General features: G+C 31.6%; 6 protein-coding genes across 7 annotated transcripts; 2 read left to right on the plus strand and 4 right to left on the minus strand.

The window, feature by feature from the left end:
- The first annotated feature begins 3,728 nt into the window (after positions 1 to 3,728).
- Positions 3,729 to 8,132, plus strand: LOC145593031 (uncharacterized). The gene is made up of 5 exons (XM_081649540.1): positions 3,729 to 4,743; positions 6,227 to 6,279; positions 6,626 to 6,792; positions 6,872 to 7,020; positions 7,467 to 8,132. Exons 1-5 carry the CDS (start codon positions 3,912 to 3,914, stop codon positions 7,853 to 7,855), a joined length of 1,590 nt encoding a protein of 529 aa, XP_081505666.1. The 5' UTR covers positions 3,729 to 3,911; the 3' UTR covers positions 7,856 to 8,132.
- Positions 8,133 to 21,880: 13,748 nt separating this feature from the next.
- LOC145593032 (protein NDL1-like) lies at positions 21,881 to 25,998 on the plus strand. The gene is made up of 11 exons (XM_081649541.1): positions 21,881 to 22,081; positions 22,512 to 22,611; positions 22,938 to 23,035; positions 23,301 to 23,395; positions 23,622 to 23,682; positions 23,783 to 23,869; positions 23,947 to 24,024; positions 24,135 to 24,191; positions 24,311 to 24,366; positions 25,082 to 25,217; positions 25,325 to 25,998. The coding sequence occupies exons 1-11, from the start codon at positions 22,022 to 22,024 to the stop codon at positions 25,544 to 25,546; spliced, it is 1,050 nt and encodes a 349-aa protein (XP_081505667.1). The 5' UTR covers positions 21,881 to 22,021; the 3' UTR covers positions 25,547 to 25,998.
- Positions 25,999 to 26,539: 541 nt separating this feature from the next.
- LOC145593033 (inorganic pyrophosphatase 2-like) lies at positions 26,540 to 29,389 on the minus strand. Its single transcript, XM_081649542.1, has 4 exons — positions 29,163 to 29,389; positions 28,116 to 28,237; positions 27,520 to 27,721; positions 26,540 to 27,261 (listed from the first exon to the last, which is right to left on the minus strand). Exons 1-4 carry the CDS (start codon positions 29,307 to 29,309, stop codon positions 26,902 to 26,904), a joined length of 831 nt encoding a protein of 276 aa, XP_081505668.1. The 5' UTR covers positions 29,310 to 29,389; the 3' UTR covers positions 26,540 to 26,901.
- Positions 29,390 to 30,632: 1,243 nt separating this feature from the next.
- Positions 30,633 to 31,412, minus strand: LOC145591771 (F-box/kelch-repeat protein At3g18720-like). Its single transcript, XM_081648272.1, has one exon. It carries the CDS (start codon positions 31,410 to 31,412, stop codon positions 30,633 to 30,635), a length of 780 nt encoding a protein of 259 aa, XP_081504398.1.
- Positions 31,413 to 34,680: 3,268 nt separating this feature from the next.
- Positions 34,681 to 40,959, minus strand: LOC145593034 (homeobox protein ATH1-like). 2 transcript variants are annotated; one of them, XM_081649544.1, is made up of 5 exons: positions 40,874 to 40,959; positions 36,844 to 38,116; positions 36,397 to 36,743; positions 35,347 to 35,407; positions 34,681 to 35,229 (listed from the first exon to the last, which is right to left on the minus strand). In XM_081649544.1, exons 2-5 carry the CDS (start codon positions 37,936 to 37,938, stop codon positions 35,050 to 35,052), a joined length of 1,683 nt encoding a protein of 560 aa, XP_081505670.1. In that variant the 5' UTR covers positions 37,939 to 38,116; positions 40,874 to 40,959; the 3' UTR covers positions 34,681 to 35,049. The 2 variants fall into 2 exon arrangements, with proteins under 2 accessions (XP_081505670.1, XP_081505669.1); XM_081649543.1 differs by lacking the exon at positions 40,874 to 40,959 and adding an exon at positions 39,883 to 40,209.
- A 15,007-nt stretch (positions 40,960 to 55,966) lies between these two features.
- Positions 55,967 to 57,572, minus strand: LOC145593035 (abscisic acid receptor PYL2-like). The gene has a single exon (XM_081649545.1). It carries the CDS (start codon positions 57,424 to 57,426, stop codon positions 56,833 to 56,835), a length of 594 nt encoding a protein of 197 aa, XP_081505671.1. The 5' UTR covers positions 57,427 to 57,572; the 3' UTR covers positions 55,967 to 56,832.
- Between the last annotated feature and the right edge of the window lie 14,517 nt (positions 57,573 to 72,089).

The raw sequence follows: 72,089 nt of genomic DNA on the forward strand, positions 1-72,089 counted from the left end.
GATTCCACTTTTTTCCATGGAACCTTAGTTCATTAGTATCATTTATGCTAATATGTGCACTCAATTACATAGTTTGTGCTGTAAACTGCACCCTTGAAAGGTTGTGCTGCTACACGCACCTTTATCATAGTTAGTGTTGTTGTGGCCAATTTTTCTTTATATTAATTGACAAATTTCGTCAATCTACTAACAATATGGTAAATAAGTGCACTTTTTTTTATAGCGGCCTTGCCCATGAATTGTAAAAAAAAAAAGTACACTTATTTAGAATACTGCCACTCGATTGACAAATTTTGTCAATTATAAATATTAACTTGGTTCGCCTTGTAAAAAAACAGAAATTTATCAAATCATAAATATTAACCTAGTTCACCTCGTAAATAATCAGAGCTAATCTTGAGTTTCAAGTGTCCTTAAGTTTTCAAGTTGAGCTTTGTTGTTTATAATGCTCAACTCATAAAAAATTCAGAGCTAATGTAGAATTTTTTGTAAGTTGACTTATGGTTTTTTCACCATGCATATACCCATAAGTTTTTTATTTATTCATCATATACCCTTGAAAATTTTCAAATTCACCATATACCCCCGAGTTGTTAAAAAAATTTACCATATACCCCTAATGAAAATAAGATGAGTGGAATTTGGTTAAATATACATCGAAACCACCTTAGATCTCTCTTTTTCATCCCCGAAACCACTCTTCTCCTTTCTTCGACCTTGGAAACCACTTCAAATCTCCATAACCAAATACGTATGATTGATTTTGGGATGAGAAAATGCAATTTAAGGTGATTTTAGGGGTGGGAAAAAGGAATGTGTGGGTGGTTTCGGGGGTATGGGAATGTATTTAGGGTGGTTTGGTTCATAATTAACCCTTATGACTGGCGAAGTTAACAATCATTAGTCATCAAGGGTATATGGTGTATTTTTGTGAAAAACTTGGGGTATATGATCAATTTAAAAAAATTCAAGGGGATATGGTGAAAAACTCATAGTTATGTAATCATTGCTAGTATCTTTATTATTTCTTATACGTAGTATGTATACAGAATTTAATCAAATTGATAACTTTATGATACACTTTCTAATGTATGACCATGGTACATAAACTTATATTAAGGGCATGTTCTGATTGATTGAACTGAACTGAACTAAACTTATTGGAGCTGAACTGAACTAAACTGAACTAAATATTTTATGAGAGAGGGAAATTAAGATAAGAACTGAATTGAACTTATTAGAGCTGAACTGAACTGAAAATAAGCCGAAGAGAACAGGCTCTAAGCTTCAAATATTATATCTCAACAAATTTGTTAATAAGAAAACATAATTTTTGTTTGTGAAAGTATTGTGTAGAACGGATTCAGGTGACTTCAGTCATACAAATAAAAAAAAAAAAACTTAATTGTCAGAAATTAGATAATAATGGTCAAATATTAAGTTATAAATATCAGATATTAGATTAAAAGTGTCAGAAATTAGATAATAATGGTAAGATATTATACTATGATTATTAGATATTAGATTATAAGTGTCAGAAATTAGGTTTTAATTGTCATAAATTAGATTGTAATAGTCAGTTAATAGATTATAAGTTATAACTATCAAATATTAGATTGTAATTGTCAGAATTTAGATTATAATTACCAGATATTAGATTAAAAGTGTTAAAAATTAGATTATTATAGTCAGATATTGGTTTATAAGTATCAGATACTAGACAATATTGAGAGAGAAAGAGGATCATACTTATCTGTAAGAAGCTGAGAAAAGCCTTGAAAGAGAAAAGTAGCGAAGTGAGAAATGAGAACTGAATTAGGAGGAAAAAGAATGAGTCGATGAAGCGAGTTAATGGCGACGAGTTGATTGGAGTCGTCAGCTTCCCGAGTCGCCGAAGAGGAGGAATAAGAAGATGGTGCGGCGGCGGAAGAGGCGGTGTCGTCTTTGGCGAGGGCAACGAAGAAAAGAGCACCAGGTTGTGGTTAAGAATGGTGAAGTCCTTGCATAATCGTCATCTTTGTCTTCTTCTTCTTCTTCGTTGAGTTTGTGCATTTCCTGGAATTAAGTTGAGCAGTGGTGGTGGTGTTGTTTCAAATGGTTTGGGATTGTGACCGCCATTGTATGGGTGTGTGCATTATAAACTAGATTCACGTGAAACGGTCTCACGCAAAACCTTCTATTTTTGTTTCTTTTGATCTTGGAATTGGTTTATTTCTATGTCATACTAGGCCAAGATTGTTTGTTAGTAGAGTACTAGAGTGTCCCTATGAAAAACGAGAATTTTGTCTAAAGGGACGAGTGAACTAAAGGGTTAAGTGAATGATACAAGAGAGAATCCACAAAGGGTAGAACTAAGAGCAACTACATTTGTTAGACTTTTAGACCTACTTGCAATATTTAATAAGTAAAGTTACAACAAAGGGTAGAACTACTTGCAATATTTAATAAGTAAAGTTACAACAAACATTAGTATGTGCGGAGATATAAATTTTAGGGCCTGTTCACATTTACTGAATTGAGCTAAACTAAACTAAACTGAACTGATTGGAGCTGAACTGAAATGAAATGAATATTTTACGAGAGAAGGAAATTAGGAGCTGAACTAAATAGATTGGAGCTGAACTGAGATTAAGCTGAAGTGAACAAACCCTTAGTTTTAACCTGACGGAGCTCTAGTTGATCTTCGTGATAAATAAATATTGTTTATCTAGTGACATTTTCGTAAATAAATCAACAAACTATCCCAGTCAGCATAAACATTTTCGTAAATAATTCAACTTTTATTAAAATGCGGGTCCTACAAAAGTTGACTTATTAACGAAAATGTCATACTGATTGAAATATTTTGTTGATTTATTTACGAAAATGCAACTAGATAAACCATTTTTATTTATATTATCATGAAAATCAACTTGTATTTTCTCATTTTAACCCCCCTCTTTAAAGCTTTAATTTGGCAAGATATCCTATTTCATGTTTTAAGATACATACTGACAACGATTTTTGCAAGGGAGCTCCTCGGTTTAGTTTGATGTTGCCGGCTGATTTGCTAGTTTCTTCTACTAATATATTTTTATTCTTTTTATAAATGAAATGGTATAACATGGTTGTTGCCTTATTTACTTATTATGGAGGTTATTGCTTGCAAATGATGTAGTATAAAAATATTGATGTGGCAAAGCCAATCTATTACCTCTATTGCTTGTCATTGTGGATGCTCTAGGAGAAGAGTAAAGATTTATAGATCTTCTTTGTGTACTATGTTCGACTAAATAAAGTTGAGAGTATGGTTACTTTGATTTTTGTTTTCGGCTATGATAAAACTTCATATCATTTTGGGACAAATGAGTACAAAGATTTACAATTGGCATAGGGGTAGACTAACATTATTAAAGTCAAAATTGATTAAGTAAGGTATTGTTGAAATGTTAAATCACATTTAATAGGCCAAACTATCTCGATAATTATCGTCTAATTAAACAGATCGCGATCGGTTGCCCCAACCTCAGCCATCCCTTTATTTTCTTTATTTTTACTTATTTTTTTTGTGTGAAGAACCCCCAGTTTTTTTAATTAATTTTTTAATTTTTTTTAGTGTTGAGTAGCTCACTTTAGTACTTTACTAATACGAGTAATTAATTTATATTTTTTTCAAAAAAAATTCTTGCTCGAAGCTTAGGTGGCACCGCACCAAAAAAAGATTCAAATTCTCGCCCGTTACAGAGAACCCCCACACTTTTCCCTCTTCATACACACGATTCCGCAAACCTAGGGTTTCATACTCTACATTCAAACTCCAATCAATTTCAATAATCCCAATTAATTTTTTCGAATTTCTTTCATAACCCATCAAAATTCTCAGCATAATCTACTAAACCCCCCAATTTTCCCCAATTTTTTCTTGCTCAAAAATGGCTGCAACAAATCCCTTAAACCCTCAAAACCCCAATTCTCCTCTCTCAGCAGAATCTTACCACCCTATGTTACAAGAATCAATTCAGCTTTTCTTATCTCAAATTCAATCTGGAATTTCTGATTTTTCCCATTTCAATTTGATGTTTTCCCGCTTAATTCATACAATGCCTTCCCCAACCATTGAGATTGTTTGGTTTTATTCAGCTGTAAATTTTCATACCCACAAAAAATTAATTGCCCAGAAAAATTTTGCTTCCCAGGATGATAATTTGGGAAGAATTTTAGCTATTAAGGAGCTTTTTCAGTCATTAGTTGCTTGTTCTGGTCCATGTAGTAGTAGTCTCCAGAAAGTTGCTGTTTTAGCTCCATTAACTTTCGAGCTGTATAATTTGGTTCTTGATTTGAAAGTAAATGCTAGGTTTAGCTTAGATAAAGCTATCAATATAGAGATTGGTTGTTTGGTTGAGCGTTTAGTGAGTTATATTAGCTTGTGTTGTTGTGAAGGGGTGGATGATCATGATGACACGATCGCTTTTTCACCATGTTTTGTGGATTTGGTTAAGGTTTGGACTGTTCAAAGGCGGGAGATTGGTTTCGAGTTCAAGGATGATTTTAAGATGTTTTTCCCAATGATTAGCGATGAGGCTCGAAATGGACTTTTGGTTGGTAGTAGGGTTGGTGTTTTAGCTGGGATTGTCATGTGTCAGACCTTTTTGCTTAGTCTCTGCTTGAAGTTTGGGTTGGAAGATCCACAGGAGAAGCTTAAGGAAGATGTCCTAAATTCGGCTGTTAATAGCATTATCGGATTTAGAAGTTGTTACTTCTTTGGTAAGATTTCCTTACTGCTTGTTGTAGAGAAAATTTCACTTGCTACGAATGTGCTATAATTACATTGTCTATGATTTTATGAGGCCTTAAATGAATGTTTTGTTCGTGTAATTATTGATTTATTTATAGTGGATTATCTTGGTTGATGTAATATAATAAGATTTTGCTGTCATTTGCTTTTGGTGTATTTCTCATGTCATGTTAAGTATGAGACTAATGACTAAAGTTTGTAGCATAGAGTTGGCCATATAGATATCTGGCTGATCTTTTCCTAGAGACAAGTGTTTTTCGGTAAAGTTGAATTGTTTATTTTGGTGAACTTGCTCTCTTGTTGCTATGAAGCTATGATATACTATGTTTACGGAGCCGAAACAGATGCATGCACCAAATGTAAATCTTGCTTGATGGAATAAAAAAATAAACATGTATGTTTGGATTACCTATGTGACAATGGTGTAACCTATAACAATATTAGACTGTGTAAATGCTCATAGCCTCATAGAGCTCTATGTTAATGACCTATATAAAAGAATTGAAATGTCTCTTTCCTTTGCAATGTTTTAAGGAATGGTGAGTGTTCTTATCTTTGGCAAGTAAATTTTGCTGCTTAGATACAAGTCCAGAAGTTGCAGAGATTTACGTTGTTTTCCTGAAACTGATAAAAAACTGACATCTTACGAGGAAGCCTTATGGAAACTAATCACTTAGCCCTGTTGGCCTTAATAGGGACCTATTGTTCATTCAGTTCATAAGAATTCATGTTAGTAAGAGTCCTCTTTACTATTAATACCTTTCTCCGCTCTCTCTCTCTTCCCACTCTTTGCTTGTCTGTGTTCACTATAGTTATACCACCCTTTTGACTTTCTAACCATTTTGTAAGATAGGTCAGACTAGTGATATTTTACCACCTCTCTTTAGTACTTCCTTTTATTTATTTATTTATTTATTTATTTATTTATTTTTTGACAAATGTATGGTTTCTGAAAAACTTTCTACATTCACAATAGCTTCAAGTTATTTCATCAAACCAAATGTACATTGGGCCCCGTTCGGTTTGATGTAAAATGTTTTCATGGAAAATGATTTTCCCATTTTCCTTTGTTTGGTTTGTAAAGGGGTGGAAAACAATTTTCCCAATGGTGGGAAATGGCATCCTTAATGATGGAAAACATATTCTTTTACAAATCAAGGGAAGACACATTTTCCTCCCTCCTTTTTACCTTCTTCTCATCTATCCTCATATTCCCACTCCTATTTTATTTTTCTTTTACTTTTCTTGTATGCAACCAAACAAAGGAAAACTAATTTGCAATTGTGCTTTTCTTTGAAAATATGTATTCCATGAAAATTATTTTATCATTGAAAATATTTTACATCAAACCAAACGGGGTCTAGATACGAAATATCTTTTCATCTCACCAGTTGAGATGTACTAGATGCAAAATAAAATCTGAATATTATTAAATTTGTGGATCTTTGACAGATACCCTTCTCAAGATGCTGTTGGAGTTCAGTTTGCCTGTTACCTCCCTACTGGTGAGTATATCTTTGCTGCATTTTGGAGATAATTAATTCCATTACCCTGCTGATGTTGTATGGTCAACATTATGTGTGAAGGTGATGCATTTCACTTAGCCTTGTGTCGCAATATGTGGAATTTGTCATTAGTTGTAGTCAGCCATTAGCCTTTTTACACTGTACAGTTAGAGGAGTTCCTTGCGGAATGGATACTTGAATTGTAGACAACGCCCTCTTTGTTGGACCTTAGTGCTGTTTAAATGGTCGGAACGCATAAATGGGTAACTTATCCTTTTCCTTTAAGAGAATTTACAATCTGTTAATGATATAAACATTTAGCTGTGGTTGGTATTGGTGTCTGCAGACCGTGGTTGATGAAGTGATGTTGCGAGAAGCCCTATTTGATGCAATCATCTTGGTAGATTACCCATTCTTTAATCCAGGATGTGGAATTCGTCTTTGTAGCCATCACTTAAACAGCCTTGCTTCAACATGGTTATTTGTTGCAGACAAGGCTATGAAGTTTGTTTGGTATGAGAGATGCTAGATCCTATGATTGGAAGCTGTTATTTTGTTATCTCTACTATATGTAATTAGATTTTGGCTGCAGGCATAAAGGTGACCAAACTAAAGTCATCTCATATATGAAAGCTTTCTCAAAATCTCTCATACACTCTCAGTTATTAAAGTGGGTCTCAACACAAATTGTTATGGCAGAGGATGCGAACAAAAATATTTCAACTCCAGCAGCTTTTATGGGTGAGTGATTCCAGCATTTGGATGTCCTAATTGTATTTTTCCCCTTTGTTATTTGCCATAAGGGTTAGGTACTTCTTCTCTTCGCTCTTCTGCTACTGTGATGATAATGTTGAACTTATTATTAAGGCCATCATGCTCTTTGCAACTATTTTGAAACATATTTACTGCGAGTGCTGGGTTTTTAGCCATTCTGAATTTTTTATTAGATAGCTTGTTAATTTTTTTACGTAGTGACTAGTACTCCCTCCGTCCCAAAATTTAGACAGGAAATAATGGGTAGGTCAAGAGTTTACTTAAAAAAGGTGTAATTTTGATTATGGGGACATCTCAAATTGGTAGATGTTAATAGTGGTACAGGAGTGGCTTAAATAGAGCTATAAGTATATATGCTGCTCTTGAATATGCGAATATGTGATTATTTAATTTTGGACTTTGTCTTGTTTCAGAATGGCTCGTACAACTTACTAGCCAAACTTCAAAGGGCTTCTTTAATGACGAGTTCTCAATGCTTCTTGAAAAAGCTATGAATTACATATCTGAGACGAAAACTGCACTTCCATACTTGGCTCTAGATGGTAATTACAATTTCTGCATTAACCAAAAAGTTGGAGAAAATGGAGGTGCTGATGAGGATTTTGAGATGATCGATTCTACAGAGGGTTCTAAAACTGGCTGCAGTACTACCTTAACAGCCAATGATGAATGCAGAAAGCGTAAAGGAGAAAAGGATGAAGGCGGGATACGAGTGAAACTTCTTAAATACCAATTACATGACAGTCCAATCAAGAGTTTCTCACCTTTCCAGAATGAAGTTGGTTTGATCAGAAGGAGCTAGCCAGATAAATTTCTAATGCCTAATGACGAAGTAGAAATTTTGTTCCAACAATCAGACTGTTATGGTTGTTGATTTTGTAATTCCGGCTGCTTGCAGGTGTAGTCTTGTAGTGTAGAAGAGTCAGGAATCTGCCAGAGGCAGGAAAAATTGTATGGGGCAAAAATTATATCAGCCTTTAACCATAATTTTCTAAGACAGTAAAATTTGAGTTATGTCATTGTAAGCACATTATGTACAGTAAAATTTTCGGCCCAATCTAATTTTGTCTATGTATCCATTAAAATAAGGGTATTTGCGTCATATAATTTGTACTACCTTCGGTCTAAATTACTCGCAACTTTGGAATATTTTATATCTCACAAATAATACCCTAAAGTTGTGAGTAATTTGGACCGAAGGTAGTATGTTCAGCTCAAGTGTCCTGACTCCCAACCTTTAATTATTCTATGCAAGTTTACTTATGATATTGATCTATTACTTTACATTTTCAATGGAACTGAAACATTTAGGCTTTATTTGGTTCAATATTAGTAAAGGAAAGAAAGGGAAGGGAAAAGAAAGGAAGAGAAGGGAAAGAAAAGAAACTATATCATCTACTGTTTGGTTTGTTATTAGTAAAGGAAGGGAAAAGAGAAGAATCTATTATATGGTATGACATTAGTAAAGGAAGGAAAGGGGAGGGAAAACTAATTTTATGCTTGATAGATTTTATTTCTTTCTTTCCTTTCAAATTCCTCCAATTTTGGGAGGAAAGGAAAGGGAAGATTTTGTGAAGGGAGCCTTCCTTCCCTTTCCTTTCATTTCCTATCAAATTCCGTTTAATTTTTAGAACCAAACATAGGAAGCCATTATTTTCCCTTTCTTTCTTTTCTTTTCCTCCCAACCAACAAGGTCCTACGTATATTTTTTTGGATTTGGCTTATAATTACGGGATTAAGGCTTTGATTGATTTATTTTTGGATTATAATTCACTAAATCAAAATGCTAAATGAAACTGTGTGTACTTATTTATGATTTTTAAGAAGCCGAGCCATACCATCATTGTTTTCAGATCAACGGCCTAATGTAAATGACCTTTTAACTGTAAGGGTAAGGTTATGATATAGTCAAGTATTCCATTACCTTTTTAGCTTTTATTTGTTTATATACCAGAGTCAAAAGAGTATATGAGTTGGCATGTTAGGATGTGCAAGAGTGGGCTAGAAAGAGAGGAATAAAACTATGATCGACCTTTTTTATATTGAAATCTAACATCAATTATTGAATATTGTACTAGTAGTGTTTAAATACCAGGTTGTTCTTCCTCCTGCTGATAAGGTGTTGGGAGTTCCTGCAAGTGCAGCGGCAGGACAAGTAGTGGGAACTGTTGTTTGACTTGTTTCACCTGTTGTTGTCACCACATAGGAGCTGAGGAATCGCGGGGTCAGTGTGAAGGTGAGTCAATCAATTTACATGAACTTTTAACAAGGTGAGTTAGCATATCAAGGCAGGTGATTTGGGTCCAATCAGCTCTAACTTAATGATATACCATATTAATACTTAATAGTACCATTATACTCTGTAGTTATTCTAGTATTACAATATTAGAATATTAACCTTGTTAGAGTGAGCAGCGCAATCAGGGCAGATGATTTGGGCCAATAGTTGTCATTTTTTTTTGCTCCCGTAATATATATTTTTACTTACAGAATGAGGGGGGGTTAAAGCAGGAGAGGAGAAAACAATCCAATCGAGAATCTGTTAGAAGATAAAGGTTGTAGGAAACAGGTAATGTGATACATAAAGTCACTTGATTTAGATAAAACATAAAACCAATTGCAGGCTGAGGAACTTGCTAGAAGAGTAGAATCTCTCAATGCTAAAAACTTGGCACGCACTTAAGTCAGAAATCAATCAGCTGGTGGAGAAGTTCAGAAACCCCGTCTTGTAAATGCTGCATTAACAGTTTATCAAATAACAGCAACTCATTTTAACCCCTTAATCTTATCCTGCAATACTTCTCCCTGCATTAGGAACTCTCCCTGCATTAATTTTGACTGTTTGGTGGATTGTCTAAAGTGAGGTTGAAATGTCCTGGTTTTTTTTTTACTGCAACTATGAATTTTAGTTACTGGTGAGCTACAAACAGACCAGAGTGGCGGCCTGTTCTGCTGTAACTCTGCATCGTTCTAATAGGTTTGCTTCAATAAGATTAGAATTTGTACTTGTTATATGTAGTAAAAGATCACTAATTTTGTTACTTTTTTTTGTTATACATACTGTCATGAAGTGGGTTTCTACACAAATTGTTATGGCAGAGGATGCAAACAAAAATATTTCAACTTCAGCAGCTTTTGTGGGTGAGTGATTCCAGCATTTGGCCGTCCTAATTTTTTTTTTTCCTCTGTTTTTTTTTAATGTTGTACATGTTATTAAGGGTCCGTTCTCATAGACTTAACTCAGCTGAACTAAACTGAACTAAACGGAAATGAATATTTTATAAGAGAAGGAAATTAGGAGCTGAGCTGAGCTGAACTGAACTGAAAATAAACGTATGAGAACAGGCCCTAAGGCACTCTTTGCAAACACTTTGAAACATATTTACTGCGAGTGCTGACTTTTTAGCCATTCTGAATTTCTTATTAGATATCTTATTAAATTTTTACATAGTAGCCCAATACTCCCTCTGTCCCAAAATGTAGACAGGAAATTATGGGTAGGTCAAGATTTTAGTTTTAAAAAGGTGTAATTTGATTGTGGGGACATCTCAAATTGATAGATGTTAGTAGTGGTACAGTAGTGGCTTAAATAGAGCTATATATGCTTCTCTTGAATATGCAAATATTTGATTGTGGACTTTTTCTTATTTCAGAATGGCTTGTACAACTTACTAGCCAAACTTCAAAGGGTTTCTATAATGACTACTTCTCAATGCTTCTTGAAATAGCTATGAATTACGTATCTGAGATGAAAACTGCACTTCCGTACTTGGCTCTAGAGATGGTAATAGCAAATTAGCAATTTGTGCATTGACCAAAAAGTTGGAGAAAATGGAGTAGTTGATGATGATTTTGAGATGATCGGCTCTACAGATGGTGTTAAGGCTGTCTTCAATACTACCGTCAAGCTAATGATGACTGCAGAAAGCGTAAAGGAGAAAAAGATGAAGGTGGCATACAAATGAAATTTCTGAAATACCAAATGCATGACAGTCCAATCAAGAGTTTCTCACCTTTCCAAAATGAAATTCGTTTGATCAGGAGCAGCTAGCCAGATAAATTTCTGATGCCCGATGAAGATGCAGAAATTATGTTCCAACAATCAGACTGTTATGGTTGTTGATTGTGTGAATCTGGCTGCCTGCAGGTGTAGTCTTGTATAGTTGTACTGTAGAACTGTAGAAGAGTCTGGAATCTGCCAGAGGCAGGAAAAATTGTATCAGTCAATAACCGGATTTCTCTAAGACACTCCAATGAGTACTGGTTATTCAGTTATGTCATTGTAAGAACAATATAATCAGTACTCACAATATAATCTATTTCCTGACATTGGTGCACAGATTATGTCAAAAAGACTACACATTTTTTTAAGAGTTGTGTTGAGACTTTATACAACACAATAGCAAACCTGCAGATTAGGGTAAATTCACCTTTAATTTTTTATATTCACTTCCTTGGATTTACTATCAACATTAAAGAACATGAAAATATGATAAAAGAACATGCATGTTTATGAAAAAGAACATTAATCGGGAGTGCTTAAATGATCTTTAAGTGTAACAACAACTGCAATTTTATTAGTTTCGCAAAATCCCTTGATGATACAAGATTAATAAACAAATCATCCCTTGATGATACAAGATTAATAAACAAATCAAAGGAACTTCCAAACTCATATCATATAACAATCAACTTGGTTTAACATGATACATCTCAGATCTTCTAAGTACAAAGTGTATCAAAATCAGTTTTAACAGCCTTCGAATTATCCATAGCCGCCTTCTTAGAAAGCTCCCAATCACAACGACTGAACGACATGATGCATTCGGCAACTGAAACCGGCATAGATGACAAGTATCATGACCACAATCCTTCACCCATCGATCAATACAAGCCTTGTGGAACATATGACGACATGACACTAATCTCACTACTCGTTTATTTGCACAACAATCCGACTCATCTCTTTTTCGCGTCATTTCTTGATCATCATCATTTGATCTCTTCCACTTCTTCCCCTTATATTTAACCCCTTCGAGACAAACAGCACACGTAAAACCCTCACCCTCCGTAGGCAAACGTCCTTCTTTATCCACCTTCATTGCGGGCCGTGGTAAGATGTATATGGTGGTGATTGATGGTCATTTGCATGTAGTCTCTCAAATGAAGGAGGATTTTGTGGATGATGATGGTCATGCGTACTATCGCACATATGATTTTTTTGTGTACAAGCTTGACATTGAGAAAAAGTTGTGGGAAAAAGTTGAGGGTTTGATGGATTTCTCTTTTTGTCGGTAATAACACATCAATGTTTGCTAATATATCAAATGCTCAAAGAAATGCTATCTACTTTACCGATGATGAAAAAGAATTTTGGAGTTATTTAAAGTGTTGAAATTTCGTGGAAATGATATGGGTGTGTATGATATGACATCTTTGTGTTTTAAAAAGTTTTACCAAGGTGACGATGTACTTTGCGAGAATACATCTCCTACATGGTTTCTACCCAAAATTTAGATATTATTTGTTTGAACATTTACGCTGAAGCGCATTTTCAGGAACTCGAAGAGCATGGACTGATGTATATTCGGGTGTTGGGTGAAGGGGATAATCATGCATTTTATTGGTCGTTGGAATAATCTACATTATTGGCATATGATAAGAACATTTTTTTGAGAAATTAAAAGTTTATGACTTATTTGATCTTATATATGGTTATACACTGATCATTGTGATTGTGCATAGTCCATTTTTAACTCCAAACTTATTTATGTCTTGCTTGCTTTTTTGATGAACAAATGTCAATAAATTTAGATTGAGCAAATCTGACATAAACATAATCTATTTGGTTTAAGTAATTAATGATCTTCTTTAGGGTGAACTTCAAGTTTGCTGAAATCAAAGTTGCTATTGTAATCTTTCAGAAATAATTCATTAACAGATTCTGAATGTACTAACATAGGATCTAATAACCACAAGATTTATAAGTTACTTATTGTTTTGAAATCGAATATTGATAAATGATAATGCTTGAGAAATATTAAATGAAAACATAAGAGCAATATTGAATAAGCCTATTTAATTGGAATGATATAAAGAACATGCATGTATATGAAAAAGAACATTAATCATATCGGGATTACATAAAAAATCTTAAGTGTAACAAACACAATTTTATTAGTTTTGCAAAATCACTTGATACATGATTAATAACGAAATCAAGGAAACTTTCAAACAATACAACTCATATCATATTACAAATAACAATCGACTTAGTTTTACTTGATAAGTCTAATTAAGAGCTTCTAAGTACATATTATATCATAATCAGTTTTAATAGTCGTGGAATTATCCAAAGCTTTCTTCTTAGACACCTCCCAATTACAACGACATCTTGATTCGTTTGGCAACTGATTCCGGCAAAGAGGACAAGTATCATGACCACCATCCTTCACCCATCGATCAATACAAGCCTTGTGGAACATATGACGACATGACACTAATCTCACTACTCGTTTATTTGCACAATAATCCGACTCCTCTTCTTGTTGCGCCACTTCTTGATCATCATAATTCGATCTCTTCCTCTTGTTCCCCTTAATTTTAACCCCTTGGAGACAAATAGCACACGTAAAGCCCTCACCCTCCGTAGGCAAACCCCCTTCCTTAACCACCTCCATTGCGCGCTGTGGTTGAGGTGTTGTTGCTCCCGGTAATCAACCCAAGCAATCAACCGCTCTTTGTTACGTGACATACAATATCTCTCAATATTGTTCACAATTTCATAGACGACACCAGTCTCGTACGCTTTCGAGTTAGCAAGCCTACATCGAAGACTCGAAACCTTATCGTACATATCTTGTAGCACTTCATTAGGGTTAGGGTGAAACACAACCGATGTAAGATAATTCGATAAAAAACTTTTGCACGACTCACAATCTACGGGATTATAATTCCCAAGTAACTCCATCTTAGTTTTGACATACTGAGACGACGTTGTTTCATCTTGTTGTTCGTCACACTTAACCCAACGCTCATACTCATCGTATCGTACGAAAATCTCCATATCTTTACAATTTTTCGGCTTTCGTGTTGTTGCTTGACGATGCTCACAATCAATCACAACGTTGTCAACTCGTGCCTTCCCCATTGATAGCACAATCAAGTATCCTCACTCCAAAATTCTTAGTATTTTCACTCTAAAAAAAACTTGCCTTTAATTTTGTAATTTTTGTTAACAACAAATTTAGAAAAAATCAATTAACCTAATTTACATTACATTATATATAGAAATGAGAGTTCATGATTCCTTAGCTTGAGAATTAAGCTACACGGTAATTAAGTCGGTAATTGCAAGTTTTGTAGATTTTTTTGATTTTTGAATTTTCATTGATGAAAACTTTCCTAAACATGAAACTATAAAACCGTTGAGAAATAGTGGGGTATTTGGGGTTTTTGGGAAAGTGTTTCAAACTTGTTTGGACTTTTGAGTTTCGGCCCAATCTAATTATGTCTATGTATTCAATAAAAAAAGGGTATTTGCGTCATATAATTTGCACTTTGTATTACTCATCAATTGATAGGCCCAAATCTTAACAAAGAAAATACTGTATTTTTCACAAAATAAAATTGGGGGAATATTATATGGAGTTATATTTAGTGAAAAGATGTTAAAATAATATTGCTAGCTTGTTATAGTTTATTATCCTCACGCTTAATGATATTCAGAAAGATAATATCAACAATAATCAAGCCAATATGTACTAATATGGCACAATTCTATCTTAAGGTTCAATTTTCTATACTAAATGTGTTATATATCAATTTGAATTTATATACAAATTTTCACATAAATATTGAGTTTTGACTTTTGAGCGCATAAAATTGGTAATTATTATCATTAATTTGGTTTTACGGCTTATATCGTATAATTTGCAATTTTGCATCATATGTGTAAAAGAAATAGTATTTATTAATAAACATTTTTTTATTTTTACAAAACGTCTAACCAAAAAAAACAGAATAAAATTATAGCCAAAACGCAAAGAATAAAACTAAGGTCAATCAATTGATTGAAGTTAAGATGTTAAAAGAAGGTTAAAAGATCTTAACTAAACTTTGTCTCATTTCTATTTTTTACAAATTGTGCTTGAATTGGTATATAATTTGAAGTTAAGTGATATTTTTAACTCCGTATCTAGTTATTAGGTAAATCTACAGGTTCTAGCTTCAAAAAAATTGAGAATTTGAATCGGACCATGTTGTAACAGATTCTTAATTTTACTACCCGGAACCTCTTGTCCAAATTTCAATTTCGAACCCCCAGATTAGGATAGATTTTGGGTATATTTTGTATCCTTATCATATTAGCTAGGTTTGCAATTCCCTGGGATCATGCATGAAAAGACATACTTGTTGTACCACATAAGCAATGACAGACTAACAATGCAGGTTCCGATTTAGAGTACTCTGATTATTTGTTTACCCCTTTACTATGCATTTATATAAAAAGGAACATAAATCGAGATTGTATAGTAATCTTAAGTGTAGCAACAACCATAATTAATTAGTTTCGCAAAATCCCTTGACACATGATTAATAACGAAATCAAAGAAAGTTCCAAACGATCCAAGTGATATTGTTTAACAATAGACTTGGTTTAACCTGATACCTCTTATAGCTTATAAGGGTTTATCATATTTATCAAACTCGGTTTGAACAGCCTTAGAATTATCCAAAGCCATTTTCTTACCAAGATCACAATCACAACGATATCTTGGTTTCGGCAACTTATCCCGGCAAAGAGGACAAGTATTATGACCACGATCCTTTACCCATCGACGAATACAAGCATTATGGAACATATGTTCACATGACACTAGTCTAAATACTTGATTAGGTTCATCTTCTTGTCGCGCCACTTCTTTAACTTCTTCGAGACAAATAGCACACGTAAAACCCTCCTCCGTAGGCAATTCCCCTTCCTTAACCACCTCCATAGCGTGTGAAAATTCCTCCTGCCGGTGTTTCACCCAAGTGACCATCCACTCGTACTCTACGTTACGTCACCTAGTACAATGTATCTCATAGTTGTTTACAATTGCATACTTGACAAAAATATTATACACATCTTCCGAGTTAGCAACCCTATGTCTAAGACTCGAAACCTTCTCGTACATGTCTTGTAACACTTCATCGGGGTTAGGGTGAGACACGTCCGATGTTAGAAAATTGAATAATTTACTTTTACACGATTCACAATCTACGGGATCATACTTCCCTATTAACCATACAAGACAATCTTTATTTTGAACATATGGAGACGTCGTTTCATCTTGTTCTTGTTCATCACAATTAATCCTACGTTCCCACTCTTCGTATTGTACGAGAATCTTCATATCTTTATGCTTTTTCGGCTTTCGTTTTTGACGACGATGCTCGCAATCGATCCAGACGGGTGTTTCTCTTAACCTACCCATTGATAGCACGTACACGGTACAATCAAAGTAGTTTCACTCTAAAAAGCTTGCCTTTAATTTTGTGATTTTTGTTAGCAACAAATTTAGAATAAACCTTATTACATTATATATAGAACTGGTTTTGTGCCTCGTGCGACGTTCGAGTTGTTTATTAAATTTTGAGATAAATTTTAATCTATGTCAAATTTCAAAATATATATCTAATATAAAATTAGTTAAGAATTGATATAGTTTTATGACGATTTAAAATATGTACTAGGCATGTAAATGACTAATAAAAAATCTTGGTATTTTTTGAGAGTTATAATCTAATATTTTTTTTTGAATAAAAATATAATTCAATTTATACATATGAAATATTGGTGTTTTATCAAAAATAAAACTCTCAACTAACAATTTTATCCTATGAAGTATAGCTATAAATTTCCATGCAACACTTGACAAAAAGTTGGAATGTCAAGTGTCGCTTTCTCGGCTAAAAATTTAGCTTTATATATTAGGGGGCGTTTGGTTCACATAATTAAGGTATAAGGTATGGGTTTAGAATGGTTTAAACCCATACCTTATGTTTGTTTTACGATTTTAAGAGTTTCAAACCCATACCTCAAACCCCCAAGGTATGGGATTTAGAAACCTTGGGGGGGGTGGGTTTGGCTCATTCCCATACTTTTAGGTATCAAATAAAAGAAAAAAATTGTATTCCATAAGCATACCAAACATATGGTATTAAGAATCAAGTTCCAAACCCATACCACTATAGTTTCATTCCTGATTTCAACCCCATACTAGTTTGCAAACCAAACGCCCCCCTAGTTATTTGTTCATGATTCTTTAGCTTGAGGCTTAAGCTACACGGTAATTAAGTCGGTAATTGCTAACTTGAAAAAAAGTTTCCTAACTTGAAACAATTTAATTCTTTCTATCGTTAGGAAAGAGGGTATTTGACTATTTGGGGTTTTGGGAGAGGTACTTGGATTTGTTTGGAGTTTTGAGCTTCGGCCCAAATTAATTCTTTCTATAAATCCGTTTAAAAAGAGGGAATTCGCGTCTTGTGCGTACACTTCAATTAATAGGCCCAAATCTTAACAAAGGAAATATTGTAGTTTTCACAAAATTTGGACTACAAATTAGTAAACCTCTTTTGTCTTAGAAAGAAAATAATGTTTGCTCCATTTGACATTTTTTTTTTGATAAATTCCATTTGACCATTTTCTTTAACTAAGGATTCATTAACTTCATTGGAAATAATAGTTGAATTAAAAACACATTTGCATGTACGATCTTATCAGATTTATCTAAGCATATTCTTTCAAAAATATCAACTTTTTATACGTAGTAGCTTTTATAAATATTTCTCTTTTTATAAAGTCTAACACTCTAACCGCTTGCACTATTATTTGGTGATTTTGACTTATAATAGACAATTAAGGATATTGTTTAAAAAAAAAAGACAATTAAGGATATTAATGACTTACCAAAGTCGTGTTTTGACAACTATGTCCGGTAAGGTGTCACGTTAAATAAAAATAGAGAGAGTACTAAACCATGAAAAAACAATACCAGAAAACTTTCACATATGTAGAATTTTAAAATAGTTCTGTATAAATTCAGATGTAAATCCAAGAACATTATTTTTTTTATTACTCTATACAAAAAATGCAAAAACACGTCGTTACACGCAGCACTGGTGTTACTACTATATGTTATGGCCAGCTAAAAGTGCATACATATAAACTAATAATTTAATTAAGCCTGAAAATATGGCAAATCTATACAAAATAAGGTTGGTGGCAGGTGAGACATAGAATGATTAAGGATACATACATGACCATGTGTAACTCATTAATGACCCTTTGCGATCTACCATATTCAACGTATAATACCTATCTTATTTTTAAGGATCCTTCTAGGGTTTGAGTGAGATCTTTATTTTATATATCTATGTCTCCTTATTAATCATTGTTCTTCTATAAGTTTTTATTATTTGAGATAAATTTGTATTGAGGACGATATATTGTGTAGTTTGGATATCAATTATGTCTCATCAGATCACCCTCTAATATGCATTACATCATGCGTACACAAGCGCAAGTTAGGAAAAACAACATAATTTAAATAGAACTATCCTTACATAAACAATACTCGTAGTAAATTTTTGATAAATCCCCCAAGAAAAGCATCAAATACGAGCATAATAACTAAGGCACTTACGCTTAGAAAAATACTTCTATTTGTGTGTCAAATTTATCTACCCATTAAACAAAGAATATACAACGACAACTTGAACAACACTATACCTATATTTATTGAAGCTTGTCACCATTATATAGTAATCAACTAAGTACATATATAAAAAGAAAGAAAGAAAGAAAGGTTTATTTGTTGAACAAAATAATTAGGTAGTGTCTTTTGGAAGGGTCTTTAATTTTAATTAATCAATTGCCTTACGATTAAAGTATGTGAAGTAGTGAAAGAAACGGCTTTGAATATAGCAAAATAAAATGATATCCAATGTACAATAGTAATGATTATGATGAATGTAGTGTGTTTATGCTTTGATCTTCATGATCTTGATTGGTGGTCCAATTTGAAGGACTAGTATTGGTGGATTTTACAATCAAGAGAGCATTTTCATATATAATAGAGAAATCATTGCCTCTATTGAAATGATAACATTAAGATTTACAACGATGATAAGTAGCAATCTTATAAGGAATGTTTAAAATGAGTTATCTTCAAAGTCCAAAATAGGTTAATGATTAGGGTTTTTTTTTTGGTTTCCAATCAAGTGACTAGACCTTGAGGAAATCTATATTAAATTGTTGTCAGTTTATAATAAATAGGAAAGAAAAAAAAGTTTCAACTTGTGTACGTGATACTTATAAACCACAAAATGAAGGTTTTAAAGAGAGTAAAGAACTACGATACAATGTGATTAATAGCAAAGTTAGAGAAGAGGGAGATATCAGGAAGCAATCGGATAGGGGTGGTGGTGGTGGTGGTTGAGGTACATGCTAATGATGGCCAGAAGGAGAAATAGTGGAATTGAAGTTAGGTTTTGTTAGCTAGATAAATCATTTGGCAACTTTAATTTTGTTAAATGGAGCTAGTAATAACTTAAGTTCAAGGATAATGTTTCCTGTTTTTCTCACCCCTTGTTTTCATATATAATATACATTCATCATTTGAGTTTTTTAACATCAAAAAGTGAAATAATAACATTAAGAGAAAGAACCAACACAAGAAGATAAGGCAAAATTAAACATGAATAGTTATGATGCCTTAACACATCACTACGTGACTACATTTGTAGATAAGGTAAAGATTTCACCAAAACTCTTGATGTTGCCAACTCAATTTTAGTTTAAACGTTAATTTAATTTATTCATATTCGAAATACGAAGTATATATTTTTTAATAATGAATTATGAGTGAAAAATAATATATAATTTCTAAGTATGATAATATCATTCTATTTTATAATGAATTAGTTTTACGAAGAAAATTTAATTGCAATCCAATGTCAATGACATATACCAACTCAACCCATTATTTTAATTATATAAGTAACTATTGATATTTCAACTTGTGTATGGATGATGAAGCACTATGAACCTAAATGTTTGTGATGTTTCAACAGAAAAAATTTCTGGACTGAAAGCTAACAAGGCATCTAAATACTATGTACTAAAACATATGAATACTTCACTTTATAATAATTATTATAATTAGTTTTGGAATGATCGAATTGAAGTAATATATAATTAGTGTATGGCTCGGGCGTTACAGCGCACCGGGTTGCTACTTTAATTATTTCTTGTGATTATATGTATTTGATATTTATTTATTTATTTATTTATTTAATAGACCTTGTGATCATCAATTATATACATTTATTTCATGTCTATAAAATTGTTGATAATTGGCTTAAATGGTTATATAACCATCTTTCTTATAAGAGGTTGGGTGATGATGTGGCATAATGAGAGATGAACTAGGTGATGTGGTGTAGAGACGTTCTTATTTAGTAATGCCTTTTAATATATTAGTATAGATTAATTATATTGTTTGTTAAAACCTTCACTTTATTTTTAGTCTTTTGGATTTTATCAAACTTATCACAGTACATGTTTTTAAAGTAATTGGAACTAATTGTACTTTGTGAAAGTAGATGAGATAACTTGCTTGTGACGTTAAAGATTGCCTCAATATGAGGTCAACTTACAAAATACAAAGTAATACTCGTAGCATTAGTCAATTTTACAATTGTACATTAGTGAAGATTTTAAATTTGAGAATATTGTATTACTACTTATACGATTATATTGTTATGATGAGCTAGCTAGTTATCAAATTTGTGTAAATTTGTAATAACTGTAATTCATATTGTTATTATTATATTGTTATTATTGTACTGTACTGATGTTAGTTATTCAAGCTAATTTAAGTTATCTTTGCGTGTTATTCCGTACTATTTAAAAATAGAAGTTAAACTCATAATATCAAACATTGTACGATACATCTTTCCTTTTAGAACAAATCCTTGGCTTGTATATTGATTTTTCATTGAAATTCATTTCTTCATAGGGTAATTTTGTTTTGATTTACATTATCGAATTTTACATATTTACTCCTTATAATAATAGTAAGTCCGAGATTATATTAAAAGCTAATTATAACGAATTAGTACGCGTCACCAAAATCTTCAAGATTGATACAAAATGAAAGCATAATACGAGTAGTAATATATATATAGAGATCAATTTCACGTTTTTTAAAATTATTATGGTCTCTAGCTATGAAGAAAATATTCTACAAATGATCCTCATAACAAACAAAAAAAAAAATGACCATAGTTTTACTACATTGATACACCTCATCAATTTCTCAAATTAATAGGGAAAAAAAAAGGAAAATGACATAAAGGAAAAAAGAAGAAAAATCCATATACCAACCAACAATGATAGATTAAGCACTTTTCACCTTTTTTTTCCCTTCTTCACTTGTCTTCTATTTAACACACAATTTCTTTAATATTTTAAATATTTTTTAATTATAAAAGTAGATTTTGGAGCTTAAACCTCAAGATCCACATGACTATTTGACCACCAATAATTAATTAACACTCAACATTTAAAAATAAAATCAGTAAAATAAAAATAAAGAAGTTTCCAAAAAAAATTCCCTCTTTCTATTAAATTCCATAAATTACCCATCAACATCAAAAACCTACCATATAAATCCAAGGCTAAAATGGTCATTTTATACATACTGTCGGTCCTCTAACCATAGTTGATTCTCCTTAACCATGGTTAAATTCTTTCATCACCTTCTTCCTCGAGCGTCGGTGACTCACTGCACTCACTCACTGGCAGAGGAGAGAGAAAATAAAATTTAGTCATTTATATAAAACCCCTTCTCACCGAACAGAAAATCCCAAATAAATATAAATTAAAAAAAAAAAATTCTTGAGTTAGAGAGAGAAAGAAATGGGAGATTCTAGTGATTCTGTTTCTGTTAATATTGAGCCGATCTCCATTGATAGCAAGGTACATTTTTTATTTTTGTTCATTTGTTTATTAATTTAATTATTTTTTGTAATTTTCCCACTTTTTAATTTTGTTATTTAGCTAATTAAGTTGTGTAATTTACAAATTATAATTGGAATTTGTTAGCATTTATTAAGGGGTTGCTAATTTTAGTTATTTGTTAGTTATACAATAACGTAGAATTGAGAAAATTAATTTAAGCTGATTTTTTTTGATGGGGTGTTATTCCAATTCAGAAAACTAATTTTAGCTTATTATATGAAATTGGTATTGGGGGACCAAAAATTGATGATATTATTTCCTACTATTAAGATAGAAAATTAAATTAATGCTACATTTAGAAAAAATGGGTTGATAATTATATAATTAAGATATTTTGTTCTTGTTGTTAAGTGCATTATGTAAGTGTTTTATGTTGTAATTTGTACAGGAATATTATGTTAAAACAGGTTCGGGACCGGTGTCGGTAGCTGTTTATGGTGATCAAGATAAGCCGGCTCTTGTTACTTACCCAGATTTAGCTTTAAATTGTGAGTTTGTATTATATAATTGATGATTGATTGATGAATTGATTAATTTTTAGATTGTTTATAGTGTCACTTGTTAGCTATTGTTTATGCATGTTTAAAGGCTTGTAGTAGACTAGTAGGTATTTGGTGTGTATATATATTTTTATGAGTGCCAATTTTTTTACTAAGCATGATTATGAAAAAAAAAAAAAAAGGATTAAGATGGTTGCGTGGCGGTTAAGACGGGGTTTTATCTTTAATTATGAATAGCATGTAAATGTAATGACTATTGCATTTGTATTAGAATATGAGTTTGAACTTGTTTTTTCGCGGATTGTTTTGAGCAGATGCATCGTGCTTTCAAGGATTATTCATCTGTCCCGAGGCATTGTCTTTGCTTGTTCACAACTTTTGCATCTACCATATCAGTCCTCCTGGCCATGAGGTTTGTAACTTGGACGAGTTATTCTTTGTCTTATCAATATACGACGTTTGTTTGACTCTATTTTTCACATTACTAGCTTAAATTACACTTATAGCGTGACTGGTAAAGTCAGGCAGGAGTATTTATTTATTCACCTTTGAATAATAATAGGAGTTGTTATTACCTGTATTATTAATGATCCTAGCTGGCTTTTTTTTTGGGACAAAGTTAAAGGGTCTTGCTTGTATTGTTTCTAACATGGAACTTTTGTTAAGAGCTGTTTCAGTGGGGAGCTGCTGCAATCAGCTATGAATATGAAGCCTCTGAGCCTTCAGTTGATGATTTGGCTGATCAGATAGTTGAGGTTCTTGACTATTTCGGGTAATTTCCATTACAAAAACTTTTCCAAGTTTGAGAGTTTTATGTTAAGCAGATTTGTCGGTTGTTTCACTTACTTTCTTGAGACCTGCCACTGGTTTATTTCTTGAGCACGTAATAACATATGACGTTGGGCCGTAGGCCTTTGGTTGCTGTCTTGATCATTTTAAGACCAATAGTGACTAGCACAATTGACGAAACTTACGATGGGGACTATTACATGTTGCAGGCTAGGTGAAGTTATGTGTATGGGAGTGACTGCTGGAGCATACGTTTTAACATTATTTGCTGTAAGTTGTGTCGCTGTATTTTGATGCAATCGTGCCAAAAAAGTTTCAAAATAAGTTGTATTTGTACTTATTGTCATTCCTTTTGCCTTTTTACATGCAGACGAAATATAAGCAGCGTGTTCTTGGTTTGATACTTATCTCTCCTCTATGCAGAGCACCATCTTGGACCGAATGGTTGTACAATAAGGTCCCTTTTTCTGAACTTGTCTACCAATAGTTCAAAGCAAAGAATCTTTGCCTGATAAAGCTCTGTATTTCTTGTAGGTGATGTCAAATCTACTTTACTTCTATGGCATGTGCAGTGTTGTTAAAGAGATGCTGCTTAAACGATACTTTAGCAAGGTATATTTCATGATTGTGCTTGTGATTAGTATCTAATAACAATATGTATATATCTAATTAAAACTCTAGTATTGTATGCTTTAATGGGTGTACTATGAATCCTGTTGCAGGAACTTCGGGGTAATTCCCTTGTACCAGAATCAGATATAGTTCAGGCTTGTCGAAAAGTGAGTTCTTTAGCCATAATATCCTCATTTATCATTTTTTAGAAAATTTCCCTATTTTGATTTGTATTTTTCTATCGGTGTGGAAGTACTGATATATTGTTTACCTTTGGTTCTATCAGTGGCTGGATGATAGAGAAAGTATTAATGTCATGCATTTTTTGGAGGCAATTAACAGGTTTTATCTTCCTCCTTTATCTTCTTGATTTTGACATGTTTCTAAAAATCAAGGTTTTCAGATGATCTCCTCTGCTTATTATGTTGCTCTTTACTTTTTAACTCTCCACTATGGGCGTTGGAAAACATAGAAGCTAATTTTTTTTGTACTTAAACAAGTAGCTTTGTTACAAGTATATAGTAAGTTATCACTAGAGTCCCTGCCCGTTTATAATAACAGGCTACTTTGATTAGAGGTCATTTTTGAAGAGTTGAATTGAAATTCAGTAAACTACCATTTCCTTACACGTCTTTGCATCTCCACCATGACAGTCATGAGCAAGTTGAAAGTATAACTTTATACTAGTGTTCTATCATCTTGGGACAGGTTAAACTAGGAATGTGACTTATCATGCATTAGGGATGGAGGGAGTAGTCCATTTAGTGTACTACTCATTTTTCATTAATGCTTCAAAGTAACTTTAATACTAAGATGTTTTCTAATTATTATGAACCATTACCTTCCACGTCTTTGAAAATTCATTACATGTTTCTGGTGAAGTAATTGGTTAGAATTAAAGTCATTTAGGATCTTGCCGCCCTTTTTATTATCATAACTAAGATGGTACTCTGGGTGTCTTTGTCTTGCCAAGTCCTCAAATATACCAGCTGATCTTTCGTGCTCTCACATTTAATAGTTTTCATATCAATTTTTCCTCTTGCTTTTTTCTACTCAGAAGGACTGATATAAGTGAAGGATTGAAGAAACTACGATGTCGTTCACTAATATTTGTTGGAGAGGACTCATCTTTCCACTCAGAAGCAGTGCACATGGCCACAAAACTTGATAGAAGATTTAGTGCCTTAGTGGAGGTACCCTAATTATTGCCTATGATGTTGATGTTAAACATAATCTTTTGCTGCAACCTGTTCACTTTTGCTGCAACCTGTTCATTAATCCTTCTTGTTTGAAATTTCAGGTTCAGGCATGCGGGTCTTTGGTGACCGAGGAACAACCACATGCCATGTTGATCCCTCTAGAATATTTCCTCATGGGTTATGGTTTCTACAGGCAATCACACATGAGCGTAAGCCCAAGAAGCCCATTAAGTCCGTCTTGCATTTCCCCAGAGCTACTATCACCCGAGAGCATGGGCCTAAAGTTGAAGCCTATCAAGACTCGCATCTCACTTGAGGTATAGCTCAAGGATTATATTAAGATAAGTCATTGTAATCGTTATATACGCAGTAAGGAGTTGTGTTAGGCAGTTTTTTGGTTAGAAATGAGTTTGAGGTGGTACAGAAGGGCTGTAGATAAGATAAGATAAGATAAGAGGGAAAAAAATATATAAAAAAAACTATAGGAAACAGGACAGATATTTATAATTAGTTTGGAAAGGTTGAGAAATTGAACATTTGTTAATTTTGTAATCATAGATTTCACGGGGGTTGAGTTGTGTGTAAATCTTTGGAATAATCATTATGCTATGGAAAGAAATAAGAAGTGCAATTCTTTAAGGAAAGAGTAAATATTTCTCTTTTCCTGATACAAACCTGTTCTTCATGCTCAAAACAGTACACAGCTATCAGTGCTTTATCTGTAGCAATGCCATAATATGTTTTTTTTGGAAAATTAGTTGAAATGTAATATAGACATGCAGTACATTTGTACATCTGATGATCAAGTCCTCATCAATGCGTTCGACTCCTAGACTACGTATCGAATGTCTGAAAAAAGTTGTTACCTTTTCTATAGTACAGGTTCATGAGATGTGTTTAGTGTGAAAGTAGTACTGTTATATGAGATGTGATCAGTGTAAAAGTAGTTTGAATCGAGTCGGGTTTAGGTTAATTCATAACTATTCATAATTATGTATCAAGGATTTAGGATGACTCTATTTGTATTATGGTCATTATCTTAAGCAATTACATCCATAATTATACCTGATGAAATACACACTGCCTCAACTAAAAGTCTACAGATTGCAAGAAATTTCAACTGTAACTGATCACGACTTAATAATAATTGGACAAAAGCAGTGAGTTCACAGAGCTGTGTATTGGGTAGCTCTATGAGCTAACAGGGACAATTGATTTTTACGCGTGGTCTGAAGTTTGACTTTTTGGTTGTATGTCGGCTAAAATTTGTCATAATTAAATGAAATGGTACCAAAATAATGGGGAAAAAAGGTTACATATGTTTTAATTAATAGGTACGTTGTGACAAAAAATCTAAATTATCATCGATCAACTTAGAACTGAACTCAAAATGAATCGAATGACTCAAAATTTTGAATGTGATCTGAATCTAGCTATAAGTTCTATAACCCAATCCAAAATACCCCATTACCACCTTAGTTGGACATCAAGCATACATCACTACTTCTATAGATTTTCGGTAGTCAGTGGCAACATCACCATAACTATTTTAATTCATCATCAAGTGTGTACCTATGACTACATACACTGCCTGCAAAGTCATGGTTGTAATGCTATTAATCAGAAATTGATCAACTTCAACCACAAATATAAGGAGTTTCACATCATAAATTCATACTTAATGAGGGACCGGGACCGACTTCTGAAAGGACTCAGGTGCAGCAACATGATCAGACTTACAGTCAGCAAAAAGATATTCTTCTGCTATAAGAACTTCATCTGCTTTCATGATCATTAAAGAACTAATTAAGTTAATCAAGTTCCTCCCAAGTTCTTCGCCGTCCTCCCATTCATGAATCGACGCCTTTATAAGTGCAGGATCGATGCAAATTGCATCCCACAGAGGAAAATGCTTCCTTGGCATCACATAATCTTTTGCTGTTAGCTTTAAACTTGGACAGTAATCATTTTTTCCATCTCCTACATAGATGAATCGCTTTTCTAACGAAGAAGCTTGGATTCTTGTAAAGATTTTCCCCTGTTATTATGAACAACATACTTCAGATATGGGAAGGAAGAAGATCAAATGAAATATAATTCAGCTCATCAATGTCAGAAACTGCTTCATTTTCGCAAAAGTACATCAGATAAACTATAGTCATGTATTGTGCAAGCCTTTTGCCACATAATGTAACAAATTTAAAAGAGCAGAATTAACTGTCACATAACTAGTAATTAGGCAAATTTTGAAGCCAGAGCAAAGTAATTATAGAAGAGTAATTAGGATCATATGTACCTTGCAAAGATTGGGAGGACAAAGGTTGCACCCATGAGAAGATGAGTTAAAGTCATGAAATGGAGAAATTCGAAGTCTGCCATCCTCATCAACAATAGCTGAATTCGTGTTGATTTCAGAGAAACAATGTAACACTCCATGATGCTTCAAAATTGTCTCTATGAAAAAAGTGTTTGCATCACTTACAATCCTCAAATCACACCTGAAAACCATAAATTCATGAACATGGCATGCAGCTTATTCTACAATGAGCAAGAAACTAAGAATTGAATGTAAGATCAAAATCATAAAAATATATAATTTGGTATGGTAGGAAGGGTATTAGTGAAAATGATACATGGATGAACATTTATCGATCCCTAAAGAACGGCCAGTTTCAAAATAAAGTTGTCTTAAAATAATAGGTTACTTTCTAAATTAAGTAAATATTAAAATGTTACAAAGTAACAAATTCCAAGGATTGGGCCCATTGGCTATGTGTTATTGTCACAAAACTTGTCTACGTTTTACCTATGTTCATTTTCCGAAAGGATTTTAAGGTTACTCCCTATTCAAACACGTATAACAATTACTTAGGAAGGGAAGGAGTATAATACCCTGAATCATAAGCCGATTTGATTGCAGATATGATGTTTGGAGACAATGGAACCTTGATCAAGCATTCTGTAATATCTTGTATTGTTGTTCCTTGTAAATGAAGTTCCTCCATCATTTTATCCTGTAGTTGAACAAGGAAACACGTCTCTAATAATTGCAAAGCAAACTCAATTACTTTTTTTTTATTGGTTCATAATCTAATCACTTTAATATATAAACATATAATTCATGTACTAAATTGGTTATGAAGGGAATGTCATCCATATCATGTTATATACAAGTAACATTTATTATACTTTCAATTGACTAGGACAACTATCTTTCACATGGAATTTTATATGAACAACATATCAATGTAATCTTCATATAATTTTCATACGTCTAACATAAAAACATTCTTCAGAAAAATCGCGAATTGCCACTTGCCGGTGCTCCCGTGTGATTTGTGGTGGTGTGCCGGGGAGGCAGTTTAGAGGGTGGGAAACAGGACTATAAGAATTTTTTTTTTTTTTTTTTTTTTTTTTTTTTTTTTTTTTTTTCCAATTTTTAAAATTTTTTGGTCCTATTATAATGTTGAAAGTAATGACAAATGATCTACGGAATATATGATTTCATAGATATAATATGTGCGGTGCAATAAAGAAGCAACTTATATAAATTACTTTTCGCGATACGCCTACATATTACACACAACACATCATAAAACTTAGTCTAAACAAGGGCAAACATAATTAATTGAAGCTAGGTAAATTTAGGTCAGTCCCACCAAATCTACCTTAACTCATATATGCTGACTAGCTACGTGTGTTGTAGGATTCTTTCAATCTTTCTATTTGTGTATCAACGTTAACATCGCATAATAATAAAATCTAGCAATCAATCTTTAAGATACAAGACAAAATTCCTAACCATTAGAGCATCTCTTGATCAATTCTTAACTATGGAGAGATTAACAATAATAAATTATAATTCGAGTAATAATTAAAGGACGGAATTAAAAAAAAAAAAAAAAAAAAAAAAAAAAAAAAAAAAAAAAAAAAACTAACCATAAGAGAGTTGTAAGGCATGGTAGAAAGAAGGGTGTTGAAGAGTTGGGTAAAACCCAAATTATCAATAACCCAATCATCACTATCATACTCAATTATCGTCTTATCAAAATCAAATAACAATACTAATTCTTGTTTTTCTGCCATTCTATCTTTTAATTAGGAAGTTTTATGAAGAGAGAAAAAAGAAAGTGGCAGATATTTAATTTTTGTGTGTTGAAACTTCGAGAAAGATTACAAAGCTCTGAAAATTGAAGTTCAAAATTGACAAGTGTTTAAATAGAGAATTGAGAGAGAGAGGCAGAGAAGTGTACTTATTACGTGATCCAAGTGTACCTTTTGCCCTAGGTTGTCTTATCATTCGTGACACGACAGTTGTATTTTATTTATTTTCATATTTTATTTTTGGAAATATTCATACTTTTTTTTGTAAAGATGGAAATTTTCATACTAGGTTACATTGAATAATTTTGATATAAATCTAGTGATCTAACTAGATAAAAGTCCGTGCGATAATTTACCACTTTTTTAATATATAAAAAGTAAATATGTTAAGTCTAATATTGTATTTAGATAATGGGCTAATGTTTAATTAGGACCCGAACTCTTATTTAGGTTGTATATAAACCGATGTACACATCAGTATAAACTAAGGAAGATTGATTCTTGACATGCTCCAATTGGAGGGGTATTAAGCCTAATATTGTATTCAGATAATGGTTATTAAGCCTAAATAGATTGATTCCTGAAAAAATCTCAAAAAAAAAATAAAATAAATAATAATAATAAAAAATACTTTGTAATTTATGATGCGACTTTATTCGCTATTGTTAGTTACCTTTAAAATTAAGGGTCTGTTCTCTTACGTTGAAATTCAGTTCAGTTCAGTTCAGTTCAGTTCAGTTCAGCTAAGTTCAGTTCAGTTCAGTTCAGTTCAGTTCAGTTCAGTTCAGTTCAGTTCAGTTCAGTTCAGCTGAGTTCAGTTCAGTTCAGTTCAGTTCAGCTGAGTTCAGTTCAGTTCAGTTCAGTTCAGCTGAGTTCAGTTCAGTTCAGTTCAGTTCAGCTGAGTTCAGTTCAGTTCAGTTCAGTTCAGCTGAGTTCAGTCAATGAGAACAGGCCCTAAATTCCCAAATTTCATTCGTTAACTTTACTTACATGGCGATCAAAAAATTTTTAATTCTAAAATAAAATACAATTTTTTTTTATTACTAGTTAAAATTAGCCCTTGCTTATACATTTAGTTTTAATAAAAGTTTTTTTAAATTGTGATTCTTTTGGATTAATTTTATTCAAATTATTTTTATTAAAAAAAGAATCCTACGGTTTTTTAAAAATCATAATCTTACGTGGCGCCCTAATTTTTATATATAAAAAAAAATCAAAATCCGGCTCTTTAAAATCATGGGAAAAAACACTTCTATATATAATATACTAGATAAGCTTCAGCGTAAATGTTCAAACAAATAATATCTAAAATTTGGGTAGAAACCATGTAGGAGATGTATTCTCGCAAAGTGCATCGTCACCTTGGTAAAACTTTTTAAAACACAGAGATGCCATATCATAAACACCCATATCATGTCCACGAAATTTCTCACATTTATCATTCCAATATGCAGTTGTATCATCGGTAAAATAAACAGCATTTCGTTGAGCATATGATGTATTAGCAAACATTGATGTGCTATTACCGACAAAAAACGAAACATCTCTCAAATTCTTAACTTTTTCCCACAATTTATTCTCAACGTCAAGCTTGTATACTAGAATATCACGCGTACGATAGCTCACACGACTATCTCCAATAAAGTCTACAACATATCTAAAAACATCGCAAGGAACTGATAAATAAAGCTTGGCCGTAAAATCAGATTTCGTGATATCACAATAAGCAAGTGTTCCGTCTTGATATAAAATGAGTAATACCCCATCCCAAAAACACACATCAATTACTTGATAATATCTATCACAAAATGTGTGTATTGGTGTCCATGTTTGGTCTCCAATGCGAGCGAATGCTAGATTGTCATGACTCCAATGGATCGCCATTACAAGAAACTCATCACTTTGAGGCATTTTTAAGACAATGAACTTGCGTACACACCATTTTTGCCTTTCAATATCAGAGTATATTTGATCATTAAAAATATCATCTTCTGGATCGATTGGCAACGTTTGCAGGGATGGGAGGTTTATTCGAGCTTTGGTGATTGGATTAAAAAACTCGATCTTCTTGTTAAGGTGTAGCATCAAGATAAAGCCATTACGGAGAACCCCAACATCGCGCCCCAAAAGTCTCCGGGAGACTTAATTCATAGCACTTATTATTTCTTCCAATACTTAGGATTTTCCTACGACCATCATTATTATTATTAGTAGTAGTAGTAGTAGGCTCGCCTAGTAAGTAGTAACAACCAAGGTGTTGTTGGTTTATTAACACGACTCCAATCGAGTTTAACCATATTGAAGGCATGATTCCATGAATGGCATACCGCTGAGAAATAAACCAAGTCCTCAATTGTTTCCAATTTCAATGCAATTATACCAAGGATATCCTTTGGCAACATACACCAATAATCACCCATCTAAACAACAATACCACAAACATATAATCAAAACAATAATCATAATTAATTACAATCAATAATTCCTAAATTGTGTATACTGACATGACGATTAAATTAATCGATTAACACTAGATTGTGAAATTAATATTCAACAGATTAAAACAAATTATATTACCTCTAAATTGGCCAGATTATCAAATTAAAGGGTTATATAAACAAAACTATCAAAAATATGAATAGCAAATATGAGTATTTAATTAATACTGTCAATAAAATTAAAAAGCCTGTATTTAAAAATCTATATGACCATATTATCTTAAACATCTTAAACAATTGCAATATTTTAACAACCGTATTTAATCATAACCAATATTTCCGTCAATAAAATTAACGATTATGTGAAATCTATATTCGATGATAAAATTGCAATATCTTACCTCAGAAGCCTTTTCAATGGTGGAGACTGAACAAAAAGCTTAAAAAAATATATAGACTATTAAGTGCTCGTAGTGCGGTGTTAAGGGAGAGGAAATTTTATACAGAATTTTACATGTACAGTACAATTGAGTACTAATATTTTTTTTTTTTACTTGCCTAAAAAATAATTTACAAATTTTGAATACTCCTAACAAAATCTAATTTTATTAACAAATAAATTTAATCAAAAAAACAATTGCGTTGTTTAATCTTTTATTTTATTTTTATTTTTTTTGTTGAAAAAAAATCTTTGTTGTTTTACTTTCCTTTAACTAGTTTTGACGTAGGATAATTTGACATAAGAGGCCAAACATTTCAATTAGGGTTATCTCAATCTCATGCTTTGACATTCCAATGAGTTCACTAAACACGAGGTACTCGGCCGTCTAGTTTTAATGGTTTAGACTTTAGAAGAAATTTATAACATTCAACTATACAAGTACTCTACATGAATATAAATGATAAAAATGGCTTGTACGTTCTTAGATTTTTCTTCATACTTTTGTGAGATTGAAGGTTAATAGTTAATCATATTCTCAAATGATTTTTTTTTTTTTTTTTTTTTTGATTCTCAACTGAAAATTGATATTTGAAACGTGTACATCATAACATACAAAATTAGTTGTAACTACTTGTAAGCATGCTCAGAGTCTCTAATGTTATTGAGCCACCTATAAAGCTCTAAATCATCCCCTGTTTTCTTGTAAGCAGCAATAACATCATGCATTATTCCCATCACATTCTTCCTCTTTCCTTTGCTAAATTAGCAAACGTTAGGGTACCTAACAACTTAACAGATGTAAGGTGATGATGCCATTCGGTATGATATCAGACATACTTAACATGGAATGGAAAGATTACTACAAAGTACGCAGTATAAACTGACTTCAATTCGTTAATCCTTTTTAATTTATATGTTGACCATTGTTTAAATTCCCAAAATTTTGAGTATAGTGCTATATTAGATGTATACCTCCCAAGTAACATAGACAAAAACTAATATACTAGAATATTATATAAAAAAATAAATAAATAAATAAGAAAATGGTAAATTTTGTATGATTTTATCAATATTCATTGAGTAACTTTTGTACACATCTGATGTACTAATTTACTGTACATCGAAGGTCACTTTTTAGCAAATTTAGGGTCACTTTTACAATTTTTTGGGCAACTTTTGTCAATAAAACATAAATATTTTGTAACTTTTATTTATTTCAGAGTAACTTTTATTCATATTAGGGTAAATTTTGCTCATTTTAAGAAAACTTTATAACAGATGTACGATAGTTATTGTACATCCAATTTATTTAAAAGTTTGTCATATTCATTAGATATGAAACAATTAAAAGTTTAATTCAGAACAATATGGGTGGCTAGAGAAGGATATATTCTAGTTAAGTGATAACCTCATAAGATATATTCTAGCTTTTATCAAGGATCAAAATCATATAGTTTGATTGCTCAAAAAAAAAAAAAAAAAAAAAAAAAAAAAAGAAGAAAAGAAAAACATACATTTTGAGATAAGGTTTTCGAGAAAAATTTGATATCAACAAGTCGAGAAAGATTCAAATTGTTAATGTGACCCTAGGTACAATAACGTTTCGAACCTACTTAATTCATTAATTGTATGCAAGTGCAATGTAAAAATAAGACTCAAACCATTTCTTAGGAAGAATAAGAATATTCCAACAAGTATCCTTGATTCTTCATGTTTGGAAGCATAAATTCCATCAAAAGCAAGGAAAAATGCCCATTATATATATATATATATATATATATATATATATATATAAAAGATCTTATTATAATATGCTAATAATATGCTATTGATGAGTCAGAAACAATAGAATAAAATTCTCACCCTTTTTGCAACATTATTAGCATTGTTTGTCACTTTTTAAAGCATTGTCAGGTTTTGTCAAAAAAAAAAAAGCATTTGTCATGTAAATCCAAAATTTGGAATTCCGCAATTATGTGAATATGACGTGATAAGCTGTTGGCAGCTTGTTAACAAATACTCCCTCTGTCCCCAAATGATAGTCCCTTATGGCCTATTTTTAGTCCCAAATTGATAGTCCCATTTGCTTTTTTCATGTACCATTAATATCAATTTTTTTATCAAAATTTCCTCCAATTACAACAATATTTGTGCAAATTTAACTTTCCCATGTAAATTTTGTTTTTCAATGTACTTTTATTACTTTCTCTCTCTACTATTTTACATACCCAATGTAAATTTATATTTTCAATGTAATTTTACTACTTTTATTTAATTTTCTTAATTCCCGTGATTTTTGCCCATAAGGGACTATCATTTGGGGACGGAGGGAGTAGTTTAAAAGATATTTTAAGGATATTCTTTAATCGATTATGTATATATATGTATACAACGTGTATCAAATTTAATGACTCGTCATGCACCTTTCTATAGGTATACAAGAGTGTCTTCCTCAAAAAAACAAAAAAACCCAAAAAAAAAAAAAAAACAACAGTGTATAATAAAATTTGCAAACATCCTTCAGCGTAGTCATCAAATTCGAAAGATTTTTTTTAAATAACCATCACGTAATTTAAAATTCCCTTACAAAATTACCAAAATGTGATTCTCATATTCTAACCCAAATGCTAATTAAGACAACCCACAGAACTAACCAAAGGAAGCTGGCAAAATTGTAGCAACCAAGGAAGTAGTGAAGTCCTCAAATAAGCATTTATGTACAATTGCATTAATCTTCTACACAATAGCTAATACTATATACTTACTATATAAACATATGTAATTTATATTCATATTCACCTTACCAAGTAGCTAAAGCCTACCAGTAACTGCACTGCCCTTTTCAATTGCTAAATCTCTGATCGTAGTTGTGGATCCTTAATTGGCTTCTACTATTGTTACTACTATTGCTGGTTCCTTCGTCGTTTTGTTGACTTCCCTTTTTCTTTTTTATTTCTGCACACATATCTTCAACTAGAGGTTTCCAGAGACGAACACGAGCATTGATGAACCAATTCGAAACCTGTTATGATCAAATACAAATTATGTTATTACTAGAGCATGATATTTGCATCAGTTGTACGTTTCAGATGCGTGCTATAATTTTGCACTTAAGATTGTAAGAAGAATATTATTATACCTGACTTCTTGTTAATCCACTTTTGATAGCAAGCAAGTGCTTCTCTGCATCTTTAGGATACCTGAAAACCAACAGAATTCAGACTTTTTTTCCTACTCAGAAAATTTAGCACCATACTACAATCGAGGTCAACAAATTTACGAATAATTAAGCCAAATCATCATGGTTATGCATACAAAATGACTTATAATAGTTATAAGATCAGTTTCAGAGTAAAATTGTCAAACCAAAACATGCAGCATCTGTAGTTGAACTTCAGATATTGCATTGGGAAAGATTTAACATTAGCAAGATTGTCATGAAAATCTTAATGAACTAAAACAAACGGAAGGAGAAGTAAAGACATTATAATTTGTATTGATAGAGCATAAAAAGTAGGTTTAATGCTTAGAACGAGAGCTCATTATCAGAACCCTTCACTGTTTGTCCGTTTCTTCCAATTTAGTTCACCAGGAAGGCATGACAAAAGAATACTACTTCTTGAAGGTGTGATTGAAATCAGAATAGTCAATTACTACTATAATAAACAAGAAACACTTTTACTAGAAATTTGATCAGTAAGAACCTAATATGTTTTCTTCACAGGATTCTTTTGGCATGGACCACTATGAATCTGGAATGGTGTTATTCTAACAACGAATAAGGTGATTTCAGAGGCATCAAGGATTTCAGTTTTCCTAGATATGCTCAGATGTTACAAAAAGGTAACCTTTAACACTTAAAACGGACTTTTCTACTCAAAAACTTGAAATGTTCTAAGAGTAATACTATGTACTACGTAGTACACTTATTCGCTCGATTTTCTCATGTTGGTAGTGCCTTCAAAGCTGCTAGTTGTGAAAACTTATAGGCAGAAGTTTTAAAACATAATTTCAATTAGTCGGAGAAATGATAAAGAGTTAAGCAATAAATGAACTACTATCTAGTTGATACCTCCTAGATAAGTTTCTAATTCTGTCACTGCTGAAAACAAACCACAAATAATGTGTAGTCAAGAGGAAAACAGGACAATCTCAATCCATGAACATAAAGAAGTTCAAAAACACTCACGGGTGAAGAAAGTTGTCGAACATCCATGCCCGCAATACTGAAACAGATCTCTCTGGCAAGCCTCTCTGAGGTCTCCAGAGTTGATCTTTTCTCTTCAATTGCTGGATCGCCCACTGCTTATGAATGAACGATTTGTCAATGGTTATCCCACTTTCTCGTGCACTTGCATTTTCCATTCCCATTGCTAGGATTTGATTGCTAATTCTCTCTCTCAGATTTTTGTAGAAGAATGAGATTGTTTGAAGGGCAAAACAAGAATGTAATTGAGGGTCCAGTTCAGTTGCAGCATGGAATGCAGATATTACCATGTGTATCTCATCTAAGCAACGATTATACCGATCATCCACCTGCAAGGTACAAATGTGAAAAATTAGACATGTTGGCCGAGCCAAGAAAGCAAAGATATGCATAAGGTTATGATTATATTAGGCAATGTTGACAGCCTACCATTTGTAACAGAGCTAACATCTGCGACCTCTTTGAACTTCCGGCTGGAACTTCAAATAATCCATCATTGTCATGGAACTCATTGGTATTCTTGAACGAAGCCCCTGGATCAAAGAAGTTGTTTGAAGAGAAAGGATGATTTGAACTCGAGTTCACTAAACTTTTATCACCGTTATAACTGGTCTTGTCTAAACTGTCAAGTGAGTAACTTGAGATTTCTGAAAGAATTTGCTGCATCACAGAAACATATCTCGAGCCAGATGTTACTGGTGGGAACTGTACAGGCCTATTTTTAGAAGTGCTACCAAGGGAGAGCTCCTTGCTGCGATGAGATTTGTGTTCTGAGCCTAACCTAGTTAGAGACTGAGAACTGTTAATAACACCAGAGCAACTCAAGTCCGAGGGAAGAGACGGCTCACAAGTAGCAAGACTCAGAGAGAGCTCATTATGAGATCTAGAGGTTCCATAAGGATGACTTGTGCATACATGTGTGGAGCTTGGCAATACCCACTCATTATTTGCAACTTGACTTCCATTGAATCGTATTGGTTCAAGTTCAGAAGTTGATGGTCTCCAGTTCATTTCTTGCTGCATCAGAAATCTGTTATGGTCCCATTTGTCATTTACATCACCAAACGAACCATCATAGCCACTGTTTAGAGTGGTTGGAATGGAGGAACTTGAGGCATAGGAGCAGCCACCCGAGAACATTGCTCTTAGAGATTCGGATGGTAATTCTTGTTGAAGAGTACTGATTGAATTGTTCGACTCAATATTGAGTCCATTTCTGCTGGCTATAATGTTGGGTAATGAACCAGAAGTAAAAGAGGCGTCTCCCAAGCAACGCTCTTCATAATTGAAGTTACCTCGGTTTATTAATCCATCATAGCTGACAGTTTTATCAGCATGCATATCTTTAAAGGATTGCCCTTGCAAAGATGGGAGAAATGGAAGTCCAAGCATGCCATCATTCTGGGTGTGCAGCTGATAGAAAGCAGTTCGAAAATGCGACTCTGACAATGATTGAGGCATTCCATCAATGACTGTAGGTGTACAGCTGGGAAGATCTAACTGCATATGTGGTTCACCGTCCATGATCTTCAACCAGTAAATCTTTCAGATTATTGCAACAAACAAATTAGGCATTCACGTTACCAGATAGATAGCGCCATGGTTCACCACCCACATTTGGTAAACCTGTGAGCCGGTATCAGCTCAGGTCAATCATCAATCATCTTCAGAGATTATAGACTTGCAAATTTCATTAGTTTACCTGGAAATAAGACCATATAAAACACTGTCATGACAGTACAATTGCGGCTTTATATGAGCCCTGAAGAATGGAACTTGGGAAACATCACTATTTGCAGGCAACACAACCATTGCAATTTTCTAGCTAAGATTTTTAAGAATATGATGAAACATGAGTTCAATGTACATTGATTTAGCACTGTATTAAACAAAGCATAAGATAGCACAACTATATCTACAAACACGAGGTCTGTTGAATATGTATTCGTTACAGAAATCAACAAGTAGATTCACTGGTTGATTATGTATTTATTAAACAAGTATGTCTATAGATAAGAGGGATCGCCCAAACAATAGCAGATTAGCTATGAGAGACAACAATAGATAACTCCCAATTGTCATCGAAAATGATAGCACTGACAATTCAGTCTTCTTGACACTTAATATGCTGATGCAGGACACAAACAAGACTATGCTTGATTTAGTTGATTGTATAAGTAAGATGGTAGCACTACAACCATTTTGCACACAACTAGTTTGGCAAATCAAGCCTTCAGAAGAACTTGTTTGCTATTCACCTCAAAGCAACACTTTATGCCATCTCCAAGTAAATTTCCTCCCTTCCCTAATAATGTACCAATAATGAATAAAGAGGAACACTACCATCTTTGACAGAACTTCGACAACTCGGTCTCTCAAAGCTCCTCACAATCTCACACAATAAAATGAAGTTTACAAAAACACCTCCAAGGTTAATATAACCATACTTGTACAAACTACTAAGACATTTATTGGGTGCTTGTACAATAAGTGGGAATGACAATAGAAGGTTGAAGTTTAAGATCCCATGCTTGCTCATTACGAAGGAAACGACGAGTAGGATTAAGATTAGAAGGGTCCCTATACCAATCAACTACAAAAGAATGGAACGAGTACTAAAGCTAGGGAATTCAAGTGTAAAGTCTAAAGCAATCAATTTCACAATCATCCTCCCTCTGATATAATCTATAAGGATAAGGGTAACCAGGCCAAATCACATAGTTGTAGCAATGCATTAGAAATATTCATTATTTTCCTTCATTCTTTTTTCCTTTCATCTCTAGAACAAACTATCAAGCAAACAATCCAAAGACAAAAACACAACACTTAAACTTCTTCTTACAGATTTGGCTCATCTACCATATCTAAATTATATTGTAAGTTTGTAACACTAAAACATATTAGCACACTTCTAAACTCCATATCCACCCAAAATTTGCATCAACTGGAAAGAAGTGGGACAGTCAATGAATATATAATAGCAATTCAACAACAACAACAAGAGCATTCAAATGTGCACAGGTTCTAGTAAGTGAAATATGATGGAGTCATATGAAACACTCATCATTCTAACATATCAAAAAAAAATTACAAATATATCACTCTAATTTTAAGTAAAATACAGTTATCCTCAAGTTTGTAAGGCAACAGTAAAACCCTCAAAAATTGAAGGCAACATATTTTCTTAGAATGAATTAATATGCATCTTTTACACAGGATCAAGTCAAGATACTAAATGTGCCACTAAAAAGCAAGATAACAAGAATAAAAAATAAAAAAAAAAAAAAAAAACATCTGAAACAGAGAATTTTTAAAAGCAACAAGCATTTTAAGAAAGTTCAAGTTACAAATGTCATAAGATAAATAGTTTAGCTCATATTATATACAGGGTAAGTATTACTTAAAATAAAGTTGGCATCAAATCATGAACACTAAAGTAAAAGAAAATCATATACAAAAAGAACTAACCTTTCTTTATAGTTCTTCTTAAGAGCAATTAAAAAACATCTCAACTTTTGCCACTCAAAAACTATGCCAAAAGTAAACAAAACAATGAAGAGGATCAAGAATATTCAAGCCACCAAATGACCCAAATGTAAGTAAGACTTGATTGATTTTACAACCATATCTAAAAAACCTCAGAAATGGAAGTGAAGGATTTGAAATGAGTGTTGAGAGTTCCTTTTTATATTAGATAGAAAAATAATTATAGCCCTTCCCAAATGTGTTTCCTAAGGACTACCCAAAACAAGAAATCATTGGTTGCCTCTTTTCCCTCCAACAGTGCTACAATTGTAAAATTGTGATTCTAAAGGAAAGTGCCACTTGTGCAATAGTTCCCCTTTGACAATAGTACAATACCCTTAACTCAAGGTCAGATTAGTCAGAGTCTAATAAGTTTCTGATTACTAGGTAGCTTATCGGCTTAACACTCTATTTAAAAAATAGTAAAATGAAAAAAGAAATAGGAAATGGGATTTGTCCCTTTAATAATATTTCCGGCTCAAATTTAGATTAGTCAGAGTTTGATAAGCAGTTGAATATGGTGTACTTTTGAACCTGAATTAAAACTGAGGGAAGGGCATAGTAAATGAATATGGATTTTTTTTTTTTTTTTTCCACTTGACTTTGAAGAATCAAACAACCCAACTGAATTAAAAAGCAAAAATCCAAATAATTTTTTCACAGAAATTTCTACTGTATTACACTATTCAAAGTAAAAAACACAAGTGTAAGTCCAAAGTAAAGGAAACCCATTTCAGAGAACCAAATTAAAAGAAGGAATATTGCATATATAGTGTCAAAATTTTGCCATGAAAAAATTTAATTTAAAGGGTAAATGGACCCATAATTCAGGATAAAGAAAAGAAGAACAACCACACACGTTACACAATTGCAAAAACAACCACCAAAAAAATCAAAAATCAAAAAAATCAGAGAATTTGGAGAGAGAAATTACATTACTTGGTGCAGTTCCACTCATTTCTTTTGCAGGCTAAAGAGGGTCCCATTATTTTATTTTTTTTTTTTTTGGGGATTGATTTCTCTTTTTATCCTGATCATGAGTCTAAATTATCTGGGTCACTGCAATTATAATGATGATCAAAATTTATAGCTGGATTCTTTCACTTTCTGATCAAAGTTCTGTTCATGGCAGAAGATTTTTTTTTTTTTTTTTTTTTGGGTTTGTGAATTATAAAAAGGGGGAAAAGTAGGATACTTTATAGACCCATTTAGAGACAAAATCCTTGTGCTCATGTGATTGAGAAAGATGAGTAAAATTTTGGATTTTAGGGGTTTTCAGGAGGTTTTAAAATGTGGTACGAGGGTAAGTATTGGGTTTTTGAGGGAAAGATGATGAAATAAAACAGAGTATCTTTGTCTTTTGAATTTTTGAGTGTTTAGTGTCAAAAAAAAAATTTTGGGTGTTTGCCCTCTTTTTTAATTAGGGGGAACGTATCATCATTAGCTTCTATGCCGACTATACCCATTTAATTTGCGTAAATTTTTGTATCAAACAGTTTAACATTTAATCTTGGATACTCGGTATTCGATTAGACGGATACTCATATAGTTATACTTATTACGGACTAAGATTAACTAAATTGTAATTAGGCTATGTTATATAGGACGGGACTTTATTTTAATTAGTTTAATCCAACTTGTTTCATTTTTTCACTTTAATTCAATTCAAAAGAAAGAGGGTGTTAATGTAGTTACCAATGACTCATTGAGACTTAGGCTTGTGGTGTAACCGTGATCTTGTATGATAAATTGATAATACAGATTTCGAGTACAATATAACACATACTCCAACTTATGTACTCGTCATGTTATAGAAGGGGTTTTGTTTTTTTTTTACCCTCACAGTTTTTTGATCTAGTATTTACGGGCCAGATACTTGGGAGTAGAGGGAAGGGTAAGGAATTCCCTACACCCAAGTACTCTCACTTTGGTAGGATTCGAACGCCAGACCTCCAGAATATGGGGTAAGAAACTAAGAACCTTATCGAGTGAAAGTGTTGTTATATTACAGAAGTTTACTAAGGGTCGGTTTTGATTGACTGAGCTGAGCTGAACTGAACTGAATTTATTGGAACTGAACTGAATTGAATTGAAAACAATTTGGGGAGAACAGAGCCTTAATCTACCAAAGCTAAGCATAGGATCGATACTTCGGGATTGATAGCCAAATTTTATTTTCATTTGTAATTACAAGTTCAAATAAGTCCTAAGTGAATTCATGATTGGCCTTGCTGCCTATATTTAGTTTTTGGTTTAGAATTTCACAAGTAGTATGAGAAAGTAAGTTATTAGACTTGTTCATCAATGTGTCCAAAAGGCTACACATTTTAGACACATCCAACTTTTTGTTTAATGTTTTTTTTTTTTTTTAACGGAATAACTTTTTATTTAGTTGACAATAAGGACAAGATAGAAAAAGTTCGCTAACCTAAGATATTCATTAAGGAGTAGCCGAATAGGAAATGGGAAAACGATACTCCGTATCCTTATACTTTGTACATACATCATTACCTAGATATATTCATTACCCTTAAATAAAAACAATTAATTGTATTTTATTTGAGAAATTTCGTAACTTTTGTAGAAATTCAATTTTCGTGTGAACCAAACAAACTCAGTGTATGTTAAAAACCTAAGGATCTAATTTTGATTTAGTTAGAGGGAACTAAAATCGAAACAATAATGGTGATGCAAGCACAAAATTAAAAAAGCAAATCTGATCAGGAGATCTACAGGCGAATTTATTTAGGGATGCTAATTAACTGGTTTCTACCTTTTTGTACTGCTCGAGTTGCCTTCTTGCCTTTCAGTTTTCTAGGCTCAAACTACTCGTACAGTCGTAGCAAGGACGAGCTAAACAAATGAGCCTTTACTACTATGTGAATAAATTGCAGTTGCATGCTAACATGCTACACCTTTCTAGCTTAAAACGTCACTAGTATTAGATATTGAGATATTCATATCATTTATGTAAAGTCTATGATATTAAAACCTTATTAGACTATTCTATAAAGTGGAAGCCCATATGAAATTTACTTCAAGTCTAATTAATGAATTATGAGTATTTTTTTCTGGTACATCTTGAAAACAAGGTGCGGATTGTTGGCTTGTTGATTGGTACACAAAACAAAGAAAATCTATCATGTACAGATGTAATGGGATAATTGTGAAATTGAAAATAAATATTTTATACTACCTCTTTTTTTTATTATTTATAACTGAAATATTTTATATCTCACAAATAATATCTCAAAGTTGTAAATATTAAAAATCGGAGGTAATATGTAGAATTGAAGAATTGATGAGGGACTCGTCTTGTGGTAATAAGAGGCAAAATAATAATTAATTTGGAATGGCACTCATAGTATCATCGCTGCCCACTTTATTCTATTTCTCCTTGTGATCTCCACCTTTCTCAATTCTTATCCCAACTATGTGAAAATAACATTATTTTTTTCCTAACCCCTTCCTTTTAAAGATAATAGCTCTTTTGAAAAATGAAATTTATACTTCGTCTAACTAATTAATAGAAAGCAAAAATTAATGTAGGTTGAAATGTTCAAACGTTTAAAAAGCAACTCACATGGCATTTTCCATCTTACATACAATTACCAACTTGCTCCTCTTCCCCCATCCCCTTCTTTTTTCCTAATCTTGTGTATTGCACTAAAGAATAAAGATGCTAATCCTTATATTTTTATTTATTTTTCAATGGTAAAGAGGACCCTAATCAGACCTCAACCCTTACGATTTTTTTGGTTCAATATTTGCGGGTCAGACACTTAAAAGTAGAGGGAAGAGTAAGGAAATCCCTACCCCCAAATACCCTCACTTGATAAGACTCGAACCTCTCACCATTAGAATGTGAGGTAATAATTTTACCAAGTGAGTCAACACTTTGTTGGTAATAAAGATGTTATTGGTTGATACATCCTGGCTAGACTTTGCTACATTGAATTGCTTTGAGGCTCATTTTTTACCTAAAGTTTTACAAGCAAGATATGTATTCACATAATGTTGGTGTGGAATATTAAGTACTTCCTCCGCCAACAATTATGTGCAACAAAGAGGTATTATTTGTGAGATATAAAATATTTCATTGTTACACATAATGGTGGATAGAGGGAGTATGTATTTCATACAAGTATTAAGTAGTTAAAATTGCTAAGATAGTAATGGTTAGAGATTAACTTATGAAATACATCACTTAACTTATAAGAAGTGTACATAGCACTGATAACCACTACTATAATCTAAAAATTAAAATATAATACTCGTACACATTTCAACAAAGGGACAAAATATTTGGGATGGAGGAGTACAAAATTCTACACCTTTCCTTCAAAACGGATCAAACTCCAAGCATCCAACTAGCTACTGTGTATAATCTTAGACCTGAACAAGTAATTGGGGTTGGCTACTGTGTCCTAAACCCCAAGTTGGGTTATAAGATATGGCCCATATGGGTGTTTTATCGTCTATGTCCATTCTAGCGTACTCTGTATATAGGGGACCTTCCCCCGGGACCAATCTGGGCCCAGCCCCGTGTTAATTATTTAACTTTATTAATATTGCAATATAGTGGTTTATTATGAGCGAGAGGTTAGAGATTCAATAATCTAATATATATATATATAAAGGGGAGTTTTTCCCCGAGTTTTTAGAGAGCCACGTAAGATTTAATTTTCTTAGTGCGCCATGTAGGATTATAAATTTAAGTTGTAACTAATTAAATAAGAGATTATTAATTTCTTTTACAATTAAATAATTCAAATGACACGTAAGCAAAATTGACGAATGAGATTTTAAAGTTTTAATTAATTAAATACAAAATATTATCTTTTGAGATTAAGAATTTTATCTAATATTTTAAAACTAATATAATAACAATTTTAATCGCATAAATATGAAAAATATTTTTTAAAAAAATACTAACAAACCGTGCATCGCACGGGCTTCATCTAGTGATCCCAATATTTTCAGCCAAGATCTACCATTGTACACAACAAATTCATGCACGGACTTTATTTCGTTAAACTTAATACTCCTCAAATGTAGACTGTATAAAGTTATACAAAGTACTTATTAAGTTTGTACATTAATATATATTCTCCTGTTATATCAAACAATATAATCACAAGTCACAACTGATGACATATTAATATGAAAATTCTTACAAGTTTTTTTTAGCAAATTTATTACTCTTTTATTTGATTAAAAAAATTTATAAATGAGCAAAAAATAAAATAAAAAAAAGTGCATCAAGGTGCATAAAAGAGGTTTGCATACTAATAGTTAATGATATCATAATCTTTTCTACTCGTAATATATATTATATACTAGTATAGTCCCCGTGCGATGCACGTTTTAAAATTCAAAATTTTGATTTCATAAAAACAAAACAAAAATAATTCAATTAGTAAAAATAGACATATTTACATTAAAAAATTAATTATTAAAATTTTATTCACCAATCACCACAATAATGGTCAATACATTTTTTACGGAATGTGATATGAAAATTATTTTATGTAATTTGCATTGCTTTTATTTTATTCCCTTTCATTTTTTATATTGTTATTTTATTGATTAAAAATGAATAAATTATGCACTATACAAGCTAACGAAAAGTCGTTTCCTGTCACCTGTAGTCTGTAGAGGGATACAAAACTAAAAAAAATTTGTCATATTAATCGGTTTAATAGTTATACAATATAATATCTATTTTACCCATTATAATCACCAAATCTATAGAGACATAGTACCCTTATATCTTATCTACCTGTATATATTTTGTGTAAACATTGTGCTAAAAAAATCACATAACAGTTGCACAATCAAAAATTGAGTGAATATACAACACAAATATATATGTATAGATCGATATGGATAAATAATATATGAATTAGTAATAATGGACTTATTTAAATTAACAAATTAATTATTTAAGTATTCATTGACAATAATGGCTAATACAAAAATTAAGGAATGTGATATGAATAGTACTTTGTCATTTGTATTTCTTATATTTTACTTCTTTTTTATTTTTTATATTGTTATTTAATTAATTGAAAAAAGAATAACTTGTCAAAAAAAAAAAAAAAAAAAACGAATAAATTATTATGTTCTATTCAAGAAAAGTTATTTTCTATCTCCTATAGAGGGAATTAAATTAAAACTAAAATTTTCTTGTCATATTAACCGGTTTAGGGTGTGTTTTATTCACCTAATTTTCACTGATTTGAACTTAATTATTAGACCTTAACATCTTATTAAAACTTATTTTAGTTGTAATTTGTACTTGGGTAACCTTTATTAGAACTTATTAAAACTAAACTGAATTTATCTAAACTTAACTGAACTTATTACACCTAGAATAAAGTGAAAATAAGGTGAACAAAATAGACCCTGGTAGTTGTACAACCTAATCTATTTTACCCGTCACATTCACTTAATCTTTATTGATCAATAAGAACCTTATATCTTACCTACATGTATATATTTTCCTAAGCATTATGCCAAAAAGTTTTACATAATAGTCGTACAACAACCAATTGATTGAATATACAACACAAATATATAAATGTAGATCAATATTATAAAATAACATTTGAATAAAAGATATTTATTACTTGTAAGATTTATATGAATGAAAGACATAATTCATCATCAACTAATCAATCATGTTGGTAATGTATTTTTTTTATGACCTGTATTCTTATAAATATGAATGAATAAAAAATTATAGCATATAGGTATGTATTAATTATATAAAATTAATATATGATGAAAATGCAATGATTATAAAAATGAGAATAATATTCATATAGATTACATTAGATAATATTTAATTATTAATTATAGAACTGTATGGAATATTTAATAGTTATCAAGTATGCATATACATTTGGCATACTTTTTGCTAGTTAAAATTTTTTTTTACTTAGGACCTGTTCACATTTACTGAAATGAGCTGAACTGAACTGAACTGAATATTTTATAAGAGAAGGAAATTAGGAGTTGAACTGAACTAAATTGATTGGAGCTGAACTGAACTAAATTGAAATTAAGCTGAAGTGAACAGACCCTTAGTTTTTTATAAGAAGTTACACAATTTATTTTTTTTTTTAGGAAAAAGTAATAATTATATATGTAGGGAATTGAAAAAGGAGTACTAAGGTTGATTAAATAAATGTATTAGAATAATTATATCCGAATAAAATCATTGGCTGATTACACAAATGAATTCATTTTCAGTATTTAGAATCAATCAAATTCAATAAAATTTATTTTTAAATCTATATAATTTATATATTAAAAACTAACCAAAAATATTATGTAATATATTATGACAAATTTTACATATCATATTACAGATATAAGCGAGTCATAAAATGACACTTGTTAGCTCTCATTGATCCACTTGTCATAAATTTTTGCATAAATTTTTCTTATTTAATATATAGTACTACAAATATAAGATAAGCTAGTCAATGACATTTGTTAGTTCCGCTAAGGTGTTACGAAATAAAACTTCACCTGACCAACCCGATCCGAAACCAACCCGAATAATATTCGATTTAGATTTCGACTCTCATGTACACATTAATTTAGGAGGACTCTAGTTTAAAATTAGACCAGACTCGACCTCACCAAACCCGACTCAAACACTCAAAATTGACACCTCTAAGCTCCACATTGATTCGCTTGTCATAATTTTTTTGCACAATTTTGCTAACAATTAACTTTCTTCTTTGCAAAATGATTAATAAGTAATTAGCATTTATTTAGTATATAATCTCAAAATATCCAAAGTCATATATCTAATCAATCATTATTTAGCTCATAATATTGGAAGCAAAAAAAAAAAAAAAAAAAAAAATCTCTCGCTTTCTTAAGTAGTCGGTTTATAACGCAACTACTTAGTAAAGTATCAAGAAGGATATCATACATTAATAATACTCCGAAATATGAATAGATGATATGCGTTAAGTCATATACAAAATACAAATATATAAATAGAGTAATATTTTTATTTTCAATTATTTACCATAATTGAATTTAATTACTTTATCTTTTGTGCTTCATATATATATATATATATATATATATATATATATATATATATATATATATATATATATATATATATATATATATATATATTATTGTTTTACTATAATAAGAGAAGCGAATCAGAGACAGACATTTGTTAGCTCCACATCGATCTGCTAAGGTGTTACGGAGTTAAATTTCACCTGACCAACCCGATCAGAAACCAATCCGAATAATATTTGATTTAGATTTCGACTCTCATATACACATTAATTTAGGAGGACTTTGGTTTAAAATTAGACTTGACCTGACCTCACCGAACACGACTCAAACACTCAAAATTGACACCTCTAAGCTCCACATTGATTCGCTTGTCGTAATTTTTTTGCACAATTTTTGCTAACCAATTAACTTTCTTCTTTGCAAAATGATTAATAAGTAATTAGCATTTATTTAGCATATAATCTCAAAATATCCAAAATCATATATCTAATCAATCATTATTTATCTCATAATGTTGAAAGCAAAAAAAAAAAAAAAAAAAAAATCTCTCGATTCCTTAAATAGTCGTTTATAACGCAACTATTTAGTAAAGTATCAAGAAGAATATCATACATTAATAATACTCCGAAATATGAATAGATGATCTACATTAAGTCATATACAACATACAAATATATAAATAGAGTAATATTTTTATTTTCAATTATTTACCATAATTGAATTTAATTACTTTATCTTTTGTGCTTCATATATTTTTTTTGATTGTTTTACTATATCAAGAGAAGCGAATCAGAGACCGGTCAACTCCACATTGATCCGCTTCTCTTTTAGTATAGTATATTGATAGATTGATTAATTCAATACATGAAAACATATTTACAAAAAAATAAAATAAAATAAATAATCCTAAATCTATGACAAAGATTATCATTCTATAATCTCGATGAATATGAATTACAAACCCTCCATGAAACTTTTTTTAAGGCCAAAGCCCATATCATTCATGAGGCTTGAATCCAGTTTACCAAGGACCCAAGCCCAATTAAGGTATCTACATTTTATTATTTTAAGTTTCAACCGTAATCTCCCGTCACTGGGAGTCTGGGACTGGGACTGGGACGATGATCAAGCCCAAAATTATGCAAACATCAAACTACACTTCCACCCTCCATTTGTTTGTTTTTTTTTTTTTATTTATTTTTTAAAATCCTAGGCACATAGCGCTATTATCAGAGGTAAAAATCCTCAATTATATAGAGGGTATTAATAATTTAATAGTGCTTCACAAGTCGTCATTAATTTTGAGATGTTAAAACAATGTACTCCCTCCGTTTCAACATGATAGTCTCATATGGAATCAATCACATAAAATAAGAAAGGAGAATATTTGGAATCAAACATTAAAGTAAAAAACAATTTATAAATAGTTTTGCTTTAAATTTTTTTGATTTTTTTTAGGAAATCATTAATCATAATTACATAAATCAAGGGAGTAATTTCTTTACTTAGAGTCATGTCATCAATTCACAATCGATTAATTTAACCAATCAGAATTTAATATGTATAAAATAGGAAAAAAAACTAAATTAAAAGTGGAAAACATTCAATATAGATAGATATTTTTTAAACGCCCAAAATAGTATATGGGACTAACAAATTGAAACGGAGGGAGTAACAACTAAGGGGCCGTTTGGTTGGGGGTTTTCAGGAAAGGGAATGGGAATCAAGTACCCCGATTCCCTTTGTTGTTGTTTGTTAAGCATATTCTTTCATTCCCTTTACCCTCTTCATTCCCCCAAATTCCTCTAACTTCATTCCCCACCCCCCAGGTATTTTCATTCCTATTCCCTACCCACCTTCACACCACCACATCACCACCTTCACACCTACCAACACCACCGGAAACCAGCCCACCTACATACCTGACCATCGCCGCCCCTCCCCCGACCTTCGCCCTCCCCTACCCCGCAAAAACATCCACAGCCCCCGCAAAACCCTCCCACCACCCAGCCCAGCTCTCCCTATCCCCGTCAAACCGCCGCCCAGCCCTCCCACCACCCTCGCCGACCCTCGCCGCCCCTTCCCCGACCCTCGCTACATGTCCCCTTCCCCGCAAAAGCACTCCCCTGGCCATCGTGTCCCCTTCACCGCCCTTGTTCAATTTCGATCTAGGGTTTTTTTCGGGGCAGAGGAAGGTTTTGCAAGGGGCGGGGACCGTCGTAGAAGGGAGGCGCAGGGCGAGGGAGGTGCGGCGACTGGTTTGGTGGTGGTTCGGTGGTGGTAACGTTGGAGAGTGAATGTTACAGGTGGTTGTGTGGTGGTGGGACTGGTGGGTCTCATTCCCTTTGTTTTTAAAACAAACAACACCCCAAATTTTAGGTATTTTCATTCTATTCCTTCTCTTTTCCTTTATTCATTCCATTCCGATTACCCCATACGAACCAAACGGCCCCTTATTGTAAAACAGGGGAAAGGACAGGAGTGCAAGTGATAGTAGAGGAAATTTACTAATAGAATACTTTTCCAAAAACTTGGGTTTTAACTTTTGCACAAATCCTTTTCAAGTAAGGCACTAATAAATACACCATGTTTCCCTAAGAACAAGGCTACAATTTTATATACGTAAGCAACTTTACTTTATGTTCCAGTTGAAAAAATAACTTTATGTTCTGGTTATAAAATACTGGTATGTATTTACAAGCTAAATTATTTTATAAGTTATCATAAAAATTGTGTCAATTGATTAATATTTGCCAATAATGTTTTTTAGTTGAAAGGAGTTATTTATTTATGTTATTAGGACATTAAATAGCAATTTTAAGATTTTTATTTATTTAGAACAACATCCTCCAAAATGGAGGATTCACACCAAGCTCATATAGTGTAGGACCAAATATACAATAATATTAATAATATTAATAAGAGACATATATATAGTATGGATTTGACCTAATATCGAGTTTCTTTAAATGTTCATAGTAAAGTCTCAATTGCGCTTCAATAAATGGATCCATGAAATGTTTGAAAAATAAGAAAGAAAAGCAAGAAAAAAGGAAGCAACAATTTGACAAGTGAAGAAAATAGCAAAAAGATTGATTCACATTTTCTTTTTCAAGTTCCATCACTCATAAAATGCTGGAAATATATTATCCACAATAATTAATATCAGTTGACAATCACAATATAAATAATTTTGATGCATTTATTAATCAATTATCAAAGAAAAAAAATGTAACAAGTCACATGTTTCTCAAGGGTAGTTCACAAGTCTCTTAAGACTTTTTACATGCACGTACAAATCTTTGCTTCTAACTTCCTTTTTGTGGTAAGTTTTGACGTTCATAACACAACAAAGGACGCCTAAAATATGGTTTCCATGGTTGACATATGCAAGGCTGCTTCACCAATATTTATAACTACTTCTAAACTTTTTATTAAGTCAACTTTTTGAGAGGGAAAAAAAATTGGACTTAGGGCCTGTTCTCATACGCTGAACTCAGCTGAACTGAACTGAACTGAATTGAACTGAACTGAAAATAAACTGAACTGAAATTATTAATTAGTGATTTTTAACTACGGATTAGTGATCTTTGATTATTTATTATTATACATATGTGTATATACAAATATACATATTAAAATATTTAAGAAAAATATACTATATAATTATAACATTTATGGAAAATATATTAAAAACATGAAACCTCAAAACTTTTTAAAAACATATACTATTTAATTAAAAAATAAAGTATTATTATGACAAAAGAACACAAAACACTTTGTAAAAAATATAACCATTTGGACAATGAATTGTATCAATATTATTATTATTATTAAAGATTATTATTATTATTAAAGATTAATTTATTATTATTATTATTATTATTATTATTATTATTATTATTATTATTATTGTCGTTGTAATAAGAGCTTAAAAGAATGAAATTTGGTTTTATATCATTAGCAATATCATTAGACATAAACTGAACTGAACTGAAAATAAACTGAACTGAAAATAAACTGAACTGAACTGAAAATAAACTGAAGTGAACTGAACTGAAAATAAACTAAACTGAAGTGAACTGAACTGAAAATAAACTAAACTGAACTGAACTGAAATTCAACGTATGAGAACAAACCCTTAATTGCAATATCAATGCAAAGGGTTATACACTTTTATATTAAAGAAAAAAGGAGTCGTATATAATTAAATTATAGAAATTGAGAAGAAGTGGACTCTAGAAACGCTCTAATTTTGTCACCATTATTGAATTTAATCATTACGAAGTAATATTTTTAATTACATACTCCATATTATCCGTATTAATAATTATAAAAATAATAAATTTTTTAAAATATACATTGAAACTAATTCTAAAAGCATTTATACTAAAATCCTATAATATTTTACATATATACATATATGCACACACTTACATTTATGAATGATTAAAAAATTCAAGACATTTTGATTATTTAAAACAAAAAGAGTATAAATTGAAATAACTTTATAGATATACTTTGGCCCTATTCTTTTGAGATTCTGAGCATTACAGAGCATATTTTAATAAAACAGAACATGTATTAACAGAGTATATCAGATTATTAATACTCAACATATATAGCAAAGTAGATCACAGTAAAGCATAGTAGACCACAGAGATGTTATAAGTCATCAATTCGAGAAAGTGTACAAAAATGAAGAATTATATATTGCCCTAGCCCCATGCTACCCTATAAAATACAAAAATTGAACCAACCAAGGATAGGAAATAGATCCAGTATTAAAGAAAGAAAAAACGGTACAGAAAATCTCCTTAGAAAATTAGTAGTATAATTTTGTGCTATGAAATTAATTGCTTCACATGCTCTAAGTTTGTTTCTGAAGTTTGAAGTTGCAGGAAACTACATTCTAATTGGTCGGATTTTATTGATAATACAAAGCAGCTGTGACATCAACTACACTACATACATATATTTCTGAATATTGGTAAAAATTAATATATAAAAAACATAATAATGCTTGTATAAAAAAGTCGCCAACTCTTGCCTCGTTGTTTTTCATTGATATCATGGATGACATATTATGTTTTCAGGACCACATTAGATTTTAAACATTACGCTATTCATTTCATAATAGGCGATATAAATATTGATGCTTATACATAGCCTAAATATTTTCTGGGCTACTCTTAAAAATTGTATAAAATTAGAAATTTATGACAAAAATATGCGTAGATCAATGTAATTAGTGTGTTTTTGTCATGATTTTCTAAATTTAAACAATTTTCAAGAGTGTTTTTAATGCTTATACGTAGCCTAAATATTGTAAAATGTTATTTCCTCCGTCCTCAAAACTTCGACCCTTTTGGCCTAATTTTAGTTCCAAAATTATCGGCCCATTTGCATTAAAATACCCACCAATTTACAATAATATTGGTGCAAAATTAGCTTCCCCATATGAAATTTTGTTTTTTCATGTATTTTTAATACTTTATCTCTCTACTTTTTACAAAACTCATGTAAATTTATCTTTCCAATATGCTTTTATTTCTTTTTGTTTAAGTTTCTTAATAACCGCGAAATCAACCCAAAAGGGTTGAAGTATTGGGGACGGAGGGAGTCTTAAATTAATTTTAGTACTTCGTATTTATTTTCGTATTACTTTTATTGATTTATTTATATCGATGTTAATGATGTGTATTGACAAATTTGCTCAGTTAGGCCCCGTTCTCTTCACCTTATTTTTGCTGAATTGAAATTATTTTTATTGAAACAAAATTATATTTGCTGAAATTTTTTACTGAACTTAAATTAATTTTACTGAACTGAAATTATTTTTGCTGAACTGAAATTATTTTTACTGATTTTCTATTATAATTCTTCTTTAAGAAAACTGAATTTTACTGAACTAAACTTATTTTTACTGAATTGAAATTAATTTTACTGAACTGAACTTATTTTTACTGAACTGAAATTATTTTTACTTAATATTATTTTTTTAAGGTGAAGAGAACAGGGCCTTAATCTGTGTCATTTATTCTCTTATGTTTATTGCTTACGCTTATTAATGACATACTTCGTACTAATTGTTTATGGGACTATAATGATAAATAGTCTTATGAGTGATATGACATGCACAATGCAAAACTCTATCCATCTGAAGCATTAATAATAAAAAGAGCAAGGGGGTAAATGTCATTTAAAGCTATGTTGCATATCAATAAGAAGGTTTAACATCGTTTTTTAAGCAGGATTAATAAATAATATTGCATCTATGAAAGAAATAAAATTGACATTAACATTTGGATAAAATAAAAGGTTAAAATCTTATAATTTTTAACTATGAAGAGATGAAGATTAATGAATAATGATAGCTAGATATTGATATACTTTCGAAAAAGTATATAATAATATTTGACACATATGGCTTGGGCTTATCTATCAATTAGCAAAGAATGAAATAGATAAAACTCTTAGACAACTAAGTGAACTAACAATAAATTATTAAGTCATTTTATGTTAGATTAATGACAAAAATGAACAATATATTGCAGAGTCAAGTTATAAGGAATGGTGGAATGGTTAGGGTGTTATAAGCACATATTCAAAAACACCTAATAAATAAATTAATCCCTTAGGAGACACACAAGTAAGGTAGTTCAGTTCATAACAAATTGAAATTATGCATGACATGATATGTGACTGATGATTTATTTTATTCGATTCTGATTCTATTTATATTAACAATTTGAAATGGAGATTATATTCTTGAGAAACAATCCACTTTAGTCATAATAGCAGTCCTTTGGTTAGTTTGATTGGCTTTTAGTAATTTTCATTTTTCAAAGTAGTTATTTTGAGTTTAGGTTAAATATGACAATATATATCTATGTGGTCCACCAGACACTAACATAGATCGATTACATAATCACGTAAAACCTAAAAAATAAAATTAACAATTAACTAATCATGTATGTCTATGTACTTTATCAAATTAACAATACTTTTTAGACTTGTTTTCATTCAAAAGTACACAAACATTTATACAGTACTACTGTAATTAGTACTCGTAAGTCATCAGCAACTACTTACAACTTTACATGGTGTCGCTTATTTCATATCTCTAGGGTGTTCTTAATCACGTGAATTTATGTTCACAATTAATCAATTTGTATTTTGTCCTTTATTGCTTAATTGTTTTCGGAATGTTGAATTAAAATTTGATTGGTCACATTTTTGGAGACCAAAAATATCGTAATACGAGTAAGAAACATAAATGTACAAACTCTAAATTATTAATTATAGAGCATCAAATTTTGCAATTAACCTGCAAAATCTGCAATTATTCTCCAAGTTTGTGTATGAGTGTATGACCAATCCAAGTATCTAACCACCAATATTCGGACCAATGCGAACAAATTGCGTTTACCGATAAATATGATTGTGTTTTTGCTTCATTACGAAGATCTGTCAGTACAAAATTTGTTCATTTTTTTAATAAAAGAATACTACAAAAACAATAATAATTGAACAAGAATACAGAAATGTATTTGAATATGTCATACTTCCATTTAGCATGATTAAGAAACATTACTAATTTCTAACTCTCAAAATAACAATATTATCAAACATGCCCAAAAAAAAAAAAAAAAAAAGAAAAAAAAAATAAAAAATTGCTAGTAGAACTAAGAATACTATGATTGTATGATGTATCTAAGTTTAGATACATGTAGAGAGATTTCTAGTGTAAGACACGTATATTAGTATATATTATGTATAGGCTCACTAGTCACTACTACCTCATTAAACAAGACAGATGTATTTACAATGGGTAAAGTTCACAACGAACCTCATATGTCACTCGTATCTATCCACTAGTATATTTACAAAAATTAAAGGCAAATAACACTTTTTGTTTACTATGCTCATGTTGTATCATAAATCTACGAGAAAACAAGAATTGAAACCCAAAATTAGACCCAACAAGTCGTGGTAGTTACCAACTCACCAAGTAAGCAATAGACATAAAAAATTATAAAATTAGAAATTGACACTCTATTCCTATCGATATAAAAAATGAAAAAAATAAAGAGTGACATTAACAAGTTACTCGTATTAAACTATTTTTGTCAGAGGGGTAATCCATCTAATAATATTATCTATATGTATTCTTTTTTCATCTACATACATACTTTGAATTTCACAACATTGTAATTGCATGTACTCCGTAATTGTTACAGAGTAATATTATAAAAGCGTTAAAATATGAAATCAAACGCTAGAAATTTTAAATGATGGTTTCTCTCTTATGTAGTAATCCCCAAACGTCCAAAACATTAATAAAAAAATAAAATATGTGAATAATATAAAGACTATAAACATACATAATGTGTAACTTAAGAGAAAGCTTGCATTTAAGGAAACTCAGACCGTTGTTGAAATAACTAACAAAAAAAAGGAGTACCCAAGTAATCTAACCATACAAAAATCATAGAATATGTCAATGCAAAAGTACAAGAAATAACTCCAACTAATAACAACTAAGTACTTTTCTTCTCAACAAGAATTTAAAAAAAAAAAAAAAAAAGATTAAAAAAAACTAATCGATCATTGACCAAGATAATCTCCAAATCCATGCTAAATTAAATACATGAATATAAAATAATTATAACAATAATAATTATATTAATATTAATAATTAATTATATTAATATTAATAATTAATTATGAAGAGGGTAGCCTCAATTTTTGAGAAACTATCCATTCATTCATTCCAATAAAATTTAATTTTTTTTTTTCTTGAATTAAAAAAAAAAATAAAATCTCAAATAATTATTCATCATTATTACCTTGCAAATCAGACATAGCAATAACCCCAAGTTTTTGAAGATTAAGCTTAACAACAGTATCAACAAACATCTTGGTATCTTCAGCAGTATTACCTTCTGGAATATCAACAATATACGATTCCAAAACAATTGTATAAACTTTTTTGTTATTATCATCCTCAACAAACTCATTCACGGAGGTAACAGATTTGTAGTTACGAAGGCGGTGTTGTCCACCCACGACACGAAAGCTAAGCACGCGGTGTTGATCATCGAGAAGCTCGAGGCGTTCGGTGCTGGTGGAAGCAGGAAGGCCAGATACTACGCTAACTTCACGTACACTACCAACGGAGGAGCCGTCTCCTGAGGTCAAACGGCAGCTTTTGATGAAGTGTTTGTAGCGTTCGGGGTTGTCAAAACGACGGACATAGGGCCAGATAATGTCGGCGGGGGCGTCGATGCGTTGAGTGATGAGGGAGGTGGTGGTGTTGGGGGGTGCAGGGTGGAAGGTGTGGTAGGTTTGGATGAGGGGTTGAAGGGTGGTGTATTCTTCTTGGGTTAGCCCTTGGGGTGGTGAGGGTGGTGCTTGGGTGCTCATGAGAAAGAGTGGTTGAGAGCACACGTGGGGTTGGAGGAGGGAAGAAATTGAAAGGAAGAAAAAAAATAATTTGGTGTTTGGAAAAATATAATGGAAATGAGAAGGAGAAATGGAAGGAGAAGAAGTTGTGAGTTTTTAAAAAGGGTTTTTATGTTGTTTGGATTGAATGGTTCTTAAGATGTTTGACTTATATAAGTCTACATCTTGGTTGCTACTTGTAAAGTTGTTATCTTATCATAAAGACAAAGAGTCTTGTATCGAGGTATTTTATTATATATTTGAAGTACGGTATGTAAACTGGTTGATACAATTCGGTGTATATGTATGTAGTGTGATTTTAATTAATCGACAAACTAACTCATTCTTATGTTGGCTGGTGATTGACTGTAATTATATGAGTCAATGTACATAATGTACATTATTGACTGTAATTATGATTTACATTCTAAGAATGATGTACATTATTGGTCGTATGTAATCACGATTTACACTCTAAGAATGATGTACATTATGCATAATAATGTATATCATTATTGGTTGGTTTTAATAAAATGAAAGTAAAAAAAAGGTCATTAAAAATCTCACAATTAATGTTGTTGATTCTTTAAGAGATTATGTATGTCACATATATTGTAACCGTTGTAGGAGTTAACGGTATTTTAATTAAGGCGATTGATGATCGAATATGTGATGTAATACTCCAACGTGGCAACTAATTATAATTATTAAACTCAATTAAATTAAATTATCTAAAATTATGTGCCGCACGCAAATAAAAATGGAGAGAGTAATTAATATATTCGAAATCCATATATTCTATATAAAAAAGCACTCATAACGTGATGCGCAAATTTTAATTTCAAAAATGAAAAATATTAATAGCAAAGCTGCATATAAAAGGATAAAAACTTTAAAAAAAACGAATTATGAAAAACTAGCGTGCTTACATCGATTTAGGGTGTTCACAGTGCGGTTTGGGATCAAACCGCGAAATTACGGTTGTATTTTTTTTAAACCGCACTTATAACCAAATCACACCAAACTACACTGCAAAATGTGGTTTAGTGTGGTGCACTTTGCGGTTTAGCCATAATTTTTTTTTTTTAAAAAAAAAAAAAGACTTTTATTTATTTTTGATTATTAATATATAATTAAATATTAAACTCTTTTTTTAACTTTAATTAGCTAATAGTAAAAAGTAACATCATATTTTAAAACTATTTTATATATTTTTAATAGTTATAGTATATATATATAAATTTGGTATAACAGTTTGTGGTTTGACGGTCTAAAATATTTTGAAAACTACACCAAATTGCAAAAGTGTAGTATGATCATTTTCGAAAACCGCACCACAATTTTCAAACCACAAACAAAACCAAACCACAATTTTTGTGGTTTGGTGCGGTCTAGACCACAATCTGAACAACCCTATATCGATCAACTCATATTTTTGTCATAAACTCCCAAACATTACCTAAAGGCTGATAGGTCATTACCCTTTAACTTTTTTTTCTTCATAATATTAAATTTGATTTTATAACATAATAAGAATACTTAATGGTCAACAATCTCAACATGAATCGAGTTTTATTAAAAAAAGACAAATACAATACTTCCTTCAAAAAAACAAAAGACAAATACAATACTTGAACACTAAATATATATATAGAAGTAATTCTAATTAGGGTTCATTTTGGAGTTAATTATATGCCTAAAAGTAGGAGCCTAGGTGTTTAGACCATATTAATATTCTAATATGGCTAAATTAGGAATATATGGCTTGATTAGTGAGCTTATAGTGGACCACATCGTTACCAATGAGGAAAGTGTCAATCCAGCTTGATAATGATGAATTATCATTCATAATTAAATATTAGTATCTTCGTCATTCTTAATCTAAGCCACAAGAAAAGGCTTTTATTAATGTTTGCTTGTTCTATGGGCCTTAATTTTATTTTAAAGGTTATAAATATCACAATCAATGGTACGTGATGCTTTGTTAAAATGCTAATTACTGGTTGTTTTAATTAGGTCAAAGTAAAAGTAGCTAGCTCTTTACATGACTCAAAAGATGAAAAGAATATACTAACTTAGATCCTACTAGAAATAGTAGCCTGGATTGAATTGTTGCGAATGATATCAAATAAACTAGTTTTGTTCACAGTTATTGATGATATTCGTATAGACGTCATATATATAGTTTTACTTTAAGATTCTCGATATATAAAAGCTGTGATCTTTTTTAAAATAATAATAATAATGCCTTTTGTTGTTGTTGTTTTTGTATTTTTGTTTTTTTTTTTTAAAACAACTCTAGATTAATTAATTCAATATAGATGAAATGATATATGTTAATATGTGATAACTAGGTTAATTAATTAAATATTGATGAAATGATGTATGTGAATATGTGATAACAATACCTTTTTTTTTTTTTTTTTTTTTTGACAAAAACAATACCTTTTTAAATGGTCGTATATAGCATCATAACATCGAATAATTTCTCTCAAGCAATATATAATGTGTGTAGTACATGTTTTATCCAATCTACATACTCCATAATTCCTAATTGTTGGAGGATGATATTATATTGATGGAATCCTCAATTTGATTTACTTTTTATGGGTTGAGCAAGGATTCACCCTATGACGACAATAAGCAAATATATACATCATCTAAGTAATTGCTTAGAGTTCCTCGAATGGTTAGTTTAAGGACTTTGAAAGCTAGAATTTTATATGAAAAGTGAAGCTATAAACTTACCATTGGAGAGGCAAAACAACAATCAACTAGTAATTAGGTGTCTCAACAAAACTACAAGCTTAAAAAAAAAAAAAAAAAAAAGGAAAAGAAAAAGTGAATTAAGTATTGCATACAAACTACAAGGTGTTAGTTATAGTCTATTATTGGAAGACTTTGTAGCTTTTTGAAAGCATTTTAAATCTAATGTGATAAGCCAAGCCCCAATATACCTTAGCTTGTAGGTTAGTTTGCCATTAAGGATGACCTAAGATTATTTGTAAAGTAGTTGGTTCCATTATAAGTCATATTATGGAGTCATGTTACATTATTTTGGAAGCTAATAAAACCGTTTATCAATGCAATTGGTTCTCTAACCTCCATGACTCTAATACTCGAGTATATATGGAGTATAAAATATGTTATAAATTCGCATGCTAATTAAAATAAGAATCGAACATTGTAGTAGCATATACTTTTACAATTGGTCATGTCTTAAGATTATAATATGAAAAAACACAAGCTTCTAGGCTCTTAGCTCAATAACCGTTGAATTGAAGCAATTAGTGAGATCAGATCATATGTTATGGCCCAATCGTATGGATAGCTTTGAGAATTGTTGACTATCTTAACGTAAAGCCATAAAGGTCCCTCTTTTTTTTATCCAAAAAAATAATCTAGTAAATCTTCCTCTCTAATGGTACGAAAGCTACTTATATATGGTTAACCCTTAACGCATAGCTTCTATTTATTAACAAACATATAGGATGGAAAAATGTAACACTACATGTATAATAGGTAATAGGTGCTAAGTATTTTAAGGGAAAATATTCAGCTTATAGGATGATAAAAAGTACCACTACATGCATAATAGTACACAAAAAGTACTATTAAGACAAATCATACTTTGATGGTACATTATACATGCATAATGATACATTGTACTGTAGAATCAGCTTTTATCCACAAACTTGTCAAAATTACATTTTTGCCCTCCTATATGCTTTGTAAATGCATAGCAGCTATGCGCTGAGAATGTGAGATGCACTTATTTGTATTATTTTTGAAAGGAATCATCTAATTGAGCGCATCTCAGCGCATAGCTCCTATGCATTTACGATAGAACATATAGGAGGGCAAAAATGTAAATTTGGCAAACTTTTGGAAAAAGTTGACTTTACAGTGGTACATTATAATGTACAGTTATGTTATGTACCATTATGCATGTGTAATGTACCATTAAAGTATAAATTGTTTGAATAGTACTTTTTGTGTATTATTATGCCTGTAGTGGTACTTTTTACCATCCTATAAATTGAATATTTTTCCTCAAAGTACTTATCACCTGTCACCTATTATGCATGTAGTGGTACATTTTTCATCCTATATGTTTGTTAAACCAATAGGAGCTATGCGCTAAGAGTTAACCCATCTAATTATTATGTACTTCAATAACTAAAACTTCTTTGGTTTCAACAAGAAAAGATACAAATGTTGATACCTTTTTATTACTGGGAAAATATCAAAAACACCTTAAAATTACAAGAAAAAGAAAGAAATTCACAGTTCCAAAAACCCATAATTGGGAGTAATCAATTTTGAAAATTATAAGATGAATTTTCAATCATACTACACCAAACCCTACGTATGTATTATTTATAAGTACGGTTACTTCTAGAACAAAAATGACAACCAAAAATCAAAATACTCAAGTTAATTGCATCACTAAAAAGTAAGACCAAAAAAAAATATATGTTGCATAATACAAGAAGAGAAAGCTCCTATATTGAAAAGGAAAGGGGAGAAAAGGAGCTGCATGCTAGCTGCAAAGTTACGTAGATCTTGTGAAAATCTTAACAAACAACTTTATTTTAGTTTATTTCTCCCATACCTCCCCACCACCCCTTGTCGTTCGCCCCTCTCCTTGCTTATTAGTATGACTATAATGTGATGTATTGTATCATGCTATTTATGTAGTATGTACGTCTGTATTATAATTCAAGTTTATACGATCATACACAATTATTAAACTCAGGTTGATGAGTATTGAGTAGCATTTTTGTGTTTTACAAGATTATAAAAAACAACCTGTTTTAAAAGTGACATCTAAAATCACCTTTTAAAACCTATGCTAGTTAGCTGTTCTGAGTTTGTTATTGTATGATGTAGAGATTTTATATTTTTACCTATGTTGATTACTTGGACTTGAGCATGTTGCACCTTATGCATACTTTATTAGAAACGCGTTTTAATATTATAGTGATGACGATACACTCACTTTCTAGGCATATTGCACCCTTAGCTTGACACCATATACCCAAAAAAGCACGTGACTTGCACACAAGGAGCCAATAATGTTACCGGAAATAAGGAAGTCAATGTTCGAAAATTGGATAGGTTGTCTTAAACAAAAATATTATTGATGCCAAACAAAAATAGTTTCCTCTAAGAATCGAGCCTTGAATCTGGATCAGCCCAAGGATAAATTGGGTGGGAACAAAAAAAAAAAAAAGGTTTTCTCTAACAAATTAGAGAGATTGTCATATACACCAGGGTGTACGGTACACCCACGAGCATTTTGTTCTCATTTTGATGATTGTTTTTCATTTAATCATCAAATAAAGAACAAAAACTAACATTGAGTAATTGGATACACGATACATCCGGGTGTGTATAAGTATTTCTAATCAAATTATTCTTACACTAATAAACCGATTTCTTACTTGTTTCACACTTGAAAAAAATAAAACGAATTTCCGCTGCATTTTATTAACCCGATTTTCACTTATCTGAACTAAACTGGACTTATCTAAACACTTAACTTAACTAATCTGAACTTATTAAAACTTATTTTAGTTGTAATTTAAACTTAGATATAACTCTTATCATAACTTATTTCTCTAAACTAAACTTACTTTTTTTAAACTGAACTTTTCTTTACTTATCTTAATTTATTAGTAGAAATCTTGTGGAGTTGGAAATAACATTACAGAGTTTATAATCAGTTTATCATAAGCCGCTATTATTTTTTTTTGCATTAATATATTAGTACTTTATTCTTTCGAATCTATGCATTGGTCAATTAGATGAATAAATAAAGTTGGCACTAATCAAAATAGTGGGGAAATAGAGAAGAAAATGAAAAAACAAGAAAAGTTGGTGCGGCCTCTTATCCTTCCAGCATGTCGCATCCATGTATTGCGAATATTGTAGGTTATTAACCTAACATGGCTTTCCAATTCTTGCGGCGGTTTGTCTTGTCTTTCATATAACGCCTTGAAATACTTTTTTTTGTCCAAAATTAATACTACGTATTGGCTAAATTTGAATCAAATTAATTTCAACATTTATCATTTTGTTAGTTTTTTCTGCTACCTATCTAAATTTAATATATTAATGATCTATACAAATAACTAAACGAGTGAGTTCAACTAAACATTACGAATAAGGTTGAATACTTGAATGATTGATATAATAACTCGTGGACCCGGCCCAACATAAATTATATTTTATTAATTTCATATTTTCTCCTCTAATTCTCTCAACTACTTTTGTTTTTTACAAATTTTTATTTCTTATACCTATCCCACTACCTTCATATTTTATTATTTTCTCCGATTTCTTCTAAAACTTCGTGCATGGAGAAATGGTGTAAATATTTAAAAACGGAGAGAGTATATTCTATATATTTATATACTAACTAGTAAAACTTGGTCCAGTGTAAAAAAAATTGTTTATCTCTGAACTATAAGATTGTTAGATTCAAATCTCTATTAAAGTTACCCGTAAGTTAAAAATTACCCTAAATTAGTTTTAAGTTACCCTTAAATTTCTCATTGTACATTTGTACGCTAAACATTACAAGTCGTAATGTCGTATAGACGTATACACCCAATGGCCAATGTACACAAAAGGTGGTAATTTTAGGTTTAATCGGATCCTGAAAGTTGTACCAAAGAACTAAGGCTGTTCGGGCTTGCGGACCAAGCTGCTGTGGCTTGAAATGCGGGCCCAAAGGATGGTATGGACTTATTTATGGTGCTACGAGTAAGGTTACTGGGCCTTGGAAAGCTGCGAAAATTATTGGGCTAAACTAGATGATCTAAAGCTTCTGGGCTTTTGTAGGAATGTATGCTTGGTCTTATTCTATTATAGGCTATTGCATGCAGATTCTATATTTTCATTTGGTAGATTTTGTCAGGCTAGATAAATTGTTTTGCAAAAGAAAATATGGGCCACATGGGCCATCATCTCAACATAGATGGAGCTATCAAATCGGGTCGATGGTTGATTATGAATTGATCGATTGGTGTCATATCGGCTAGTTATGGTTTATGTGGTGGTAAGTGTATTGTGTTCAAACAGATCGAATAGGGTGAGCATAGATTAGATTTTTGATAAGAGTATATAAACTAATTCTCGGCGTCGACCATCAACTTAATCTTGGTTGAGATTGTCCTTTAACATGATATCGAAACCAATGTGATACAAACGTCACATGATCAAATTTCATCCACCCTTCTTTTTAAACAAGAATTTATTTCACGTCGGCTAGCTGTCGGGTATGAGATCTAAGGGCTTGTTCACTTCAGTTTAATTTCAGTTCAGCTCCAATCAGTTCAGTTCCTAATTTCCTTCTCTCATAAAATATTCAGTTTAGTTCAGCTCAATAAATGAGAATAGGCCCTAAGTTGCAACTAAATTTCGAGTCCAAAGGGAACACTAGTGATGCCCAAAAAAAGCTTAAAATAAGTAAGACAAAAAAGCATTGAGACTTTTGGAACTGTTATAAATGACATGGTATATTAGAGATAGATTCGATCAATTAACAAACACACAAATCAACTGACCAAAAAGGAGTTAGCGCAATGACCATACACTATACGGATGAAAACATTTAGCTTTTATTAAATACTTCATATTCCTATAGATAAACATGCATATCTATTAAGGATATTCCAAAATAAAATCAATCACTATGCTTGATATTATTCCACAAGCAATAATTTCCACGAGATTATTTTGGAGTATCCTTAATATGTACTATATATGAGCATATAATATATATTAATCCCGTCTTATATTATACTAGTACATATTTTACTTCAACATTATCTTCATAATTTAAAAAAATTTTGAGCTTGCTCACTGTTAAGAAGATATATTACAGCAACAACAGATAGGTGCAGTGGTAAGGGAAACTGAAATCGACGGCGAAACACTGAGAGCTGCAGATGTTTGAGGAAAACCCCTGTAACAATAGCAGTGAACGCTAATGCCAGTCGATACAAGTAGAATCAGGAGCACCCATGGTCCCCAATTCTTCACTAAGTTATCCTTGTTACTTTTAGTACTTGTACTAGCTGTAGTTTCTTGACTGCCCGCAACAACTGCTGGGGGCGACGATGGTGTGCTGCCTACATTATTAGCCGAATGTATATATTCATTTCCATTTATAAACACCCTATAATTTATCTTTGCCTTCATAACCTGTTTGCCTGTTTCAGGAGATAAGAGGAAAAAAAAAAGTTAGAAAACTATATATGTAAAATATTACAGTACTTATTTCTCTGTTTCTTTTTTGTGTAAGTGTGTACTATATTACTACACAAACTTTTATATGTGACTGGTTATACCGAGTGAGCGTGTGACAAATTATTATAGGGTTATTTTGCTAGTAGTAATAAGGAGTTTCACTCGGTTAGTGTTATAGGAGTTGCTTCGTTAGTTAGTGTGATAGGAGTTACATACTCGATTAGTGTTATAGGAGTTACTTTGTTCTTTTACAAGCTAAGTGAACTGGTCAGCCACACACAAAACATGTCGATCATAGATTCATAGATTGATAAATTAGAGAGAAGAGATAAACTAACTTGCACAGCGGAATAAACTAAAAAAAAATTTGGTAATTTTTGCTAAAGGATCATCCCACCGGTGGGTTTAATTTCTAACCCACCGGTAGGGGGGAAATTTTTTATGAACGGTCCCAAGATTTAACCTGCTCTTGATACCATGATAAATTAGAGAGAAGAGATAATAGAATGGTTTTTGTATTGCTTACTTGTTTATTATTCATCAATAGGTTGAGTATTTATAGAAAACCTAACCTCATAAGATAGGAAACAATATTCCTAAAAGATATACCATATATCCTAATGATATATTCTCAAAATAATATCTTAACATAAATATCCTAAATATATTATTCTCTTAAATGATATATACGGAAAATATATCACACATATATTTTCCGATATCTCATATCTTTAACATAGATTGATTATGAAAAAAAATCAAAATAAAAGCATAGCACGAACACACTACAAACACGCACACGTGCACACACAAAAAATTAGGATTAAGAGATGCATGTAATAAAATGGGATTTACCAAGGTGACCTAAACTACTATAGCTAGAAGAATTTGAGGCCATTCGGCTGTCTTCAGGGGTCATGATCTGCCTTCCGAAAGCGAAAGGCAGTCCCCCGAAGATGATTAGTTGGAGGAGGAGTCGAAAGGAACGCATCGAAATCGTCTTTGATGCCTCCATATATAGCCTTGTTTAATCTTGTACGTAGAAATCAGAAGATTTTAGCAGGAAAAAAAAAAGAGAGGGGAATTGAAATGAGGGTGAAAAGGGGGGTTTTATAGAACATAAAAGTATATCGAAGATTAGTACAGTATTAAAATACTACTGAACCTGTGTATTGTAGAAATGGTACGTAGAATTTTCATTTTTCAGTTCACCAAGCTCATCTAGGTCTCTCCTTATCAATTTTTTTTTTAATATTTTTTTTATTTTTGTATTTATTGAATAGGGGTCTCTCCTTTTTTATTAGAGCAACTCCAATGATTGTAGCTAGGGACTTGCTTGCAATATTAAATAATCCCTAGCTATTAGCTTGACCATTGGAGCTAGAAAATGCAATTAGTTTGGCTAAGCAAATTAGATTTGTCAAGTTAATTTGCTTGGAGAAAAACTTACCAAAGAAAATAAAAAATAGAATCAATAAAATGAAATATAAAAAGTTAATTAAGGAGGTGAAATTCATTTAAATTGTAAACTAATAACTAGCCATTGGAGTTCAAAGCAGCTATAATAACAATTAGCTTAAAAGGTTATATGGCATGCCAAGCTAATTGTCAAATTAGCTTGTCGTTGGAGTTGCTCTTATTTATAATGTATTGTTCCTGAAAGCCACAAAATTAAAACCCTAACGTTTTATATATGTAGTTATTAAGATCTCTAAGCTAATACTCCTAATAGAACACTATGACAATGCAAAACCCAAAGTATGGCTTTTCTTAAAGTATATATTCTCCTTCGAATTCACATCATTACATGCATGTATAATTCATAATATTCATAAACTAACTAATACGGAGTAGTATAGTTTGTAAATAGTGACATAGTAGTGTCTAAATTGAAAATGTTAGTCTCATTACGTTATTACGTAGTATATGTATAATTGTCTATATTACTTTATTAGATTGTATTCATACTAATGGAGGTCAGGTCGGCGTTTGGGATACTTCCAAGATGTTTCACTTTTCCATGAGATGTAGTTTTCATATCCGGCAAGCCAAGTTGCTTTTTTACCAGGGATATTGAAATTGAATTATTTTACATGAAATCGTATCAAAGTTGGAAAATTTCCAACAGTCGGCTAAACTAAGAACCAACCATCATTAAGTAGTTTAATACAATTATGAAAAAATCACTAAGAGATATCCACATTTGCATCAAAACGTCAAGTTGAAATCTTAATCGTGCGCTCTTTATAACTTTATAATAGAAGTAATACTTTTCATTAATAAACTAGGAATAAATAAGTATTAAAAAATTAATGTGAGTTGCTTTGCCACGTCAAATTAACCCTGACTTACCCGTTTTGTCAACAATCAAAAAATATACTTCCTTCATTTTTTTATACTTGCAACAGTTTGACTTTTACACTATTTATGTGTTTTACTTTGACTAGCTTTGGTGATTTATAAGTAAAAATATACTTATGTAGAATCTTGTTAGATTCGTCTCGATCTATACAATTTTAACATTTAAAGTTTATAATTTTTATATATTGGTAATTAAAGATATTAACGATTGAAAACATACATCGGCAAATGTGAAAAGAGAAGTGTTGCAATTAAAAAAAAAAAAAACAGAGGAAGTATGAAGTATGAGCCGTTGAAAATGAAAAATGAATATGAAGATCATGCATGAACAAACGATGATGAGTTGATGACACACATTTAAACTAGTTCATTTTGCCAACTACCAACATCACCAGTATATATATGTCTTTTCAGATAAGAAGTTAAATTTCAACTCTCACAATTGTTAAGTCCGATTTTTATGGGTCGTGCACTTAAAGGAAAACAACTACTTGCAAATTGCAATTGAGATAATTCCATCAGGTGATAACTAATTGAATTCTAATCCTATATATTGTGCATTGAGCAATTATTAAGAAAAAAGGTGAGTGATTAGAAATGAAGGGGAAATATAAGAAATCCTCCCACCCAACTACTTGCAATTGAAATAATTTCATCCGGTGATAGCTAATCGAATTCTAATCCTATTGTGCATTGAGCAATAATTAAGAAAAAGCTGACCGATTATAAAAACCTTGATACATCAAATTCAATAACTCCCAATCCAAATCAAAACCAAATCCTACCTCAACTAAAACAATTAATACCATGAAAGAATTGAGAGTGTTAATGCTTCACTAACCTAAAGGTACGTATATGCAAGGCTAAAGAACTAAAAGCTAGAAAAAAATAATTAAGATTACAATTCCCTTCTTGGTGATCTACTTTAATACTTTGACAATTCTTACAAGACTTATTGACTTATAAATGATTCAATCTAATAAAATCTTTACAATATAAACCCCTTAAAAATATACAAAGACTTCACTTCTAATGTCGTTATCCTTTCTCAACTAACCCACCAATTGTTCACAGTCAATTGCTCACCATAAGTCCATAATACATGAATGAGTCTATTGCTGTGATGAAAATTATCATTTTGTTATTTTTGGATGGATATACCTTTATGGAGGTTGTGGGTTTTCCCCCCTAACATTTTTTGAGTTATTTTTTGGTACACATTTTTTGAGTTAGTAAATATAAAGAATATGTTGTATTCAGTATACTATGTATATTCTATATATTTACATATATATACCAATTAGTAAATTTTGGTTACTTTGGCATGTCTACAGAGCAAATAGAACAGCAGATTGGATGACAAATGTTGGGCATCTTGTCACCGACAAATTGGATATTTTATTTTATACCTCTTCAACTTTATATCCCATTCTCATCTCAGATGCTTTAGGATCGCCCCTCGTAAAGAAGGGGGTCCTAATTCTTTCCTCTTTTCTTACCTTACAAAAAAATAAAAATATAATAATAATAATAATAATAATAATAATAATAATAATAATAATAATGATAATAATAATTAGTAAATTTTGGTTTAATTTAGTGGTAAAAAAATTTGTCTATCTCTCAACCGTAAGATTGTTGGTTCCCAGCCCCGGATTCCCCACTAAATTAAAAGCAACCTAGGGTAAAATTCCCTTTATCTTTTTCTTCAACCTCAAGGCACATACTTATACGTACAATGGTCATAAAGAGAGTTTGATATATACACCCGGGTGCACAGTGTACCAATGAGTATTATTTGTTTTCATTTTGGTGATTATTCTTATTTAATCATTAAATTAAGAGCAAAAACTAATCAATTTTTTTTAAAGGTTAAAAAAAAAGAAAAAACATTAGGAAACTTTCATCGCAAGGGGAATTCCTAATGCATCTGAGGAAAGAATGGGAATTAAACTAATGTTATTAAAAGCAATAATATCCATATTACCGGATCACTAACTAAATAATGACCCACATTTGCTATCTAATCTGCTGCTCTATTCACCACTCGATTAATATGGTGAATGCTTCAACTGTAAAATTGGGAAAGAAGAACTCTAATATCGAAGATAATGTGCTCGATTTCCCATGGGATTCACCAGATACTATACCTTGGACCAAAAACTAATCATTGGTTAGTTGGGTGAACTAATTTTCTCGAAATGAAATACTAATGTAAATTTGATATGTATTTGCAAATGCATAACAAATACTAAAATATTAAAAAGCACATAGGAATGAGAGAAAGGAGGAGAGAAATGGACAAGTGGAACCACTTTTAAATGTAGCACTAAAAGCTTATATAATACCATTGACTATGGGCCTATTCACATGGGAATGAGAGAAAGGAGGAGAGAGATGGACAAGTGGAACCACTTTTAAATGTAGAACTGAAATCTTATATAATACAATTGACTATGGGCCTATTCACATTAACTGAACTAAACTGAATTGATTGGAGCTGAACTGAACTAATTGGAGCTAAACTGAACTGAACTGAATAGAATTGAAATGTAATACCCCGTATTTTTTAAACATATTTCCAATCAATTAATTAATTAGTATTCTCTTAAAAAGGGTATTTTATTAATTTATTTTACTATTTGGATTTTGGAGCTAAAATGATAATTGAATTTTGGTACCAAAAGTATTTTAAAACTCAATTATTATTTTTGGATTTTGGATAAGATTAATTATACATTTATTTTATTTTAAAAACCGGATTATTTATATATATTTCGAATATTTTAACTAATCAAAAATTATATTTTAATTATTTAATTAGGAGGTCCGAATTCCCTAAATAATAAGCTATAATTTTCGGATTTTCTAAGTGTAGAAAATCTGATTTTCTTAGTGAATTTATTTAGCGAATAATTAGTATTTTATTAATTAATTATTTTATGCAATATATTTTATTTACACAAGTATTTTTAATACCTTAAAACTAGCAAATTATTACCCTAAATATCTAAAGGGAGGTCCGAAAATATGAGCTTAGGAAAGCTTAATTTTCGGCCACCATGATGGATTTTTGGGTGATTTATTTTGGTAAATTGTATTTTTTTATTATCTCCTTAAAATCTCTTATTTTCCTTAATTTTATTTTGGAAAATTTGTCAAAAATAACACCACCTTTCATCGGTCTTCCAAGAATAGAACGACCTTTGGATTATTTCAAAATAAAACGACCTTTGATGCACATCTACCAAAAATAGAACAAAAAACCTGTAACCTATTTCACAGGTTATATTTGACATGTATCCATGTGTGATTGGTTAAAAAAAAGTATTTTATTTTAACATTTTTTTTAATAATAATGATTTTAAAAAACAAAACTTAAATTTTTTTTTTTAAAAAAATTAAACTAAAATAAACTGAAATAAAAAAAAACCACCTTCACCGAAAGCAACCCCACCACGACCGTCTGCGGCCAGAGTCACTTACCCGACGCCGGCAGTACCCCATCCTAACCAGCCCCTCCCCTCAACCACCTTCCCCCACCCTAAAACCCCCCCTCCCCTCGAAAAACCTCATCTCCCCACCAGCAGTCGCCAAGCCAAATCCATTTCCCATTTCGTCGCCACCCCGCCAGCCGTCTCCTTCATCGGGAACCACCACCCCTCACCAGACCATCCCACTTGAAAGCTCCCTTCCCCGATCCCGATTTCAGCCCCCCACGAACCTCCACATCCACCACTAACTCCCCAAAAACCAACAAATTCACACCCATCACCTTCGAATCCGCCATGAAATCACCGCCCTTCATCCCTATCACCGTGAAACGGCGCGCCGAGCTACCCTCGAAACCCAATCAAACACTAACCGAGCTTGAGTGAAGGAAAAGGGGTGCTAGTAGGACGCCGAGAAAGGGGTCGGGGGGAGGCCTGACAATGGCGGGGAAGGGGTGAGACGACGTCGGCGGGGGTAGGGGGACTGGGTAGTGGAGAAGGAGTGGTGGTTGGGCCGGTTGGGTTGGGTAGGGT

Source organism: Chenopodium album, chromosome 18 (assembly GCF_948465745.1).
Source record: "Chenopodium album chromosome 18, dcCheAlbu1.1, whole genome shotgun sequence".
Taxonomy (NCBI): domain Eukaryota; kingdom Viridiplantae; phylum Streptophyta; class Magnoliopsida; order Caryophyllales; family Amaranthaceae; genus Chenopodium; species Chenopodium album.

What these genes read in the sequence shown, in the direction of transcription:
- LOC145593034 (XM_081649544.1), bottom strand. Translation starts at nt 37,938, where the DNA reads ATGGACGGTGAACCACATATGCAGTTAGATCTTCCCAGCTGTACACCT. An exon ending in TGTTAGCTCTGTTACAAATG is followed by an intron (nt 36,744 to 36,843) that starts GTAGGCTGTCAA and finishes TGTACCTTGCAG; the next exon opens with GTGGATGATCGGTATAATCG. An exon ending in GTGGATTAACAAGAAGTCAG is followed by an intron (nt 35,230 to 35,346) that starts GTATAATAATAT and finishes TGATCATAACAG; the next exon opens with GTTTCGAATTGGTTCATCAA.
- LOC145593032 (XM_081649541.1), top strand. Translation starts at nt 22,022, where the DNA reads ATGGGAGATTCTAGTGATTCTGTTTCTGTTAATATTGAGCCGATCTCC. An exon ending in CGATCTCCATTGATAGCAAG is followed by an intron (nt 22,082 to 22,511) that starts GTACATTTTTTA and finishes TAATTTGTACAG; the next exon opens with GAATATTATGTTAAAACAGG. An exon ending in TAGTTCAGGCTTGTCGAAAA is followed by an intron (nt 24,192 to 24,310) that starts GTGAGTTCTTTA and finishes TGGTTCTATCAG; the next exon opens with TGGCTGGATGATAGAGAAAG.
- LOC145593031 (XM_081649540.1), top strand. Translation starts at nt 3,912, where the DNA reads ATGGCTGCAACAAATCCCTTAAACCCTCAAAACCCCAATTCTCCTCTC. An exon ending in TAGAAGTTGTTACTTCTTTG is followed by an intron (nt 4,744 to 6,226) that starts GTAAGATTTCCT and finishes GATCTTTGACAG; the next exon opens with ATACCCTTCTCAAGATGCTG. An exon ending in AAGGCTATGAAGTTTGTTTG is followed by an intron (nt 6,793 to 6,871) that starts GTATGAGAGATG and finishes TTTTGGCTGCAG; the next exon opens with GCATAAAGGTGACCAAACTA.
- LOC145591771 (XM_081648272.1), bottom strand. Translation starts at nt 31,412, where the DNA reads ATGCTACACCTTAACAAGAAGATCGAGTTTTTTAATCCAATCACCAAA.
- LOC145593033 (XM_081649542.1), bottom strand. Translation starts at nt 29,309, where the DNA reads ATGGCAGAAAAACAAGAATTAGTATTGTTATTTGATTTTGATAAGACG. An exon ending in TGCCTTACAACTCTCTTATG is followed by an intron (nt 28,238 to 29,162) that starts GTTAGTTTTTTT and finishes GTTCAACTACAG; the next exon opens with GATAAAATGATGGAGGAACT. An exon ending in GTCCTCCCAATCTTTGCAAG is followed by an intron (nt 27,262 to 27,519) that starts GTACATATGATC and finishes TCATAATAACAG; the next exon opens with GGGAAAATCTTTACAAGAAT.
- LOC145593035 (XM_081649545.1), bottom strand. Translation starts at nt 57,426, where the DNA reads ATGAGCACCCAAGCACCACCCTCACCACCCCAAGGGCTAACCCAAGAA.